The sequence below is a fragment of the Rhinolophus ferrumequinum genome, chromosome 12 (genome assembly GCF_004115265.2).
Source record: "Rhinolophus ferrumequinum isolate MPI-CBG mRhiFer1 chromosome 12, mRhiFer1_v1.p, whole genome shotgun sequence".
In the NCBI taxonomy this organism is placed as follows: Eukaryota; Metazoa; Chordata; class Mammalia; order Chiroptera; family Rhinolophidae; genus Rhinolophus; species Rhinolophus ferrumequinum.
This window is the reverse complement of record NC_046295.1, coordinates 58,648,931-58,721,019: the sequence shown is the minus strand read 5'-3', so window position 1 is coordinate 58,721,019 and position 72,089 is coordinate 58,648,931. Positions and strand designations below refer to the sequence as shown.

Below are 72,089 nucleotides of genomic sequence, written 5' to 3'. Positions count from 1 at the left end.
TAAATAGGAGTGTAGAGGGGCAAGTAGAAAATATATTTAAAAATGAGTTTGGAGAGCCAGGTCCTTGTATACACATGGTCCTGTATACCCTGGTACTAAATCTGGATTTTGATTCTAAGATATATGCGTTTTTGAAGTTATTGAAGAATTTTAAGAGGAAAGGAGAGATAACATGATTTGACCAACATTTCTAAAAGGTCATCTTAACAAATCTATGGAGAACCATTGGAGAATTGCAAGAAGGTGATAGGAAGTCAGTTATGAGGATTTTGCAATTATCAGATGAGAAATGATGGACTTGGGCCAACTGCTGTTGGAGGGGATAAAGTGATGTAGAAACAAGAAGACTTGGTTATGGATTGGGTGAGGATTTTTGGAAAAATGGTGGGTGAAAGAAATAATTTAAAATGAAATTTGAATTTGGCCATAAGCAATTGCGAAGGCATAGAAGTAGCATTTTAAAATATCAAGAAGGAATAGATTATATAAGAAACATGCTGGTGCATTTCATTAAAATTTTGGAAATACAATTTAGATCAGTTTCTCATATCATACAGTCAGAAAAGTTTCAGAGAGATTACGTCATTGAATGAAAAAAAAACCAAAAACCAATTGAGGACCAATTTACCAGAATAAAGTATAGATAAATATTTACCTTATTTTTATTTAAGAAATGTTTCTAATCTCAAAAATAGTAAAGGAACAAATCAATAGAGAAAATTAAAAGATTTGACTATGAATATTTGAAAACTTCTCAAAACTAAAACTATAAATAGCTTAAAAATGCAAATGACAAGAGAGAAAAGTTAGCAATATAATTCTTGAAAAAGGATTGCTATTCTATCAAGGGTAAACTGGAAGGGTAAATTAGAGATATTTAATAAAGCTAAGGAGTAAGTAAGTATACAGAGGAAGGATCTAACACCCAGCCTTGTGTATAATAAGCTCCAAGTGAATACTGGAGGGTTGAGACTGACCTGACCAAGAAGAGACACATTAAAAGGTGTGAATTTTATCTAAGGGACAGCAGGATGAGGATCAAAGATGATCATATGACTAAGAAAGATGATCCCAGCTAGAGTGCAGGGAGTGGGTTCAGGGTGGGCAAGACCAGAAGCAAGAATACTGGTTACAATCATACAGGAATCAGATTATTTTTAAAGGTTATGGAAATATGGGACATAATCTCTTCGTGGAGTAAGGAATAGTATTACAAATGACTTCTAGAAATCTGTGCCATCCTTGAGGTTTCATTTATACTTCATTTACGTCTAGAAAACAATTCTGTTCTCTCCATACATAGACATTTACAAAAATTCCTCTTTTATGATTTAGTTTTCAAGTTATGTATATCACATGTTCTCCCCGTTCTGGTCCTCTATATTTCTAGCCAAATGTCTTTCAAGCTAAAGTGCTTTAGACTTTATGCTTCACGTTACAATTGTGAAGTTAAAACTGCTGGCTTTTATGGATGTTGTATCTATATTTGATTCTGGTTTTTAAAAAATTTGTGCCAAATCTTTGACCCAGTTACCCTCTTTCTTGAGACTTTATCATACATAAATAATAAAAATAGAGATAAGAATATCTGGAATAAAAGAATTATAACTGATTAATTGAGTAACAATTACCACAATAAAATAACATATAGCCATTGAAAAATGGCTATTATAAAGACTAGCAACAACAATATTCTTTTGAATCATTTAAGCACAGTATAAATGTGTATCTACACTATGGTTAAAACACTGTAAAAATAATATATGGGGACAGGTCTGAAAAGGAACTGTAAAAATAAAAACAGTTTGATTCACAGAGGTGATCAAACGGTGGTTCTCAAACTATAGTGTGCAAATGAATCATCTGAAATACTTCTTGAAATTTCACATTCCCAGGCCCACCCTAAGAAATTTGTATTCAAATGACTCTGAAGAGGGATTTCAGAACTTAATATGCTAATAAAACATTCCCAGGTGACTTTGAGGCAGGTCATAAGTAGTTCACTGTTGGAGGCACTGTGGCAGGATCATGGATGATTTAAAGCTTATAGCCACAGTGCTACATTCCATTAAAGTGGTTACGTTGTCGGCCCCACAAATACGTAATATGGAGGAAATCAGGACTATACTGCAGCTGTTTGTTTGTCTAGCCCCTAGTGAAAATGTAATAGACTGAGTTTTACACGGTTGATGTATAATTATGACACCTGTGTATTTTGGACCCCCATTAGTCATTTTACTGTTATTGCCGATGTCTACGGGATGCTATCCTACTTACTCCCTGGGAAGAGCCTGACTCCATTTGCTAACTTAACAGCTATCCAGTTCTCAGTCTTGAGCTGGACAAACAATACATTTATAAGAGTTCATTAACTGATGAGGATTTTAAATAATAGTTCTTTCACGGAGGAGAATGGAGTTAAGTCTGCTGTTACAGATTCAGTATCCACATTTCTGGGTGAACCTACATGTGCTGTATTGAACCCATACTGGCTCCCCTCCTGTCTCCTCAAACCTGTTGAAAGAGATACCATCTATATGTCCCAACACACATGATATCCTGCTGTGTTCTCGCTAGCAGACTTCCTAAGGTACTCAATTGCCTCTTTTGGGTCAACTCCTTAGTTAGCTTCCTGCTTTGAAGGGATTTATGAACAGAAAGCATAGAGCTACAGCCTGCTGTGATTTAATTAATGATTGCTACCTTAATGGCCTCTGTGCTTAGAGCTGTGACTGGCATGTACTTAGAAAGTGCACAACAAAGGTTAGTGATTATCCACTCCATCTGCTGGATGCCTTTCAATAAGAACATCGCCCCTAACTCTAAACATCTCTGTATCCGCATTGAATACTTGGACTTTAAATAAGTTAACCACTATGACTTCATGAATGTCCCATATCTCCAGCTTCATTCTGGTCCTTGTTTCATTTTTCTCCCCATGTATTCACGGAAGTCCCAGCAAGCCTTGTGTTCAATCTCATCATACTTACAGCTGTTAAATTAGAAATTATGTGTAATTTTTAATGTAGACATAGACAGGGCTCTCACATTAATAGCAGTTACCTTCCCAAAGTATACTGTACAAATAACTGCATTGAGAAGAAGGGAAAGGGAGACAGTACTAGGTTAGGTACTTAGCACATATAATTACGTTTGTTCTCACAAAAATTCCATGTTATATGAGGAAACTAAAGTTTGGAGATAATAGAGGTTTAAATGAAGTGAGAGAGGCAAAATTTCAACTCATATCTGTCTGGCTGTCATGCTTTTTTTTTTTTTTTTGCGACCTGTCAACCTGTCTGGTTTTTTAAATTTAGTTTAAAAGGTAAAAGCAAACCCCTTGGAAGAAAAAGTTTATTGCTAGCAGCATGATGTCAGACAAGCCAAGCCTTGAATGAAGGTTGTTTTGCTTGTCTGTTCTTTGTTTTTCTAGAACTGCCTTATCTCCAACCATTTGACTATTGAATAACCTTAGGTTTTGATCAAGGCCAAAAAAATGAAAGACAGAAGAAAGATAAGGTTTTAAGTGGAGATACTATGAACAAATTCTTGACATAAAAGTAATGTGCAGGGCAAATGGGTAGCTGAGCAATAATGATTAGTTTCTCATTAAAATTTACCTTGGTATTAAAGTGTGTCAAGGGCATATAAGTTCTGAAAGGGCTACTGGACAATACTGAGTGTGAGAAAAATAAGAAATGGCCATGAAGTTATTCTTCTGTTCTGTGAAATTAATAGCATGGGAACCATTGCATAATGACTGGCATGATGATATAGATACAAAATGAACAATATAGCGGTACAAATTAAGAGGCTGATGTTGGTCCGACTTTGGGGAGGAATAATGAAAAAGCAAGTTCAGGTCATGTGAGGATTCTTCTTTTACTTAAGAGTTCTAATAAGAGTTTTAAACAGAAATTAAAGTGCACTCTATATTTTAAAGGTATCTTTTCTATTAAAATACTCATGAAGACAGTTAATGATAACACTTGAAAATCATTCTAAGAACTAAGGATATGTGTCAACCATTGGAACAAGACCCAGAGGTGTTTCCACAAACCACCAGAAGTAGATAAAACTGATTAAGAAACACAGTGATGACCCATGTATGGAATCCTGGTAGGAGGAAGTAATGATGAAGGACAATGGGAAATCAGTATTAAATATAGTTTTATTCCTTCCGACTTAACTTGGAGACTTTGGATAAAACAACCTAACCCGAACAACTATAGATTTCCCTTGTTAGTGTGCTTTCTTTATACTAGCTAGAACCAGAGCCACACGATGCCCCGGCCCTGCCCCCATCTCTCATCAGCACCACGCCTTTTTCATCCATTCAGAGAAACAAACTCTCAGAGTAAATATGGCAGATAGAAGAAGAAGGCTAACAGTGTACTATATTTCCTGATGTGCTTTTTCACTTAAATGTAGTGATGTATGTGCAGAAACAGACTAGAACAATATTGAGGTAAACAAAGCTGAAGATTGTAGGATTTTATGCACTCTATTTAATAGAAAAAGAGCCACAAACACATTTTTATCTCAGATTTGTTTGTTGATATGATATAATTCAGGCAATCTTCATTTATATCAAGTCAATTTTTGTCAATTTAATGTGCTTTTAATTCTTAACATTTAATTCTCCACACTACCTGGTATTTATAATCTTATTTCCATTATTTTATTTGTATTATTTTTATTTGTCCTTTTTAAATTCACTTCTCTTCCATTTTTTCTGACCACTGATTTTTGTTCTGGCAGCCTATTTTTTTAGGATTATATATTTATAATGTTTTAAAATATTTCGTAGTGCAAGTGTCATTTATTTTCTTTAGAAAATGTTGATTTACCTATTCAGGTCTGTCATTCCTCTCAGAATTATTTTGACTATTCTCAAATGTATCTATATACACTTTTGAATAAATAGAAAATTAGTGTTGGCGAGGATGTGAAGAAATTGGAACTCTTGTGCAGGAATGTAAAATGGTACAACTGATAGGGAAAGTGGTATGGCTATTCCTTGAGAACTTAAGCATAGAATTGCCATATGATCCAGAAATTCTACTCTTGGGTATATATCCAAAAGAACTGAAAACCAGAACTCCAACAGATATTTGCATACCCATGTTCATAGCAACATTGTCCACAATAGCCAAAATGTGGAAGCAATCCAAGTGTCCATCAACAGATGAACAAATAAACAAAATGCAGTATACACATACAATGGAATATTATTTAGCCTTTGAAACAAAGGGAATTCTGACACATGCTACAATATGGATGAAACTCAAAGATATTATGCTATGTGAAATAAGCTAGTTCCAAAGGGACAAATATCATATGATTCAACTTCTATGAGGTACTTAGAATAGTTAAATTCATGGAGACAGAAAGTATTAATTGAATGGTGATTTTTAGGGGCTGAGGAGAAAGAGAAATGGGGAGTTATTGTTTAATGGGTACAGAGTTTCAATTCAGGAAAAGGGAAAAGTTCTGGAGATGGATGGTGGTGATTATTGCATAACAATATGAATAATGCCAAGGAACTGTTCTCCTAAAAATGTTTAAATTGGTAAATTTTATAATATGTGTATTTTATCACAATAAAAAATCATGCAACATAGCTAAAGCAGTGCTGAGAGGAAAATTTATAGCACTCAATGTCTAAAAAAAGAAGAAATGTCTAAAATAAATAATGTAAGATCCCACTTCAAAAATCTAGAAAAGGAAGACAAAAACAAACCCAGAGCAAGCAGATGGGAGGAAGTAATAAAAAACAGAAATCAGTAAAGTTGAAAAAGAAAAATCCAATAGATGTACTGGGTGTGCCAAAAAATGTCTACACATGACTTGTATTCATCTTTTGTTATCGGTATATATTGAGTATTACAATTTTAATACAGTTTTTCCTTTCTTAAAATGTATATACTTTTTTTTGGCATCCTCTGTATTTAACAAAGCAAACAGCTGGTTCTTTGAAGAGTTCAGTATTATTGACAAACCTCTACTAAGACAGGCAAAGGGAAGAAAAAGAGAGAAGATTCAAATTACCAAAATGAGGAATGAAATTTTGTATATCACTATTGGCTCTTCAGAATTTATATCAAGTGTTCTGTTTGAGACATATTAAGTGTGATATATATTATGAAACTTCCAAACCATAATGTAGGCACTGAGATTTAGGAGCCTTGATGCATGGGGACTCTTGTTGAAACCTGCCTAAGCAGGGCAAAATGTCATTTGGTCATTTGCTATGTGATAGGGCATCCTTCATCTCAGAACAAACCTGATTAAACTATTATGTGGGGTGCATCGCACAGCAAGGCTTAGTTTGTTTCATTCCATGGAGATAATTTATTTACATAAGAAATAAAATGAGAGCATGTAAGTATTCTTTTATTATGTCATGAATATTTTTGCATGATTACATAGCTCCATTGGGGAAAGGGTCAGCCACCTCTACATCCCAAATTATGTCACTGGGTGTAAATGCAGGAGGGTCATCTCATAGAAGAAAGGAATGAATGACAAAGTTTCTATGTCTACTATGTACTTTAACTGCCAATGAACCTTTTTTATCCATCTCCTCACAAGATAGGTGTGGGCTGGATGACTGATCAGGAAGCACGTTCTCCAGTTCCACTCATACTTTGTTTTCTTTAAATTAAAGTTTATTGGGACGACAATTGTTAGTAAAGTTACATAGATTTCAGGTGTACAATTCTGTAATACGTTATCTATATCTCACATTGTGTGTTCACCACCCAGAGTCAGTTCTCTTTCCATCACCATTTATTAGACCCTGTTTATCCTCTTCTGGTAACCCCTAAACTGTTGTCTATGTCTATGAGCTTTTTGTTCTTTCAGTTGTTTGTCTTGTTTTTTTGTTGTTTTCGGTTTATGTACCACGTATCAGTGAAATCATATGGTTCTCTACTTTTTCTGTCTGACTTATTTCGCTTGGAATTATAATCTCAAGATCCATCCATGTTGTCACAAATGGTCCTACTTCATCTTTTCCTACGGCCGAATAGTATTCCATTGTGTATATATACCACAACTTCTTTATCCATTCATCTATCGAAGGACATTTTGGTTGTTTCCATGTCTTGGCCACCATAAATAAAACTGCAATGACTCAGACTTTTGAAACTTGAAGTAGAAAATCATCATGACAATGCAGAGGAATCAAAGTAGGTGATAGGTGAGTGCTACTTAATGTTGAGTAGAAAGTGGACTTTGTTGAGAAACCATTAAGACTGACGTCTGTCTCCAAGTTCAGAACATTTTGCTCACTGGTTATAAAAAGAATCTATTATATAATTAGCCCCCTGAAATGAAGAAAGTGGTCTCTATTGATTTTTGGCCACACCAGGGAGGCACCATAATATATGCTGTTTAAAGTCACAGGAATTTCTGCAGTTATATGGAACAATGTTTCTCAAACTTTTGGTAACTTTAGTTACAAACGTTAAAGTACATTTTAAAATGAGTCATCAAAATTTAAAACAATAATACAAATAAAGCAGAATATTTAAAATTGATAATTCTGATGATTTCAGATCAATGAGAAATGAAATTATTTGAAATCTTTCACCAAGGTTTTTCGTTTAATAATGAATGGTTATAGTTAACAATTGGGGCCATATTCAGTAGATAGATTATTTTTTATCCTTTTTTCCTACTAAATTAGAGTGTTCTAACTTAAATTTTAGTCACCAGAAATGGACAATAAATAGTTCAGTGTTTGATGGTTTTGGAGAATCAGATTCAAAATGGACCTAAAATTTGTAGACAGATTTTTCAACAACTACATGACACTCTATAATATCATCTTAAAAGCTGAAAGGTCAAATGTTTCAACATGAAAGATAATGGTGAATGGGTCTTTATCCACTTTCTGTTTCATTCATTTCTGTAAAGCATTCCTTCACGTTTTGATTAAACATGCCCCATAATGTATATCAACAATTTCATTGCCAGCAGGTGAAAAAGCCATTAGGTATTGTGAAAGAGTGAAACACAGCAATCTGCAATATGTTTTCGTTTTCTTTTGAAACCTTAATACTGTATCCTTAACTAGAAAATTTGTGATATTTTAGCATGGTGTCATAGATTCAGACTGTTCGAGATTCTGCCCATTTCAAAGAGAAACACAATTTAAGTAAACCACTTATAATCTTGGAAATGATCTGGCATTATGAGAAGTGTTTCATCTAATGTCTCATTTCACGTATTTGCATATCTTTATAGCAATCTGCATTCTTATGTGCATAAAATCATTTCTTTGCATAGCATATTGAGGGAAATGCATGATTTGATCATATTCACAATTATCCTCTTTTCTTTTTATCCTGAATTGAAATTAGGAGTGGGCTCTGGAGCTGGGATACCTGGGTTTGAATCCCAGTTTCACTCCTTTCTAGCTGTGTGACTGTGGACAATTTACTTAACCTCCCAGTTCCTGTATTGATAAACTGAGAATCATACTAAATAGTAACACATTCATACATAGGTCATTGTGGTAATTAAATGAGTTAATTCTTATAAAGGTTTTGGAGCAGTGATTGACACATCTTAAGTGCTCAGTACCTGTTATCCATTATTATATATGAATAGCACAAAACCTATGAACTTACTCAAATATCAGTGATTTTATCTAGCTGTAGTTCCTGTGGTTTTAATTACTTTTCTAAATAATTATGTTTAATTAGTTAGAACTCTTTCTATGTGAATTGCAAGTAAAAAACCTTGAACTTAACTTATATGGAGAAAGGAATGCACTGGCTCACAGGAACTGGGAAATCCTAGAGGAGATTGCACATTAAGCCTGGCTGAATTAAGAATTCAGGCAATCTTAACAATAATAAATCAATCTCTTTTTCTCCCTCTTTTCAATCTCTTGGTTCTGCTTACTCAAAAAAGGCTTTATTCTCAGGAATAAATGGCTTTCAGCCACTCTGTGCTTATAGTTCTTAACTATCACAATCTCAAAAAAGAAAAAATTCACTCTCATGGCATCCTTATAAATCCCCATGTAAAATAAATACGTGAAAATGGTTTATGGGACAACCGTAATCTCTGTAGTTAATTGACCCTTTCGACCTCTTCCTAGAAACAGCTTTTCTTATTCCTCGATAAAATCTCAAGCATGTTCCATATCTTTTGGTTAATAACAATTAGTTTTATCTCCCAATTAAAAATATCCAGGCTAATATTAAAGTTTTAATGTTTCATCCACTTTAAATTTGTTCCATTCCCCAGCGTGGCCCTTCTTCAGACTGGAAATTCTGCAATGGGACAATACAGGTGATGTTGCTTTCCTCACCCACTCTCCTACTCCGTGTCTTCCACTCACTATGCTTCTTTTGAATCCTCTAGGTTGGAATAGGGGAACAAGGAGAGAGAAGGACAGGAAATGTTTGCCCATGTGACATAGTTGTAATTTGACATTGGTACCCTCTGAGAGTGGCAGTATCCAAAAACTCATTCTCCTTCTACATGTGTTTTATGTGTGTGTGTGGAGTGGAGGGGGGGTGAGGGACGAGGGGGCGGGGGAGACTTGCTGGGAATCTCTTACCTGCATTTCCCTGAGACTCACAGAGATAGATCCTGGCTAACTAGCCACTTATTATTTCCTGCTCAGTTCTGACATGCATCTCAATACTCCAAAGAGTCTACTTACCACTTCAGGAGGTGCTCTTGATTTTTTATGTATGATTTGAGTATACAAGTCCAGCTATATTCCAGCTGGTTCTCATGTGCCTCGCATCTTGCCCCCAAACTCTGGAAGTCCTGGCCACTTCTGGTGCAACTCGCTTTGCTGGTCTTAGGGGTGAGCCTGCCTGCATGCAGCAGGAGTCATCCTTTTACTCTTATATCACTTGGTCAGGCATCCCTGCTGCCTTAGTCCAGTGTTGCCTGGAGTTGGGCAGATATATTTTTCTAATTCTGGAGTTGTCTTGGTAAGTGTGTTTGGCTCTTCCACAAAGCGCATTTTTCAACTTAGCTTCATCAATAATATAGGTAATATTTTGACCTCCAATTTTATTATTTGTTTATTTCTCATTTTGTTCAGCATCTAGATATGGAAATGTATTCTCTTTATTAGATGGATGTAGAATCTCAGTGGTCTTCAGACCACCATACTGAGGAAAACTAATTTGTTGGGGGGGGGGATATAGAATGGAATGGGAGGGAGTCTAGGACACAGCCTCAAATTTTTGATCTAATTAGAGAGCTAAGCAAGTAAATCAACATGTAGGGTTCAAGGTACTGAAAACTATAATGGCTGTATTTATGGAGTATTAACTATGTGTCAGACTTTACATATATTTTCTCATTTCATCCTCACAGCAACCTTGATTTTGGAACTATTATAATCTCCATTTTACAAATTGAGGCTCGGAGAATTCAAATAACTTGCCCCAAGTTAGGAAAAATCAGGGCTCAAATTTGAACTCAGGTGTTTCTGATCCAACTTCTTAATCAGCACCTATGAAGGACTTACTTTGACCTTCAGAAGCTTAGAGTCTAACAGAGAGTTAGACATGCAAATCTTCCATTTCAGGATCGCATAATGAGAAAGACTTTACTTCTATCAAGTGCTTTGATGTAGTAAATATTAGGATGGAAGGTCTTCCTTCATATGCTAATGCCATTACTTTGCGATGACTGAGTGTCTATCAGTTTGGGCTGCTGTGACACAGGTACCACACACTGAGTGGCTTATATACAACAGAAATTTATTTCTCACAGTTTTGGAGGTTGAAAGTCTGAGATCAAGATATCAAAATGGTCAGGTTCTGGTGAGCAGTCTCTTTCAGGTTGCAGATGGCTGACTTCCTATTCTATTCCCACATGGAGAAAAGAGAGTGAGCTAGCTCCCTGGCTTCTTCTGCTAAGGGCAGTAATTTCATTCATGAGGGTTCTACACTCATGACCTAATTACCTCCCAAAGGTCACACCTCTGGATACCATCACATTGGGGATTAGATTTCAACATCGGAATTTCAGGGAAAACAGACATTCAGTACATAATAATGTCCTAGAAATAAATACAAGGGTCTGCATCAATCTGAAAGCTTATCTCTGACACCCATCCAGGTCAGACATGCTTTATTGTGTATACTGACCATTTGTGTGTGCTCACCAAAACCCAGTGCATTTTAAATATATTCTGAAATATAAACAAAATCTATTCAGAATCAGAAAATCCCACACTTTCTGAGATTCCAAAGGTTTGTGTTTTACTGTACTTTATTATACATATTTCATGAAATATAACATTAAATTTCAAAAAATTAATAACATTAGCATTCTGATTTTATTTTAAAAGTCATTTTTTTCTACATCCATTTATTTGATACTTGTAATGATTGTATGGAATAGCTTATCATTATTATTATCAACATTATATTATTATTATATTATAAGGAACCTAAGGTTCAGCGTTATAAAGTGGCTTGCCAAATCACACAGTTAGCAGCTGGATGGACTCCCTTCTGATTGTAAATCTTTCTACTCTACCTCAGTGCCTCAGACACTGCCAGCCATCACTAGCTTTTTCTTGGCCGGTTCCTCCAGAATGATGGATATCTTCAAAAAGTTGCCAACGTGACTGCAAGAGCTGATTGTTGGCTGGCTGCAAATAAAACATATATATGTGGTAAAGCACGAGTGTATTTATAGAGGCATGGTTTTTAATCCTGAAAAGCTGGTATGACAGGTCATTTTTTAAAATAATTAAATTGTGTTTGGCTTTTCCAGCTATAAAAATATATATGTAAAAATAAAAAGAATGAGCAGTATTTGTTTTATACTTTGTATTTTCCTCCCCTCATTCCAAAAAGGCAACCGGGACTTTGCACACCTTTTCCTTGGGTGTAATATCTAAGCAAAACAGAATTACTGATAGAAAATCACTTTTTAAGGCCTTTTTGGAAGCTTAAATTCACGATGGATATCATGAGGAGGAGGGAAGAGAAGCCAGTGTCTTCCAGGCTGAGAAGTAGATAAAAGCAATAAAAGAGTTTGGCTATACCACAAGTTGTAAAAGGAGATGGCAATCTGTTAATGTATGATGGTATTTGAGATGTGATGTACGATCCATTGAAATATGCATGGAAGCATTCCCAAGAAGGAATGACTGCTTGATAAAGTTCAGGAGGTTAAACCCTAGACACTAGGGCTGGATCACAGACAAACATTCAGGTGCCTGACTCTGGTACCAAAGCTCGAGAGCCACAGGACTTCAACGTTCAGGATAGGATAGATGATAGGTTTATCAGCTCTTCCGGGATGTCTCAAAGGCAGGAGCGGCTTTTGTGAACGTATGGTTTTAGAGAAGCTTCATCAGCTGTTTGTTTGAAGGCATGGACGGAAAGAGGATTCTCAAAAAGATTGGTTTTCTAGACAACTATTAGTTGGAAAGTTGAAGTCAGATTTTATTTAAAAACAATAAAGCATATATACTTGTATGTGTATGTGTGAGGTAGAGTTGATCAGTTGAAACAAGATTGACAGATGTGGATAATTTTTGACATTGAGTAGTGGGTACATGGGGGCTCGTAATATTATTCTCTTTTTGTGTGTTAGAAAATTTTCATAATAAAACATTTTAAAAGTCAATAAGGTGACAGTTTTTGCACCCCTATTTTTGGAATCAAGTTCTTCCTGGCCATGCTAGAAAGACTCTAAGGAGTATAAAATAAAAGTAATTCTATAGCAATGGCTGCCACGGGCTTAGAATGGAGAAGTGGCAATATATGTGACATGCATTTTCCATTCTGTATCAAGATTCTCCAATTTCTATTTTTCATATAAACAAAGATATTAAAAATCAAAGCATGCCATTTTAGTCACCTTCACACTGAAAGGAAACAAATATGCCATGCTTTTGTGGGGATAGATTAATAATTTAAATCAACAGCCATATCTTTTATTATAAACAAGGTTATTGTCCAATATTTGATTCTATAGACTTTTTTTTTTTTAAACCCAAACCTAAATGAAATGTTTCTGCTTGCTTTAGTTCCAGGAAAGCTCTACTAGAAACAGAGATGGGATTTAACTATAGTCCTTTATCAACTAAAGCTGCTGAGATCCAGATAATCTTTCTGGCTTTAGTCCACCAGGCTAGGAGCAGATGAAATAAAATCTGGCCTGGATCCTCATCAGAATCTGAGGACTGGGCTTTATTTCCAAACTCAGACAAAAGCCCTGGTATCCAACTCTTGCCTCCACTACCAGCTGTGATGCCCCAAACCTTCTCCCCCGAGTCCTGCTGGTGCACCAGGATGGCACAATTAGACATTAGGGCTCCAGTGCTCTCTAATTCTTGCTCTTCCGGAGCCCTGGATCTGTCAGACTCGCGCTGCTCCTGAGTTGCCAGCCTCTTTCCAATTCTTCCACAGAACCTGCAGCTCAGCAGGCCCAGGAGTCTGAGGCCAGCAAAGATTCTCCTTCCAGACCAAATGTCTAACACCATTGATCCCTAACAGAGGAGGGAAGTCCACTGAGGAAAGTCTAAGTGCCACCCAGGGACGTCTGGAGCAGACCTCTAAGGACTGCCTCCTCTCTAAGTGGAGCTGCTCTGGGGAGGGGCAGTGTTCCCCTGAACCAATCATGAACCAACAGAAGCTTCCACTGGCTCAAGAAGATTTGAAACTAGCTCCTGAGGAGCATGACCTATCAACCAGCTCTCCACCGGCGCGCTTTGGTCTTTGAGGAAATGCCCAACCATACTTAGGCCTGGCCCAAGTGCAGCTACTTCCCCAGAGGAAACAGCTTCTACTTTGGCACTGCCACCAACGTTAAGGCCCCTGAGAGTTCCTTGTCCCTCAGGGCTGAGGATGGAGTATCAAACCCCAAAAATGTTTCAAAGCCCCCCTGCCCCCCACTCCCTGGCAAGAGTCTCCAAAGTGATGTGTGGGAAGAAAAATGTTACAAATTTTATTTGTATTCATTGTTATCTACCAGGCTAAAAAGGAAGCATGCTTTAATAATATATAGTGCATGATTGGCAGTGGTAGTCCTACTTGGTTCATGTATCACTTAAGATATAAGTTGTTCCCTGAGGAGAGAATATAAATTCCACAATTCAAAGGGGTTGACAGCTGCACGCTCACACATCCGTTCCAGCACACTGCAGCATCCATGGTGCAGTTCACATATGTTTGGTGTGTGCTTTTATGAATTTGGTATCATAAAGAGTAGAATCTCTATAATACTGAAATTTGTAATGGCATAAGTTGTGACCATATAAATCTGGTTTATGTATTGTTTTTATTCTTGTTTTCTGCAACATAGTTCCCTTGTTATCTTTGGCAAAGAATCTAAAACAGTTTTTTTTTCCCCACTAAATGACAAGTGCCCCAAATTTGCTGACCTTTTTTGTGATGACAAGTAGCTGTCAATAAAATGCCACCTAACAGAGATCCTCAAAAAAGATAAAGACATTTATTGTCTCCTTTCAAGGTAAAGGTGACACTGTAACGAGTGAGAAAGTAATTGTTTTTTTGTTTTGTTTTATTTCATTTTTAATCCTGCTAAGGAGAAAGAATGTTGAAAAATAGATATTTGGAAATGTTTACATCATTATAGTAAAAAATGATACGTCTCAGACATAAACTTCTCATATCTTATACTAAAAAAAATTGCAAGAGAATTCTCTGACCTATTTAAGATTTTCCAAATAAAGAGTTTCAGTGATTTTTGAAACCATTTGATTAAAATATTAAAAAGAAGATTTCTTTTGACTCATTCCAAAAAAAACTGCTTTGACATCAGGGAAAAGGAGAATTTATTAAAGTATATGAGTAAACAAGAAATGTTGTGAATGGGACTAAGAAATTAATATGATTCAGAAAGTGCAGCCAATGATGCACCTTCTCTGTTGGATCCACAGATCTTTTTTTTTTTTTTAATGTTTTCTGTTTTTATTTTTTAGACAACAGAAATATATTTTCTCAGAGTTCTGAGGCTGCAAGTCCGTGATCAAGGTGGATCCACAGATCTTTTGAGAAATATTTTGCAGCTCACACAGTCGGCAAAGCCAAGAATCAAAATAAAATGAACATTATTATACCTTTAATTTCTGTGATATAAAGCATTAAGCCAAAAATTTTTTTAAATGATCAAGCATATCCCATCATATCACAATGCTAAAAATGTTAATCTAGTGAGTTCTTGAATACTGATTTTTACTATATTAATAAATATAATCTAAACATATAAAAATTCCTAGTTTATTTTTATTATATTCTTTATATAATGTCTATTTTGGTAAATGGTTTGTAGTGTGTATAATACCTAATATATATAACACTGTACATACATACTATATGTATATATGTGAGATATATATATATACATATATATATATATATATACACATATACAGAGGATGCCAAAAAATATATACATATTTTAAGAAAGGAAGAAACTGTATTAAAATTACACTGATGGTAATCACTTTGAGCACCTCTTGTAATTGCAAAAGTCAAATGTGACTTGTATTCATCTTTTGTTATCAGTATATATTGAGCATTACAATTGTAATACAGTTTTTTCCTTTCTTAAAATGTGTATACATTCTTGTATACACACACACACACAGAGGGTGACAAAAATGTAATATATATATACACACACACACATACAGAGGGTGACAAAAATATTATATATATATATATATATATATATATATATATAGAGAGAGAGAGAGAGAGAGAGAGAACCAAAAAAATATGCAAGAATGCCGCCCCTGGGTCATACACATGGGTCGTACACATGAGATCCAGAGTAAGTGGCCATAGCTTTGGAACCACAACATGAAATAGGGACTCTGAGGATGATACATTCCTATATCCCTAGCCCACAGCTTGTCTATACTAATAAATCTTAGATGAATAAATGAAAATTTCTATATTGTTAGAAGTTTGAATTATTCTCATATAAAAATAAACATCCAGGAATTCTTTAAAAAAATTTTAATACAACCATACATGCACGGAGCAGTGAAATAAAATTGCAAAATATTTATGCCTTTGTAAACAAATTTATTACTGTTGGAGCTGAGAGAAGGCGCCTGATGTTTCTGTTATTAACCACTAGATGGCAATAGCTCTACATTACTTCCCATTCTTTCTCATCTAGGTAGGAATCCTTCCCTAGGGGTCTTGGAGTTAGTACTTGGAATGAAGGTTATCTCTGCGGATATTTGTCAAGGAAATGCTTGTCTGCTTTAGGAACTCTGAGATTGATATTATTAATGCAAATGTATTTCTGTGCTTGTTTCTTGTTGCATATATCTATGACTATAGCAACAGTTATCCACCAATTGGATCATCTTGAAGCTGTAAATTATTATAGCAAAATCAAAAAAGAATTTATTTTAAGCCATAGCAGTTCATAAAGACCTGCATATGGAAAGTTTAAGATAATTGCAGTGCTTTTTTGTAGCATTCTGTTATTCTCCGCTCTCTCCTCCTTCCTCCTAACCTCATGGCTTTGGAATTACGAAGAGAAGACATGAACACAGCTACAAATACAGAGAAAGATGGCAGAAGTTAAGAGTTCTGTTTTTGCTTCTCTTCCTGGCTATCACTGTGTATTCAAAAACAAACCTGCTAACTGAGTGAGAGCTGTCCAGTTCCATGGAACAGATCTACAAAGAACACCTGCAAAATTCATGAGATTTTGAACAGAAAAATGACAGAATTGGAGACAGGATAATGACCTGGCAACATGAAATGCTCTTCAGCTCAGTACCTTGGGAAAATGATACTGTGAAATTTTCTTTTGAAATAGGAACAAACTATAAATCAATACTTTCATGGGCTGTTGTGTTTGAATTTATTCATGTAGCTATAGCAGGGTAGTGGAAAGAAACCATCCCTAAAGTCTGAGAGTTGATATCATCACTAACTAGTTTGATCGACAGCCTTCACAGATGATACTAAGATCTTTTAAGATTTCTTGGTTTTCTGTGACTTCATAAACTATTAGCTCTAACTCAAAAGCTGGGAAATGAAACAGGTTACGTTTTTTAAAAAGCTCTTGACATTTGAATTTGTATCTTTTTATTTCTCAAATATTTTTTAGCTTTGATGAGTTCAGAAATGAAATTTTATTTTAGTATCTATCTGTGCCCTGATAGCTACCTCCTATCCTCCTCCACTAATTTTTAGAGCTTTCTGACGGCAATATGAAAAGAGAGAGCAAGAGACAGCTAAAATGCAGACACCCTGACTATTTCTTTGTAAAATTAAATATATGTTAGTGATGAAAACAAAAAAGCCACAGATTCCTGTGATTTATTTAGGGCCATGTTTGGCTGTTTTACGATCGAAAATAATCCAAGTGACTAGTCTTCCTCATGCTTTCTGTACTTATTTAAGTTAAATTCCATCTCAATCTAGTTCTAACTAACTGGTTTCTTTCAGAGAGAACTCTGAAGAATTATTTTGAGTTTGATTCTTCTGTTGACCACCTACAACCAATTGTTGCAAATTATTTTAAAAATTGATTAAATCAGTTAGAATGGATGTGGTATCTCCACGAGAACTTTCATTCATTTTAACAAGCTCACAGAGTGTCCAGCCATTGTGTTCAGTGTTCAGAGCTGGAAGGAAGAAAGGGCAAAGGGGTCTTATCTTCTTCTTGTACTCTTTTTGTTTCAGGGAGGAAAATGCTGGGGGTATTTCCTAGCTCACTTTCCATACATCTCTTTGGCCAGAACTAGGCCTCATAACTCCTCTAGGTCAACGTCTGGGGAAAATGTAGGGGGTTTCTGTGACTCTCTTAGACTGATTCTGAGCCATTCCCTAGATAGGTCTGGGTATATTGTCACCTGAACAAGCATGGCTGATAAATCCTAGTGGAGGGAGACAGTACACGGACAGCATAGGATGAAACTCTCTAGAAGGGAGGCTGGTGAGTTTGCACAAGTAGCAGGTTCAGGGCCAGTGTTCCTGCAGCCCTGAAGGAGGTAGTTGTGGAATGGGAAGGTCCAAATGTATCAAATGCAGAGGGGATCTCAAGAACTCATTTGTGGAGGAGACTTAGAGTCTGCAGCATGGGATGAGCAAAGCCGCGGTGTGTCCAGTATCGTGAAAGGGGGATCTATGTCCCTTTGTCTTTGTTAGGGATGAGACCGGTCAATCTCTAGCACTGGATGGGGAGTGTGTATGTTTAGCCTTTTGGGATGATTCATGGTGTTCAGGGCATGTGTTGGGCATGTTTGCATCACTGTGAAAGCATGTATCAGTGTCCAGTATGCTTGCAGAATTAATCTAGGGAGTGTCATCTGTGGTTCCACTCACTAGATGCTGAGGGAGCTCAGTGAATCGACTACAGTGGACCAAGAAGTGTCTACAGTTCTGTAGGGGCAGGTTTCAGTGTGTGTGCCACACTCAGAGCTCTGGGAGACTCCTGGACATGTGCCACTGACTAGAGAGAGTGTCAGAAACCCTGGGTCTTGAAAGATCCTGGCTGTCTTCAATATGAGAAATAAGAATGGGAAATTTGAAGAACTGTTGGAACAAGGATTCCACGAGGTTGCATCAATAACTGGGGACAGAGCTGATATTTCTGAAACCCTGGATGATAAGGCACCTATGTGTTTGCAAAAAGCTATGGGTTAAGTATGGTGTAAGGGGGAGATGTTGCAAAGCAAAGGATAAGTTATATTCTATTTACTGTGTCTGGTCTATGTGGCTGGATTAAATTGTCCTCTATCAAGTATGCATCACTACTACCTTCTTCAAATTGTGCCCTTTATTAATGACAACAGAGGACAAGCAGCAAATTCACTTTCTGGAATGCTCTTCCCCATATGGTTCAAATTTAAAATGTGCAGATGAAAATCACTCACTTGTAATTTGGAAAGTAAATGGGAAGGAGAAGCCATTATTCCCGGGACCGTTGCACCTGGATAGATATGAGGTTTATAGCAGCTTCCTAGGGAGTAATGGGAACAATCTAATCCAGCATTTCAAACTGAACCGTTTCCATAAAGGTCCCATACTAGTTGGTGAGAAAGGCTATGTGAAGAAGTTATAAATTAGGGACCATCCAACCACGTTTGGGATATTTAAGGGAAACTTTATAGGCGAAAGCATTTGAACAGGGTCTTGAAAAACCCTATAATATATTCAGAGAATAGAAAAACATGTCCATCATTTTCTTTCCAATGAGTAATTTATGATCCTCAAAATACATTTCACAATTCCCTTTCATGCTACTAGTTTCCTCTGATGATTTTAGAACTAGAGAAAGGAAGCAAGTTATTTTACTGGAGAAATCACCCCACTGGGCCAAAGCATATAAAGTAGCTTGTGATGTTATAAAGGAAAGAAAACAGGGAATCAAGCAGAAACTGAAAATTTTGAAAAATCAATTGGAGTTGAAAAGAAGATCAGTTAAGAAAGGAAACAGTAGTGGTAGCTCTGCAGGTTAGCTCAATCCACATTGTTCCTAATGGGTCTTTGTGGACATACCAAGGGAGGGTGGTGAAGGTTAGTGGTAAAGGGAGCCTAAACTTTACTAAAGACCAATTTTGTCTTGTCACTAGGGAATATAGTTTCCATTTCAATGAGAACTAGGAGGGGCATTATTCCATAAATAAGTCTCTAGGATATTATTTAGTGCTAACTAGGGAAGTAAACCTAAAGAATATTTCGAGGGAATTTTGGAAACTTCCTGGCTGTATGGGGTCCATGGGCTTTAACCCAGATAAATAAGAAGTTAATTCCCAAACTCTGTGACTCAATAGCTGAGAGACTTTGACAAGTCACTTATTTTCTTGAGCCTCAGTTGTAAAATGATGCCAGCAATAGCATCCTGTAACAAAGAGTTGCTGTGAAGGTGAAATGAGACAATGAAGATGGAACACTCAGCACAGGGGTCTCGTGTAGAGTAGATGCTCAGCAAATACTAGTTCCCTCCTCTCTCTGGAGGAGTTCCTAGCCTACCCACCCTGGCTGTATCAGTCAGTCCAGTCAGGAGATAGAAACCACACAGTGATTTTAATAAGTTTAATAGAAGAATATTAGCAATAAGAGGGGATTGGAGTAATAAGGGAGTAGCTAGTAAGAAGTAAAGAGAACCCAATAGAATGTAGGGATGACAGATATGAGGAGCATTCACTACCACTAGGTGTATGATAGAGCATCTAAGAAAGACCACGCCCCCATCTGTCAACACTACGGCTGAGATCCAGCTCTTGTTAAAGCGGTCATGGTCATGACCCTCTGGATGGCGGAGACATTGCTGTGCTGCTGCACCAGCACAAGTTGCTGGAAATTTACCCTATATACGAGTAGAGCTGGAAAAACTACTTACTGAGAAGTATCTTGCCAGCGGCATTCCACCGCCAAACCACTAGAAAAGGTGCTGGAGAAAGTCGTTGGTGGCAGGTATTATTAGCTATTGTGTACTGCGGAAGCAAGGTGTCAGAGAAGACATCTGGGCTGCAGAATCCTGTTGCTGGAGAAACCACAGTGATGCAGGAACTGGATGCTGGAAAAGTTATGCGTGATGTAGTAGCACGGACTGAAGAAGTTGTGTGCACTGCAGAAACCAGGCACTGAAGAAGACACACATACTGTAGGAGTCTACGGAGTGGAGCACGCTAAAATCAGAAAAAAGGACCCCCTTTCCCTCCATTGATCGTCTCTCCAGAAATCTCTACTGACAAAGCTTGGCATCATCCCATATAGCAAAGAAGAAATAATTGAAGAGCCCAGCTCCACTCCACAATTCAGTTGATGAAGAACAGATTTGTAGCCAAGAGGCAATCACATAAGTGGCACACAGGCTAACCTAATTTCCTCTGTGGGGTGCATCAGCGTGGAATCATTCTAGGTGAATTTATCCAAAGGACCCAGTAGGTATAAATGGCCAATCAGAGATAGGCTGGTTAGCTCCCAAGAGGGGTGGTCTAGGGATACTAACAGCCATAGGCAGCGGAGATTTCCCTTTCTTTTCCTCCGTGTGTATCCTAGCTCTCGTATCTTCCCATGAAAAAGAAATTGCTATTCTCATTCATCAAATTCTGGGCCATGGATTCGTCCACATTTGCTAATGGGCAGGAAATCTGTGTCATAAATACCAGGAATCAGCACTAGTTCTCTTTCACGTCTTCCCTTCATTGGTGCTCTTGGGAAAAACTCTGTCACTTCTCATTTTTCTCTACAAAACCACCTAAGTATCCTGGTCAGGTCTCTGTATCATATGGCTGGTGGTAATAGTCCCATAATGAAATTGGCCAAATACAAGGAAAGAACTGCTGACCTCCAATTCAGCTCTACCAAAGTTTTGCATTAAGAGTAATTAGGTACTTATCCAAGTAATGATAAAATAATATGTGTTTCCCATTGGCTTTTTTCCTCCTGTCTACCTCCTATAGAATTTTCAGTGATGAGCTGTGATTTGCGGAAGAGGATTCAGACATTCTTACATTTTTGCAAATACCTTCCAAATTCCATCTTAATTTCTAACAACTGCCATCTTGTTTTTGCAGCCAAACTCCTAAAGTGATTGGCATTTTTTTAAAATACTTATGCTAACATTCATAAAAACAAAAATATTTAATTAGCAGTTTATACTTTACAACAGAAATAGTTATATAAAAACTTTACAAACAACTTTTCCCATGTTCACTTAAGTCATCTTCACAACTATTATATGAGGTTACTGTTTTTACTCCTGTTTTACACCTAAGAAATCCAAAATTGGGAGGTTAAATACATTTCCCAGCATCACACAGTTTTAACAAGGCAGATTCGGATCTTCAGCACAAGTTTTCTGATTCTTAATCCTATGTTCTTTCAATAAGTTCAATAAATATATTTTTAAAATTCCTGACACATAGTAAATATTTCATAAATGTTGATATTACAAGTCCCTGCACCCTACCTGTGATAGCTGCTTTCTTTGTGCAGAAGGTGGATTTGTTCAGGCAGCTTATTTTCAGCTCCCATTGCTATGGTAATGCTAATAATTTAACATCTTGTTGTAAAGGTCAGCATTCCAGTGGATATTATACATAAGGCAGATTCTGGTGGTGGGAAGGAATTCGTTTTGATCCCTTCCCACAGTACTACAAAGTTGTTTTTCCATGTGTGATTTTTGTTTATTGGGGAAAATTCACCTCAGTATACTACTCACGCTGTTTAAACCTCCATATTTGTTTTTTAAAGTTTTCAGGAAATGTAACTATAAAAATCAGCATTAAAAACAGCAGGGTTGAATACCTTACAAAATCTTTACAACATTATTGATTACATTCCCCAAATTGACTTTCATATCCCTGGGGCCATCTTGTGGTTACCGACTGTGCTTTCTAATCCCCTCACCTTCCCCCTTATCCCCACCCCACCTCCCATCTAGCAACCCTCCGTTTTTCCGTTTCTCTATGTCTCTGAGACTGTTTCTGATTAGTTCATTCATTTGTTCTTTTCTTTAGATTCCACATATAAGTGAGATAATATGGTATTTTTCTTTCACTGTCTGACTTATTTCACTTAACATAATGTTCTCTAGGTCCATCCATATTGTTGCAAATGGTAAGATTTCATTCTTTTTTATGGCTGCGTAATACTCCATTGTATAAATGGACACTTGTCTCATTAGGGAGCCCACCTCAGGGATGATGTAGATGCCTGATCACTGCACTGTACACCTGAAGCTGAAGCTGAATAGTAATGAATTGAATGCCAACTACAATTTTATATATATATATATATATATATATATATATATATATATATATACACATATATATGTAGTTGCAAGAAGCGGAATACAGCATTAGGAATAGAGACAGTGGAAATGTAATGGCTGTGTGCAATGTCAGAGGGGTAGTGGATGGGAGAGGGGGGTTGTCGCTGTGTGAGGGATATAAATGATAAATGTCTAAGTATTACACTTTTTTGTGCACCTGAAACTAATAAAAAAATGTGTTTTTTTTTTTAATAAAAGAACAGCAGGGTCAATTGTTATAGAAAGATTGAGATAGTGAAAAACATAGACCATCTGATGCTTTTAAAAATGAGATTTTTCAAATATACTTATTGTTGGGGATTAAGCTCTTTTGAACAATGTTCACCCACTATTGTTGCCAGACCATGTTTAAATAGTTCCCTATTCATTCACAAGTTATGGCTCACAGAAATACACTTCATGTGCAATGTGGGAAACTTGTATTAGCGTTCTATAGAGAATTAGAAAATGAAGAAGATGTTCTTTTTCTTCTCCCTATGTTTCTAGGTTATCTCTATGAGTGGTTCCAGCACTTGCTGTAGAAATGAATGTGCTCTTGAAATTTGGGGTCTCTGACCTTGAGGTCCACCAAGTCTGTATTCGCTTCAACCAAACTTCAAGCATCTGGTGCTTTATCATTTCCTCATTGTTAATTCCCCATTGTATATCTGAAACCAAACTAAAGTTTTTAAATAAGGACTTATTAAAGGTGAAACTTTAGTAATGATAAAAGGGAATATAGCAAATAATGTGTAAATTGTTAGATTGTAGAAAAGTATTAAGCCGTATTTATATTAGAAGTTTAGATTCAAGAGAGCAAGACTCAGGGAGATAGCCAATGGGAGTTATGCCTCTTAACTAAGTTTTGCCTTAATAATTCATGATTTCCTATTATCTTCCTTGTCCTTTATTTTAGGAACTGTCTGTTCCAAAGATAACAGATTCTGATAATATCTTAGCCTTTTAGGGAGATCACTCCCTCATAAATCTTTCAGACTATAATAATTCCAATACCCATATAAAAAAGATAAACACAATGTCAAGTGGTTCATTTAAAAAAATATTTTAAATAGCAAAATATAAAAATACATAAAATAAGCATTAAATTAAAAAATGACTAAAAACAATTAAAGTGATAGACATGAAAAATGTGAATATATAAATATATTTGAAAGCAAAGCATACATTTTTGTTAGAAATACAATTGAAGTGAGAAATGCATAAATAATTTGAATAGTATATATAGTTAATAAGTTTAAAGACTTGCACATTTTTTCAAGGAGTCAGGGAATATTTGTAAAAATTATGTATCTTGCGTCAAAAGAAACAGAGAATCTGTGCCACAAGCTAATTGATTTGTTTCAGCATTTACTATTACTGAAGGTCTACCTCCTGGTTTTAGGGACTCTACTTGCAGCTGGTTTTTATAAGACTGACAGAGGTGGGAGCTCTAGCTGGTAACTATGGAGCTGCAACAAACAATACAAGCTGTAGTTGACTAGATGGCCCAAGGTCTACCTGAGAAATATTCTTAAGTATGAGTCTAGGGAATAAATGAATGGCTGTAGTAAGATGATAAAGAATCCAGGAATTCAGAGGAGCAAGTTCTAAGAATTATACAAGTTCTAAGAATTGAAATTACCCAGAACCTTACTACTAAAAATGTGGTCCCCAGGATATCATCAACAATTATCTAGGAACCTGTTAAAAAATGCAGAATCTCAGACCCCATCACAGACCTACTGAATCAGAATCTGCATTTTAATGTGATCTCCAGATAACTTGAAGGCACACTGAAGTTCAACAATTAATCTAGAATATAGCTGAAAACAAAGCAAAGCTTTCTAAATTAGGTAGGGTCTAGGATTATAATTCAATTCTTCATTATTACAAAGCTAACTTGGGTAGTATATGATATTCAAGGAATGGGATATAAAGCAAGAGTGAGAAATCCCACTTATTTTGAATATAAAAAGACTAATGCAATAATTTGGCCTCATTGTGGAAGGTAATGGTGGAAGGTCAGAGGCAGTAGATGGTAAATGTTTATTGGGCGGTAAAAGTCATATAGGAAGGAATTTACATTAATGCCAATTCCAGTTACAGAATGTTTGATCTGAAATACCTCTCTTCTGATGAGAGTCAGTGCTTCTCCTTTGGTTAAACTGGAAGGAAATGAAATGCATTTCTAATTGAGTTCAAAGGCCCATGAATAGCAGTGATAACTTAAAATAAATAGTAAATGCTAATTCAAATATTTGTAGGTAACAGGGACTGAAATTGAAGACATACTTGGTTAATTAGTGAAGGTCTTAAATCTGGAGTTTTATCACACCTGATAAATGAGACTTGAATGAATTCAGGGTCTGATATGACAGCTGCTAAAATCTTACCTTCAAAACAATAGTCAATGTTAAACATCAGGAAAATTAAATCAAGGCTTGGAGTTTCTACTTCCCATATAGTTTTGCATAGTCTGACAATTTTCTTCCACTGAATTGGGCTTGCTAAAATTTATTTTCACATAATTATGGTTTCTTGATTTCTATTGGTTCTTTCATCAAACATTTATTAAACACCCTTATGTACCAGATAACGGGTTATGTCTTGGGCATACAGAACTGAGTAAAGCCATTTCCTGACCTTTGGGGAGTTAGGAGATAGGGAAGCATTCACATCAATAGGGAGAAAAATATTCTTAATAGTGGCATAAACAGGAAGTTATGGAGAAGAAGAGAGACCAGTGGAAGGCTAGAGAGGGCCAGAGGACATAAGATATACTGAAAAAATGTTTGATATGTGTAATCTTTATCCATGAGAAAATGATTAATACTGAATGTCTCATCTGATCATTTCAGGAACCATGTGAAGTAGACATTAATCCACTTTTGCAAATGAAGAATCTGAGCCTGAAAGAAGATTAGAAATTTAGGATCTTACAGGCAGGTGGTGGGACTTAAATGAGAAATCAGGCTTTCTAACACTAGAATTTCAGGTCTTCTGTCTAATTAGCCCATCACCCATAACTATACTAACTGATAACATATCCAAGAATAACATTTTAGAACACTTTAGGACTGTTATTCGTGTAGCTATGAATGTGGTCCTGCTGAGGAATATATCACTTGATTGATTTATTGGGTGCTTTGGGGTGATGCAATCACTTAGGCAGGTCCCTCTCACCTTCTTGCTGTTCTTTGTCTATCCATCTGAAAGCTGGCCACTTATTAAAAACAATAACATCCTTCCAATCTTCAGTTAAAGAAAGTATTTGGGTTTCACTACTAGAATTTTAAAATATGCTTATTATTTTATCTAATGACTATTTATAGGGCATGTACTTACTATATGCAAAATATTACACTGGGGCTGTGTTGAAGAACAAAATTTTTGATAACCTGGACTACCCCAAATGAACTAAATTAGAATCCCTGATAGTTGGACTTCCTACTTAATGTTTGTCTTATGTGAGGCGCTATAGCATATTGGTACCATATATACATTATATAGAGCTTGAGCTAAGTTCAAGTTTTGTCTGTAAAATGGAGTAATAATACTAATCTTGCAGGTGATTGTGAGAATTACAAGATATACTGTGTGATATTGTGATTGATAGTAAGAAATATTGGTCTTCATCTCCATTTCTGTCACTGGGCTCCTAAAACTCTTGAAACTTCCAAAGTGATAAAAGCCATAAAGGTGTCTTTTATTATGTTAATGAGATGTCTTCTGGAAGTCTCCAACTATGTGATTAGAGCCTTGGAACTTTTAGTATCTCCCCTCCCGCCCCTTCACCGCCACCACTTCCAGGAAAGAAAGAGGCATTGGAGACTGAGTTCAATAACCAAAGGCCAATAATTTGATCAATTGTGCCTGTGTAATGAATCCTCCATAGAAACCCAAAAGGATAGGGTTTGGAGATCTTCTAGACTGGTGAACACCTGTTGATTGGAGGAGAGTGGTGCCCTTGGAAAGGACGTGGAAACTCCTCTCCCATTCGCCATACTTTGCCCTGTGCATCAATTCAGTCTGGCTGACCCTGAGTTACATCTTTTTATAATAAATCAGTCATATAGTAAGTAAACTGTTTCTCTGAGTTTTGTGAGCCACTTAATCAAAGTCCAGGGGTAGTGGAAACCTCGGATTGATAGCCAGTCAGGTAATAACCTGGACTTATGATCGACATCTGAAGGGCTACAAGAGACAGTCTTGTAGGACTGAGCCCTTAATCTATGGAATCTGATGCTATCTCCAGAAAGCGTCCGAATTGAGGTGGATTGTAGGGTACCCAGGCAGTATCCTGGGCAGTATCCAAGCAATCCAAGAGAATTGCTGGTTGGTGCAGGGGAAAATCTCCCCATGTGGTGGAATTGGGTTCAGAACACTTTTTATGCTGTATAGCTTACAATATGTAAGAATATAGTAAAATATTCTTAGATAATAGAATATTAGCCCAAGGGTATCATAAGTCTCAATATACTTTGGTTGTTATTACTTCTATTAGGTTGGTGCAAAAGTAAACGCAGTTTTTGCACTTATTTTTAACATTTTAAACCGCAATTACTTTTGCACCAATCTACTATTATTATTCCATTAAGTGAAAAACAACATAACTAATAACAGAATAATTTCCTGTATTTTAGTTAAACCTATAATTTCTGAGAAGTGGGGAGGATTTGTCACTTATTTTTCTTCAAAAAAAAAAAATCAGAAAATTCAGGGACAATTGCCTGAGTGTTGATACTGCAACACAAGTCCCTGTAAGATAAGTGTGATGGAGCAGAGCTTAGTGGTTAGGAGCACAGGTGCTGGAGTCACATGGCCTGCCAGTTATAAGCTTTGTGATCTTAAAAAAATTACCTGATGTCTCTGAACTTCAATTCCATCATCTTCACATTGGGAGTAATAATAGCAAAAAAAATAAAATAAAATAAAATTAGAATTTAATGTGTTAATATTTGCAAAGCTCTTAGAACAGTGTCATGTATAGTAAGTAGGATATGAGTATATTGACTAAAATAAATATGATATTGAGACATCAGCTTGGCAGTATGCTTCAAGGGAAGACCTGGTTAATTCTGAATGAGTGATTCAGGGGCCTTTCCTTGACAGAAGTAATACTTTGGGTGGCTGTGCCTATTACTGTAAAGTTTTTTCCACATACTCCAATGTTTGGTGAGTTGGGATGGATCTTTTTGGATGATTCCTACTGTAAGCCTAAATGACCTCCAACACAAATGGTAATGCAGGGAAACTTTTCTGTTTGATAAAAGAAGATAAGTCTAGGGTTAAATACAGGATAAAGATAAACATAAGCCATCTAGAAATTATTGGCCATAATGACTGGAGAGGCGAGTATCTATCTTCCCCCTGACCACCAGTGCCTACGAGTAGGTCACCCACCCAGGCCCTCTCAGAATAGGGAAACCTGGCATTCTTATGCCTTCAACTTTGTGGAAGGAAAAGAGATACTACAAAGATATGGAATCCTGTGGCTCTAACACTGTGGCCCAGCGTGTATCCTTGATCCTAACTCATTCTTAGGAAACTGGTGACAATGGCGTACATAAGGAAGCCTAAGCAGCCTTCAGAGGTCAACTTACCCCTAGTTTTGATTCTTCCTTTTATTAATCTTATGAGCTTAACTTCAGTGGTCAGCTGGAGACATCACTGAACCACTTAGGAGAGGAAACAGATTAGTGGATTATCAGAAAACACCTCTTTCCAACTTCATGTGGCACCATTACTGATTTTTAACAAGTCATATGTAGTCACATGGTTTGAAAATCTGAGGACCTAATTTATGCAAGGCAATGGAATGCAGTGATGAGGGCAAAACAAGTAAGACTTCAGCTCTCAGGGAGTAACTAAATAAATTAGACTTTATATTGTGCTGGGATCAAATCAGACAGAGGGAAACTGACTTAAAAAAAAAAAATGAATGCTGTAGAAGACCAAAATTGTCTCAGTCTAAAACAAGATTTCACCACAGACTAAATACTAACAAATTAATGAAAGCACAATTGACAAGATCACTTACAGGGTGAGAGAGGAAATTCAAGTTTTAATACAAACATATAATTTAAATGAACAAATATGACTGCTTATCACAGACATGTCTGACAAAATGAAGTGTTTAAACACTGACATTTAGAAGATATGTAGTCATCCTTTTCAGAAAGTCTTATTTTGTTGTACTAATTATTGATAAATATAGAAAAGGTCTCTTAATCAACATTGACAAGAAGCAAAGCATGCACAATTTCATCTTTCAAAAAGCCATTTTCTGTTTGACTAGCATCTTCATTTATATTCCTGTGGTTACAAGAAATATATATTCTCATTCCTTCAATTTCTTGTCTTGTAGAGAAAGAAATTTTCAACAGAGCATTTGTATTCTTCACGTATTTATGTCCATAAATACGATTTAACCTACATTGTTTGTAACTAAAGTGTGTCAACATAATTAAAATTTCTTAATTTTGATTTCCACAGAGTTGATAGTGTAGCAGGGACCAATTATATTGGCAGATCATCCCTTACGTCATCATGAAAATCCTTTCTGGTGTTGTCCCCATAAGCCTCTAAAATGGGTCAGTAAAGGAGGTGATTGAGTGAACCTAAGGGTACACTATATATTAAGATAAATTATCCAGGTTCCTATGTCCCCTTTTCCTATCTATTCCCTAGATAAGCTTATACAAAATATGTCACCTAACAGCAGAGCCCAAATAACACAAGGCCATTAATTTAAAGTGCCCCAAATTCGCCACCAAACCTGTTCATTTTAGCAATATTAACTCTTCATGTTATTATTACATAAACCTCTTTTTACCACAGGGAGATTCAGTAGCTGCAATAAAAGCTTGTCTCCCTTTTTACAGGTAAATTGCTGTCCTATATTATGTCTAAAAGCACGTTCTCTCCTGCATTTTCTTCTTGCTTTACCAAGTCTCAGTCAAAGGAAAACTCACTTAAGTTCCTTGGTAGAGAAATGGGGGTTTCTTCTTCATCAGTAGTATCCTGATTAAAGCCTATGTCCCTTCATTGGATGTAGTAGAGCTTTTTAGCACCCCCATAAGGACTTCTTCCAACTGAAAACTCTTCCACATTTCTGTAAAGTTTCCGAGGGACCCCAAGACATGTAAAAGCATCACAACACCAGCCCCACCCTTCATCCACAAATACTCAGAACCCATGTAACATTGGCAGCCCCTAAAATCTAAGCATATTCCCATAAACAAAACATTTTCTAAGCAAAAATAATGTCCCTAAAACACAAAAGATGTTACAAGACAGACCCACATTCTATTATAAATAAATACAACTTCAAAGACCTTGTAATAACTGGTAGAAGAACTGAAAAGGAAAAATAAAAAAGTTTAAGAGAGAACACTTTGTTGGTTTATTTATCCTTTCCAGAGTCTAGTGCTTATGAACTTAACCCCCATATGTGAGAAATCTCTTACTCAGAGATAATTGTGACACTCAGCTTATTATATTCTGAAGGGAACAATAAAACAAAAGAGAAGAAAATAATAACAGAAAACACTCCCCTGTATACATAAATTAGGAGAGGTTTGTTAAAATATCTTTATCTTGTGTGTGTGTATTATTCAAAGATTTCTCTTTATTAATGCCACATTTTTCTCTTTATTAATGCCACATTTTCTTTTTTATGCCATATTTCGTACTTGATCTTAATTCATATTTTCCCTTTTGACCAATGTTCTTGGAATCCCAGTGTTTCATTGGGTGGTGTCTCTGACTAAGGGGTAGAATTTCCACTTTCTCGTGAGCTGAGAATTTCAGAATTACAACAAGGACTAGTATTATTCATGGCCTTGCATGTTGTACTGTCCCAAATTCTTGCTTCTCTCTGAAGTTTTCCATCCCCAGAAGAACCACTATATTCCTTAGCCACTTGCTGACATTTACATTGCTAGCAATAGCTTCAGCATCAGGTCCCAACTCCTGAATTCCTTAGATCTTGGTTTCTCCCTCCCAGGGAAGATTTCTTTTTGAGTTCACATTTGTCCCTGCTGGAGAATAGACTTATGAACTGGAAATTTATGAACTGGAGATGGAATTCCTTCTGCTTTCCAAATGTGTACCACTGGACTCAGTGCAAGCATTTGTATATACTCCTCTCCCAAACACTGATTTTCCTTGAATTCCCTTCACGTCAGAAACCTTTTCTATTCCAGTTACAGCAGAAATATGCCTTGCATCTTTAATTTATTATCTATAGAATGAAATCTGACTATACCAACTCTAGAAATGCATTTATTTTTTTTTTTACTTTGGCATCTCCCAATACCCTTTTGAAAAGGACAGGAGATTTTAACACTTCAATGTGCTTTGTAATTTGATCCATTTCTCCTTGACCGTGTATAAAACTAACGTATGCTCAGTTTGAATGTCTTCCTTACTTTCTTTTACTATTTACTACTCATGTTTTAACTGCTAGATCAAAGCCTTTTATAAGTGGATTTCCTTACTCCTAAGTTTCAGATTGTGGAAATAACAGTTTCCTGGTGCCAGTCTTCTTACCCGCTGATTGTAGTTATCCCTTTGCTCATTAGCAATTCTGATAATGGAAGCACTGTGTTGTTTCCTTCTTAGCAATTGAATTTTTGCAAGGAGATAGTATAATTTTATATACTAGTGATTCCCATTTTTATTTACCTTTATTGATGTACTGCAGATATGCTGGAATGCATACTCTGGGGTCTGGGTGCCCTCACCCCCAAACCATGGTATTACTAAGATTTAGTAATAATTGGGTTCTTCAGAACTTGGCTGGAGATAGAGCGGAAGAAAAGAGACAAAAATATCCTAGTACAAATACATTAATCTGAAAATCACAAACCTCTATCTAAGGGTGGCAATTTTGAAGTGAGTTTTTCATAATCTTGGAAATGAATATGAATGCGTGAGTCACAATAAGCAAAAGAGTGGCAGAGAGTATGTGTTCATGAAAACTCATTTTTGCCCTCTGGGCTCATAATCAGACTATATTTCCTGGCGTGTTCTTCAACTACTGAAGTCTGATCCTCAGGATATGAGTGAATGTGTGCCACATCCAGGGCTGGCTCATAAAAGCTTTCAGTGTGATCCTCCCTGTGTCCTTATCTCTTTTCACTTATCTGCCAGTCAAAGAACATTCAGCTGAGGCCTCCAAGGCCCAAGGAGCAGTGCAGTTACACAACAGGAGGAGCCTGGTTTCTCAGAGACTGTAGAGTGGTACACCCACCCTTACCTCCATCCTATGAGACTTTGAGTGAAAATATAGAATTCTATTTTACTAATCCACTGAAGTGTTGAAATTATTTGTTTCAGCAGGTAGCCTGCCCCAAATAATATAAAATAGAGATTGATATAAGGATTTTTTTTTTCTCTGTGTTAAGGATGGATTTATTCAGCATTAGAGGAGATTTTTTGACTCAAAATTCAAGTATTAGTGTCCAGAAATCAAAACCACTCAAAGATATAAAGCACAGTTCCAGAACTTTTTTTTTTTTAAATCATCTTTTACTTCCTATCTATTGAAAGTAATAGCTCTCCGTCTTTCTTTTTTTGGGAAGATCTTGCCTTTACCTTTTTCTTAGTTTATTGCATATATTTCTATCATTTTAACTTTTTTTTCTTGCTATATTGATTCTGCACATGTAGGAGTAACTCTAGAAGGACACAAGATATAAAATTGAATACTATAAAATGCTGAGAGCTCACAAGCTAAAAATACAAACAAAACTCTCCAAGCAAGTATCTTTAAAAATTTAATGGTTAAACTTGAAGTACAAGTTTACTTTTCTCACCTCTCATAATGTTCAAAGCAGGCACTTGTCAAATTGGTTGGAGGGTTGTGATGATGCCAAAAAGGCACTAAACTGGAAAAGGATGATCAAATATTGCAGTAGGAAAAGAAGTGTTTCCCTATATAGTTCTTGTTCAGAAGATACAGTTATTGTATACAGTTCTTTTCCCGATGCAGTTCTTTGGGTCTAGGCCAATGTTGACTATGGACTAGCTCCTAGGATTTAGAGTCAAGTAAAAACACAATAATACTTTGTTTTTATTTTGGTACTTTGTATCTCCACATTTTTTCCCCCTTAGTTTAAAGGATAGTCTCACCTGTTCCACAGAAATACATCAAATATAAATTATTTGTCTTTTAGGATGTCACAGAGAAATAGGCACTCAAATTTTTATGGCTGCCTATTACCAAAATTTCGAAGAGAGCAATATATGAATAGATAACAAGACTATGTGAAGGAATACTTTGTTATTTCCTGGGGCTGTTTCCTCAAAGCCCCCCATTATGGAGCCTAAGTTGTCGTGAGGTAGAACAGAGAGTGCAGAACTCTGTTGACCTCTTGGGCTGAGACTAGGCAGTCTTAAGTTTTCTTCTTTCCCATAGGCTGTCCTCTCTATGCAACTTGTATTTCAATGGGGCTGAGGGTATGGATACAGGAGAAACCTATTCTCTTGTGGGCCATGACTTAATGCAACCTCCATATGCATAAATATGGAATAGAACCTTCCATGACTCAGCTCAGAGGCTAAATGCTTTCCCTCCTTAACTGCAAAGCTCTATCCTCTGTCACTGTAGTCTAGTGAAGAACTTAATGCCCTCTCAACAAAATTACCTCTTCCTAGGAATGGAATGAAGTAAAAGAGATAGTTCCCAGGTTAATTTATTTTTTTTAATCAATAGACATAGTGCATAATGGTAGGAACCTTATATTAAGTGTAGTAGCCAAGCTCTTGAGAAGAGAGCCAACGATTAAGCGAGACAAAAATGATTTGAATGTTAGTAGGCTATAATTTTTATTTAATTTCCCCAAGTGAAAAACAGTTCTAAACAATATTTTAGTGCCACTTGATAAAATCAGGATAGAAATTTGAAGAGGAACATAGATAAAACACGACACTAGGAACCATGAGATCTGGATTACCTACTTGACTTTTCTTGTTTTTGTTTGTTTTTGAATATTTTTAATCACTAATTTATAATCTTTGGTTTCTTAAGTGATGTTGCGTAGTTCTATAGCTATTCTTTTATGGCTCTGATATCAAAATAATGGAAAATCCTCTTTCTAATTGATGGCTACTCTGGACATTATTTTCCACATTCTGAATAACATCGTGTATTGCTCTAGTAGTGACATCTGGCTATAACATATAGAATGTCACCAGCAATCACAGATAGGAATAGGATTCCAATTTTTTAAAAAAATGTTATATTACCAAAATAGAAGATAAAGGTCTAGAATCTATGAATTACATTTGTAGGTTTCTTTTAAAAATTATTTATAGCTATGTTGGCACAAGTTTGGTTTCTTGCTAAGATCAAATTAGGTGCTCATGGAGTAATAAAATGGAAAATAATCAATTTTATTGAATCATTTTTAAAATTACAGGAATAGAAATAATAAAAATAAAAGTGTAACACATAACTAAAACAATGGGAGCTAAAGGCTGTTCAGATTGTAATCAATAAAAATTGAATCTGTCTGGTTTAATGCATCCATTGGAAAGATGGTGGGATATCTTAAAGAGTGAAAAGAAAGTTGAAAAGTTCAGACTCTTGAAGTAGAGCGAGAGACTCCTTGAGGACCCCAACAGTATGAGATCAAGAACTACTGCAGAGTGCTGCTACCTCTGTGTCTCGTTTCTAAAGGAGTATGTAGTAGTTAACTATTGCTACATAACAAATACCCCCCAAATTTAGAGGCTTAAAACAAGAACATTTATTTCTCACAATTTCTGTGTGTCAGAAATCCAGGCATGGATTTCTTAACTACCATGTTTCCCCAAAAATAAGACCTAGCCAGACAATCAGCTCTAATGTGTCTTTTGGACCAAACATTAATATCAGACTATTCTTATATTATGTTAGATAAGACCCGGTCTTATATTATAGTAAAATAAGACTGAGTCTTATATTAATGTTTCCTCCAAAAGACACATTAGAGCTGATCGTCTGGCTAGGTCTTATTTTCGGAGAAACATGGTAGGACCTCTGCTTCAGGAATCTGCAGTCATCTCAATGCTTGAGTAAGGAAAAATCTGCTTTGAAGCTCACTCTGGTGATTGTTGGCAGTTTCCAGTGTCTTGTGAGTTGTTGGACTGAAGTATTCTGTTCTTGCTGGCTGTCAGCCAGAGGCAACCCTCAGTTCCTTGCCACATGGACCTCCTCTCTAACATAATAGTTTGCTTTATTGAAGTGTGCAAGCGAGACGGCGATAGTACCAGCAAGACAGAAGTCATAGTTTCTTGAAACCTAATCATCAAATGGCATCTCATCACTCTATCACCTTTGCCTGATTCTGTTCATTAGAAGCAAGTCACTAGATCCAGCCTACATTCAAGAGAAAGGGATTACACAACGACATAAATACCAGAAGGGAGGATCTTTGAGAGCCATGTCAGATGCTGCTTACTGCACATAGTCTCTGTTTTAATTCATTCCAAGATTCAGACTCTTGGATGAAAACAAAAATAAGGAAGCTCAGATCAGTTGTTTATCCCTTGATCAATGGGGAGTGGGGAGAGAGACAGAATAATACATAAAACAATATTGCCAGTCAGAGCTAAAACTTGTATATCAGGCGCTATGTCTAGAAAAGAAGAAATTAGCATAAGCCAGGCAGAAGATGAGCCCACTACATGTCTATAATGATATATGATGAAAGTTAAAATACCTTTGGAGTCTATTATTAAAAGGCAATTTTATAATTATTTTTGTATGATTTAACTTCTTGCTTTAAACACAAACCTGATGCTTGTGCCTTTATGTGTTTATCAGAGTGGTCATTCTTAATAGGATTATTTCCCCCATGTTATTCTTTGAGGATCAGAAACTTCACACTTGTTAATCCTGACGGAAAGGAAAGTACAATAGTCTCCCCTTATCTGCAGTTTGTCATTCCCCGGTTTCAGTTCCCTGTCGTAAACTGTGGTCTGAAAGTAGTAAATGGAAAATTCCAGAAATAAACAACTCATAAATTTTAAATTGTGTACCCTTCTGAGTAGTGGGATGAAATCTTGTGCTGTCCAGGTCCGTAGCTCCATCCTGCCTGGGACATGACTCATCCCTTTGTCCAGCATATACAGTCTGTATACACTACCTATCTGTTAGTCACTTAGTAGCCATCTTAGTTATCAGATTGACTGTCGTAGTATCGCAGTGTTTGTGTTCAGGCAACCCTTACTTTACTTCATAATGGCCCCAAAGCACAAGAGTAGTGATGCTGACAGTTCAGATATGCGAAAGAGAAGCCATAAAGTTTATGTATGTATAGGGGAAAAAAACATATTATATAGAGGGTTCAGTACTATCCGAGGTTTCCGGGCTCTCGGAATGTATACCCTGCAGATAAGGGGACACTACTGTCATACAAATTATAATTATTATTTCACTGGGGTCAAAATGGATACACAGAGTATACAGAGGTGTGTCATGGGAGAATCCCTCCTATTGTCAAATGCAGCTTCACAATTTTCTTTGGTGCATTTGGTAAAATTTCTTTGGTAAATCTATTTATAATACTATAAAGAGATTTATTATAAGGCAATTGGCTCTTACAGTTATGGAAGTGGACAAACCTCAAGGTCTGCAGGGTGAGTTGGCAAGCCGAAGTTCCAGGAGAGTGGATAGTTTAGTTCCAGTTCAAGTCCAAAGGTCTGAGAACCAGAGACCCAGTGGTGTAGTTCCTGTCCAAATGCTGACAGGCTCAAGACCCCAAAATAGCCAATTTTTCAATTTGAGTTTGAAGGCATGAAAAAAGCTGATGTCCCAGCTTGAAGAATGTGAGGCAAGAATTTTCTGTCATTCAGAGGAACGCAAGACTTTTAGTTCCATTCAGGCCTTCAGTGGACTGGGTGAGGTCTATCTATATGAGGAAAGGCAATCTGCTTTATTCAAGCTTTCAATTTAAATGTCACTCTTCCAAAACACCCTCACTAAAACATCCAGAATAATGTTTGACTACATATATAGGTACTCTTTGGCCCAGTCAACTTGACACATAAAATTAACAATCGCAGCCATAGTACCTAATTTACTTCTTTCCTGTATACTTTAGATATACTTACTTTTCTCTATCTTCAGCAGAGTCAGCATTTTACAAACGTTAAAATAAAATATAAACATAGATTTTACATATGACATAGAAAATATTCTTGGTATCATTTTAGCTAAATCTTAAAACCCAAGAAATATTTTGAAATTGATACTGGCAATAAATATTTTCTTCTCATAAATGTGATAATATTTTTTGAGCTAGTTTTATACCACAAATAGATTTCAAGGCACAGACAGTTTTGAAAATTGGTATCTTAAGTATGCTAGAGACACTGTACTGGGTGAATTATCAGCTGTGATTGGTGGCGCTGTATCTTCATATCACATAGCTCAAGCAACACAGAAACAAAGAGTTGAGCATCTAATTAACAGGCACTGAAATTAAAAACAAGACACTTTATCCTACACCTATGATTTTTACTTGATTAAATCTGCCTTTTACCTTTGCATTTTATTACTATACATTAAAAAGTCTTTCGATTAGTGGAGATGATACGTGTTGATTTGTTTCTTTTAATTATTCTGAATGTAGAATCACTTGAGGGTAAGTCAGGCTCATACTAAATTTAAAATCAAAGATTACATATGTTTTTAAATGTTAAGGCAAAGGTAAGTGGGACTTATCAGAGATATAGAAAAAATAATTTTCCCCTTTCTTCTATTGCCTGTTCTAACTTTCTTTATGAAGTTAATTCTGCCTTTGTCCCTCAATTAAAGCCCAGATTCACACCATAGTTTCATTTTTGTTTTTTTTTTCTCTCTCACTTAGTAAAAGAATGAGTTACTTTCTGAATAGTCTCAGTTCGGAAATGGCCTAGCCAATCCAAGGAAATAATCAAGACTTTGAATTTTGAGATTATTAACTCACGTTACACACACACACACACACACACACACACACACACCCCGTTTTAGATGCAGGAGATCTGATCTTAAGAAAACAAAACAGATGTGATGAGACAGACTGCTGAATACCACCCATTCATGATCCTATTTCACAGTCTAGAATTGTTGGTAAATAGAGGCAGAGATTACATTTCTCAGCCTTCCTTTCCTCTAGGTACGTAGTGCCATATGCATGAGTTCTGACCAAGGAAATGTGCGTCGAACTTACACGTTTACTTCCAATACTAGCCCATAAAAACCTCCCCAGCTATTCTTCCCTCTCTCTTTCCCTTCTGCTCACTGAATGGCAACCTCCAGGGCCACCTTGGAAACCACAGTTTGAATCCAAGTGATGGATATTTTGACGTTCATTGTGATATTTTAAAACTTTTTTGTTTTGTTTGTTCTCACCTCCCGCAGCCGGGCCTAATTCGAGACGGCTAGTTTCCATGGGAAAACAGCCATGCCCAACTCTCTCTCTATTTCCCGAACTTATCCTTTATCCCTCCTCTCCCATATTGCTCGCCATAGTTGCTGGCTTATCCAAAGTTCATGTGGAGAGGAAGAGGATGAACACGGAAGATATACAAGAACAGAATGTTCCTTTCTTGACTAGTCGTATTCTCAGGTGTTAGCAAATGCCCTATGTGGTCGGAGAACAAGGACTACTTTTTCTTTTTTGAAGTGTTGCTTGTGGTCTTTGGTGAGCTCATCAATATCTGGGGACCTCTCGTGTATAGTTTCTTTTGAGATATAGATGTTCTTGTCTTCCCTCCAGCTGGTTGTTTTGGGCTGTTTCTAAAACAAATGGATGGCAGTGCTCTCTCTAAGAATCCATATCTGGTTTGTGGACACGCGGTCCTTAGATCTAGTGTCAGCGGAGTACACCTACCTCTTAATTGAGCCCTCCCCTTTCCGATGATACGGGTTACTTCAGGCAACCTCTTGTATTTTAGATTCCTCAAGTGGGAGTCACATGCAAATCCACTAAGTCCTCTAAATTGCTGTGGTCATATAGAAATCTGTCTCAGTGCTTACTTAAAGCTATTATCACTAGACTGCAGTTGAAGTATGAGCACCTGCCACTTCTCCATAGGAGCAGGGACTCAAAAGGCACACCGTGGAAAGTGGTCTCCACTGAATGTGTGTGTGTGTGTGTTTTTTTGAAATACAATTTACCTTTGCTTCTCAAATTCCTTTTCCTTTTTAATGCCTTGGCATATGTTAGTTTTAAAAAAGGATATGTTATATGTGGGATGAAATGCTGCCTGCTGAGAATGGGAACCAAAGCTATGAATTTCAGAAAAAAATAGTCAAGTAATTTAGTAATTGATGCTGGGAAACATGGCTATCCATATATTTTTTTTTTCAAAAAAAAAAAAAATCTCTCCATAAAGTAAAAATAACTTCCAGATGGTTAAATGTGCAAAATTAAACTATAAAGCTTTTAGAAAAATGTCTTCATGACACCAGAGTACGGGAAGAATCCTTAAATGATTCAAAAAGGACAAATGTAAATAAATAAATTTAACCATATTATTATTAAAAACTTCTATATAGAGCAGCAACCCATACCACTGGCATTTACAATGCATATAACCAGTGAAGGATTAAATGCACACATACACGTATATCTTATAAATCATTAAGAATTCTTGAATAAAATACTATTTAAAAAGAAGAAAGCAAATCTAAGTAGAATGTACAGAAAAGGGATTTCTCATGCATTATTAGTGAGAATGTTAGTCGAAACCGTCTCTTTGGGAAATAAAGTTTAAGATGTGCGTATTCTATGACTCATCAATGCTCCATTTAGGCATTTACATGTAGGCTCTTTGCAGGCTTATTTATTGTAGCTAAAAATAGGCCTCATCTTAATTATTTACTGATGGAGGTGGATTAATAAATTGTTATGAACTCACAGAATGGAGTCCCATACAACAAAGTGAATGAACTGAATATAAATTAATCAACAAGGACAATTTTTAAAACCTGCAAAATGTCTAGTGGAGAAAAGATGTTTCCTTTTCTGCATTGTGTGACATTCATCCTGGAGTGTCTCTGCCACTCTATCCATATTCTCGTCTCTCTCTTTTGAAGAGCCCCTCTCATAGGATTTAGAAATGTTCCAAAGAGTCTATTTTCTGGATTCAAACATACATAAACAGTTCCTGTGAGTATAGAGATCCTGAAAGTATTTGACTCTCTGAAAGTCTGTCTTTTAAAATAATGGCTTTAATTTGTTCCAGTGAGCTTTCTAGGCCCATCGGAGCTTTTTGTCGTACTAAGTTGCCTCTGCCAAATTATCTCTACTCCTTTTTTTAAGAATAGTATCATTTCTCCTGCCCTAATTTCAGAGATGTCTTCTGTTTTTCTACCTTTTTGTCTTACTGAACATATTTGTTTTTATCGGCAAGCCTCTTGTGATTTCTTCAGTTTCTTAATGAGTTTGAGCAGTAGCTGTTTCCTGAAATCTTTCCTATAATTATCTTAAGCCATTTCTTTGGGGATTATCTTGAATCCTGTGCAACCCAAAGGTTGAAAATAGAATAAACAAGAAACATCATCTCTGTTGACTGAATAATTTCAGCTGCTCTTAGTAGTTCCCACAATGGAGTATCCCTAGCTTTAAGGGGAGTAATGTTTGGTCATCGTTCCCAGGCACAGACCTAACACATTGTCTCTCAGCTGGTAAACTAATCTACATTCAGAGGAGAAGAGATGGGAGTTATTTTACATTTTACAATTATTCAAGAAGACATGCTTGGAAAAATGCATAATAAGCTATTTCTGAAGATCATAAACTTGCCTTTATAGTCACTGGAAAATATTTGTTCAGTCTTTTGCATTTCTGAATGTATTCACTAAAGTGTAGAAGTTTCTTGATTTCTAAGAACATATTTGGCAATTTGAGAACTTTCTTCTTGAATTGCTCTGATTTGGGCTAAAATCTTTCTTAAGCCTTTAAGACCAGTTAAACGAGGTGAAGGGAGGCATGGTAAACTCATTTGGTGAACTTAACGAAACCAGACAATCAATCTGACTTGAAAAGACTTTTCTTTCCATTCATTAGAGCATGGATTCCTCTTGATTTTTGAATAATTTTTTTCCCAAATAAAAATGTCTCCATGTTCAGAAATATAATTTCTACCAGATGTCCAAATATTTAGTCTGCATAACTGCTAAACATCCAGAATTTGGGAACATCTAGACAGCTGTTCCAAGATATCTTCTATTACTCCCAAATCCATGTCTATGTACATGTATATATTTTTGTGAATTTTTTCCTGTGTCTCTATTGTTTGTTTTTTCAGTGACTCTCTTTGACAGATGATTGACTTTGTCAATATTCATATGTTTTTTTTTTGAGAAATATTATATCACAGTGATTGTGCTGGTTTTCCATCAGGAATCTGGGCAAATAAACATCACCGCCTGGTACATAAGATAATTACTGTCTTTGTTAGCCATTCTCTGCACAGGTGTTAATTATGAGAGCAGATATTCTAAACTGAATCTTTAAGGATACACAGCTTCCAGGGACATTAAAATTTAAACCAAAGTTTGAGGAAAGATAATTACTTGGACTCTGTCTTGATTATTTAATATTAGCAAATACAATAATTAATAAAGAATTAGTCGTCCTTTACTAATAATTGCAATAGAGTGGTTGGGAACATGGTAAAGCATGAGGATAATTATTTACTTACATATATGCTGACTTGTTCTCCAAGGAATTTATTGTGTTTGTAGATGAGAATGTTTAGAAACATGCCAATATGAGAAATGACACCGTATATCGAGCAAATAAACTTGTTTAGGGCTCCCTAAAAACAGAAGTGCCCTCTCCCAATATTCAGCTCCATTATCATTCGTTTCATCCAGTCATCTATCCATTTTGTTCCTTGGTTTAAAAACTTTCAGTGAGTCATCACAAACTTCTGTATTAAATCTGTGTCCTAGACTGACATATGAAGTACTTTGCATCAGTCAGTTTAAGTGGTATTATATAGTAGAAACAAATGGCCCCCAAATCTCAATGAATTGCATAACAAAGATCTATTTCTTGCTCATGATACATGTCATTAGCAGGTTGACTGCAGCTCTGCTCCAAATTATTTTTATCCTGGGAACCAGACTGCAGGGGCAAATTCAATCTGGTCATGCCAGAAAGAGAAAATATATACAGTGGACTGTACACTGATTTTTAAAACTTTAGTGGAAGTGACAATCATAACTTTGGCTCTCATTTCATTGGTTAAAGGAAGTGGCATAGAGAAGGAAAATGGAGTATGAAATATAAATCCTCCTGCAGGGAGGGATGCTGAAGGGAGAAGCAAAAATCCAATTCATCACATTTTTACTGAGCTTATTTTTATCAGTCTCTTGGCTCAAAGTACTCCCCATTTTCTTTCACAGCTTGCTGTTTCATAATGTGTCATGATTGCTCATGGATCTGAAAATTTAAATCTGCCAGAATCCCTTGTTTTGACTTTCCTTCTGACATTTTTTCTACTCATTCTTTAGGAACTAAAAGATCTATTAAGGACCTTTTAGCTTCAAAAATCTATGTGGCATATTTATTTTATTGGTAAATTTCTGATAAGTGTATACCCACTATCATTACTTTCACGATAGCCACAGCTATATATGAGAATGTCAATGAATGTCTGATGCTCGTGCAATATGTCTCACAGCCTCCAAAGCTGAAGGCTCCTAATTTGGAAACAATGACAGTCTAACAAAACTGTGCTTTTTTTTTTTTTTTATTGAATGGTATGTGCTGATTAAACAGAAAACTGACAGAGAGATACCTGACTTTGCTTCTGTTAAAGGCAGAAATATTTATTTATTGAATTCCCTAATGGGACTCTGAGTTATCAAACCCACCACTGCACCTCTTTAAGCAGAACATTTCCTCATGGCCGTGTGGGCTGAGAACCACCATATTACCATATAACTAATATTTTATTGGTATAAGAATGTATCAATCAGTATATTCCTAGAACATATTTATTTGGTAGATTATATTACTCTTTTTCTTGCATGTAGTAATCCCCAAATGGTTGTTCTGTCTTCTTTAATGGAACCGCTGCCCCTTATGTCCAGTTTTGGGTTTAGCGGTCTTGTTCCTGCAGACCATCCTTCGTCCCACAGCAGAGGGACCTTTGTTATTGCAGTAAAGTCCTGCTGTTATGAAGGAATATAGAGGCAAAGAGTTGGAGATATTAGATGGAAATGTTAACATTATGAGATTGGAACACTCTTGCTCTTCTCTCATACTTCTAGAAATTTCTTCACATGCAGGGGCTTTAGTTAGCTCTAGGACTTCATAAACCTGAGCCGATCTGGCACTTATGAGGCTCTCATAGTCTTATATATTTAAGGGGAGGTGAGAACTAGCAGAACTGCCAGATGCTAGTAAAAACCGGTAGGTTTGCTGAATGCATGATGAATGTTTTAAATTCATTTCTGAAAGAAACTCTAGAAATGATCCAGTTTAGAGGATCATTTTAGATCCTAAACATAGATGCACATAAGAATTACCATGACAGAGTTTTAAATTACAGATGCTAGATTCAACACTGCAGAAGTGCTGATTTTGTGTCTGTAGAATGGGGCACAGAAGCCTTAGTCATTGAATCCAAGCCGATCTTTATACTCCTCCGATCTTTTCTGTTATCTTCCCACAGTATCCAGTTCAGGAAGCTATAGAGAACAGGTGCATAATAAATACAACTGAATGACATCCAAAATCCATTTTTTACTGACTGCATCCCACGCTTGTCTTGTAAGAAGACAGACAACTTGAATATTCTTTCAGCATGTAACATTTAAGTCAGCTTCTTTAGTTTTGATAAACATATCTGATTCCTACCTATTCGTTCTTACATAGGTTCCAGAGTCAAAGAGTAACCTGAATACCATCGCTCCACCATAAAATACAAATCTCTGAGAATGAACTTCTACTCAACCTACTCAGTTGAAAAAGAATGTTTATGAACATACTGGGGATATTTTCAACTCCTCATCTCAATAAAAATTCTAAAAATTTTAACTTAACATAATAAACAATTTTGAGCACTCTTATATGCCAGATGCTCTGCTAGGTGATGGATTATGTGACCTTAATTACTCTGAAAAAGAGCATGCAGGATCACAGCAGAAAACTGAGCTAGTTATCATCAACCTACCCACACTTGGCTTAATTATGTGCCCCGAACGTGTTCAGGGATGCAGTTTCAATGCCTGGATGCACTTCACTTCCGGTGCCTTTATCTTCTTCAGGGTTGCATTGAATAAATACCTCCTTCTAATCTGCCCTCTAGATTATCCTTCTTTTTTTTCCTTAGGTCCCAATGTGCTTTTTTCTCCCTCAGTTCCACTTATGAAATCTAAAATGCCTAATCTAGCTTATGGATTTTTTTTTGCCTTTTGAAAGTAGTTACATTTAATTCTTAAATAGTTACTTTTCAAAAGAGAATATCACCACTTCCTTTGTAAAAAAGAATCTGGATTAAATTTAAAGTACTGCCACATGGTTTCAAATAGTCATGTTGGAGACACCACTGATTATCCAAAAACATTCTCGTTAATTCTTAGGTGCCATACTGACTGGCTCTAGGACCAACTTGTTCTTATATGTTCCATATTCTTGCCATTGTTGGTGTCTTGCCATCACTATTGGCCAAGAGGCACCATAACATAATTGTCATCACCTGATTTTGTGTGAATTTGGTCAGTGCTGTTCATGTTGTCACGTCAACTGAATGATGAGTAGCTGGTAGTTGAATTATGTGTAGTCAGTAGCTGATTTTGGGTGAATTTGGTCAGTGCTGTTCACTGTCATTACATCTGCTGAATTATGTGTAGTTGTATTCATGTTGAACTTAATTGCATTTAACAGTGTCATCAAGAAGATTGTGACAATTTACCATTGAAATAAAAAGTGTATATATGTATAATATTTTTGACACAGAACAGCATGACATAGGCTAATATTCTAAGTGTGAAATAAATCTAAAAGTATTCTTTCGGTGATTATCAAATGAATATTCTAGATGGAAAAAAAATCATGCCATACTTTCATTGGCAGGAGCTTTCTTTCTTTTGTAGTGGTACATGAATGATGTTGTGTTTCACACCCAATTTTGTTGGAGGAAGCATTGTGCCCAGCAAAAGACTTCATTCCCTAGCAGCTTACTGATTGACATGGCCATGTAACTTAGTTCCAAATGTTGAGATATAACCAGAAGTCGTTTTATTGAGATGATGAAAAGGAAAGGAAAAATAAAAGCAAACCCTCCTTTAATGGACAAACTTAACTGGCAGATGCTGTCTTCTTTCTTCCTCACTGGAAGGAAGACTTGGTGCTGGAACTTGAGTACACTTCTTAAGACCATGCGACCTTGAATATATGATAGGATGACAGAGATAAAGCTAGGAGCAGCCTGAGTATTTATGACTTTGTAGTGCCAAGAAACTAGCCCTGGAATTCCTACCTGCAAATTCCCTGGTATATAAGAAAAATAAAACCCTTAATTTTTACTATTTTTCAGGTATCTATAACTCTCAGCTGATCACAAATCTTGACTCAACACATAGATTCAAATGCATAAGATGAAATTTATGAAATTTTCAACAGCTCCCTCATGAAATTATTTCCAAATAACTCAGTAAAAATAGTTTTCTAGGATGCTTTAGTGTCTTTTTAAAGTTTATAGAAGTAATACGTGATCTTTGTGTTAGAATATGTAGGTGAGTAAATTAAAAATAAATTAACATCATCTAAATTTCACCATTTAAAGTTATCGACTAAACTTAACCAATTAATATTACAATTTATATATTAAATATAAACATAAATATTGCATTCAAACTTTTAAAAAAATGGATCAAAATATACAAAGTGAAAGATTTATGGGTGTTATACTCTTCTTACCATTTTTAAGTAAGTTTAAAATTTTTCAAATTAAAGATTATGTATACGCACATATATGTACTACAAGGTATGCCAATTAAGTTTGCGAACTCATCCTAGAAAAAGTGTTACATACCTCATTGCTGAATATCACTATAGTCACCTTCAAAGTACTCCCCTTGGAAAGCTATGCACTGACACGAGCACCTAGTCCACCCTTCAAAGCAATTTTGGAAATCTTTTTCTGGAATGACCATCAGAGCTGTCATCATATTAACCCATATTAACCTGAATGTCATCAAAATGTCTTCCTTTCAATATTTCCTTTATCTTCTGGTAAAGAAAGAAGTCATTGGGGGCCAGACCAGGTGAGTAGGGAGGGTGTTCCAATACAGTTATTTGTTTATTGGCTAAAAACTCCCTCACAGACAGTGCCATGTGAGCTGGTGCTTTGTTGTGATGCAAGAGCCATGAATTATTGGCAAGAAGTTCAGGTCATCTAACTTTTTTACACAGCCTTTTCAGCACTTCCAAATAGTAAACTTGCTTAACTGTTTGTCGAATTGGTACAAATTTATAATGAATAAGCCCTCTGATATCAAAAAAGGTTAGCAACATTGTTTTGACTCTTGATTTAGACTGACGGAATATTTTTGGTTGTGGAGAATTGGCTGACTTCCATTGTGCACTTTGATGCTTTGTTTCAGGGTCTTATTGGTACACCTTTGTTTCATCATTAGTAATAACATGGCCCAAAACATCGTCTTGCCTCTCCAAAAGATCTTGGCAAATTTCGACCCTCCTTTGCTTTTGTTCATCGGTGAGCTCCTTCGGGACCATTTTTGCACACACCTTTCTCATGCCAAGATTTTCAGTTAAGATTTTCAGTTAAGATGACTGTTTCTCTATCAATGTTTACTTGGTCTGATATGCTTCTCACAGTTAGCCGATGATTTTGTTGCACAATTAGATGAATTTTTGCAATGTTTTCGTCAGTTCTGCTCGTTACTGGCCGCTTTGACCTCTCTTCATCAGTGACACATTCTTCCCACTCAGAGAAATGTTTGATCCATTTGTACACTGCCATTTTCATTATCCCCATAAACTTGGACTAACACATCCCTGATTTCACTTCCATTTTTGCCAAGTTTAACAAGAAATTTAATGTTTGTTTGTTGCTCTAATTCAAGCTCAGACATTCTCATGATGGCACACAAAACCACACAACAATAATGAATGCCATTGAGCAAGACACCACCACATGTCGACATGAACAGTTGTGAGACACTCATATACCAAGGTTGTGAAACCTTACCGAGCTGTTTATACAGTGCTGGCAATGTAAGCACATGGTGGCAAGTTCATGAATGTAATTGTCAGACCTTGTATGTGTATGTATATAACTTCATACATTTTCCAGAACATCTGATTGACTAATACCATACTTGGAGAAACTTTGACCCTTCCTTCAATGCTTCTTTGGACAAGTTCAGAGTTCCAGCTCTGAAAACCAAATATCTGAATTTCCATTTCACTGAGCCTAGTTCCATAACTATCTCCACACAGAGACTTGAAGAAATTCTTTTATTTATTTATTTTCCCTCTGTCCTAGAAATTAAGTCCCTCAAACATACACCCACTACCCAATTTAAAAACTGAAGGGAAAATTCTGACAATGCAGCAGTGTGTTATATTCTAGGGCTAATTAGAATCTTTGAATTTCAATGAGAAATGGGAACCTGACGTACTGAGACAGAGTTATTGAAAATGCCTGCTCTCAGGTATATTCAAATTTGATAAGTGAAATGGCTTTCAATATGTTGTTTAGGAATCCCATAGTAGGGCACTAATGAGCTAGTCCCCATAACAGATTACAAGTCAGTTCTAGCAAGGGTTGTAATTAAAGTCTCAGATGTTTCGATTTTCACAAATAGAAGTTTGTCTTCCCTTGGTGCCTTTTTTCCATGCTCTGAGTTCTTTGCAATTATTAGCTCATTAGTCCTAGTGGATTTTTTAATTTAATTGTAAATTAGTAGACCCTACAGAGTTAAGTATAAAACAAACAGAATGTTAATAGCCCATTTCATGAATATATATACTAATGACTCAACCTTTATTATCTCAACATATACATTAATAATACCAGCATGACTTCAACTCTCCTCTAAACACAGTTCCATGCTTCTCATATATTAGTACCACACAAAATTTGTCTCAAACTGAAAATGACTTTTCTTTTTGGTATTTTATTTTTTTTACATGCCATTCCAAAGTTTAGCTTTTTGTAGAATTTCTACATATGTTCATCCTACTACTTTGGTATATTAGTATAGCAAAATCTCTCTTATACATTATAGACAAAATATAGAACATTTTGATCAACGACTCTGATTACTGAGATATTGTTGTATTTACCAGCGATCTTACATCTTATTGCTTTCATTAACATCTTCAACCTGGGAAGGAAATCATGGACATTTTTCAATGTTTCTAAGGGCCTGAGGCATAGTTGGCCTTGTGCAAATGAGAAAATATCAGGTGTAGTTAAAGGACTGAAAGAGGACAAGGATTTATCACATGGATAAATGAAGAAGTAAACCTTAATGCCCTTAAAATAGAGAGAAAATAGGAAGCTATATAGTTGACAGCAGAAGTTTATTCTACCCAGCTTCCATTTATCCTTCAGTTCTAACTCACCCCTGAAATCACCTCTTCACTCAGTCTATTCCAGTGCTGTCATTCCATTCCTGGTGTGGTGGGCCTGCCCATGACTCAGGCCTGGCCAGAAGATTGCTTTCACCTGACCAGGGTTATTGGTCCATGTCTTAGTTTCCTGGCTCTGCCATAGAAAAGTAGCACAAACTGGGTGGCTTAAACACAGAAAGTGAATATCTTCCAGGCTTACAGTTCCAAGATCAAGGTGTCGGCAGCATTGTGAAAGCTGTGAAGGAGAATCTGTTTCATGCTTCTCTCCCAGCTTTTGGTGGTTTACTGGCAATCTTTGGTGTTTTTTGTGTTCTGCTACATCACCCCAATCTTTGCCTTTATTTTCACATGGCATTCTCCCTGTGTGCCTGTCTGTCTCCAAACTTCTCTCTTTTATAAGGAGGCCAGTCATGTTAGAATAGGGAGCCACCCTACTCCCATACGACCTCATCATAACTAATTATATTTGCAATGACCCTATTTCCAAATATTGTCACATTCACAGGGATTGACGGTGGGCTAGGACTTCAACACATGAATTTGGAGGGGAAAAAATTCAATCCATAACAGTCCAATATAAATGCACAAGCCAATAAGACTCAATGAGGCTCAATAAAAATTTTACCAAATCCTCAAAAATACTCTTTTTCCTCCACAGCACACAAGCATGCAGGGATGGACCTGCTGTAGTCATCTTACTACTGCTAGGTAGGAGTGGGGGTCTGCAGAAAATGCGTCTAATGTTGTGGAAGCAAATGCAAGAAATGGAGATAGAAATGTCTGTTTGCTTCTTATTGAACACTTGGTAAAACCATGTCTGAAGTCAAATACTCCTGTAATTGTTCAGCTAAATAGCTAAAATATTCTACCCCTGCTTTAAGCCTTTTATAATGTCACTTTTTGCCCATTGCCACAGAAATGGAGCCATAATTAATATGAGTAAAGACTGGGATTAGGGATGGGGTATCCATGTGATCTGCAGAAAGAAGGGTGATGGAATGAATAATTCCTTTCTGTTTTTGTATTATTTTAGATCAGACTCAATTTGATGAGTTTCTGCACAGTAATATGTAATACCTCAAAAGCAAAAGTAAATCTAATCATTCTGTTTCTATGAAATATTGAATCCCTTCACACAACAGAAATAGACAAAGGCACAATTCCCATTTATAACAACAAGTCTCCCAGCAAAAGATCAAGCTACGTGTGTCCAGATGCTGGGCTCATGTCTTGTTGGGAATAAAGAGACAACCAAGTAAAGGAAAGAGGATTAGCCCAGGACTAGCTAACAGGATCACGAGTCAAATGCAGACAGTCAATGACCATAGATAAGTGGTCTGCAATCAGCAACAATGTCCAAACTGTGGAATTATTAATAGAACGTTAATTCAAAGGGAAAGCTCTTCTTGGGGATGGGATGGGAACTTGACTTTCAAAGAGTAAAACAAGTGATGATGGTATGTCAAGCAATGGAGGATCATCTCTGAGAAATGTTTGGGGGCAGGGTTGAAGGGAAGCAAGGCTTATCTTCCAGAAACAGCAGATAATAACAAGTCAGGCAAATGTGTTATGGCAGGTTCTTCCAAAAGTGTCATTGACCACGAATCTTCAGAATAGTGGCAACACCCTACCACTTTACTTGTTTGCCCTAGGAACCCAAGGAGCCTGGTGTAAGAGGATCAGTAGTCTCTTATTGTCTCGATTGGTGTTTGATAGTGAGGTAATACTAGACTTAGAGGAAACTTCTACCCCAAATCATCATCTAGGTGCCTGGTACCCCCACTATAATTTCCATGCCTTGTTCATTTCCTAAATGTATAACACACATTTGGGGATTAATTAGCTTCTCATTGGTCCCAGATGAAATGCAAAGCAATGCTCAGTAAGAACAGAAAGGAGAAGCATTGGATGGGAATATGATTTGACAGTATATGGAGCGAGGGAGCTGGCATTGTACAGAGACTTCCAGGGTAACAGTATGTAAAGGGCATAACTTCATGTTAGTTTTGGTAATTACGAGAACTCTGGAATTACTTCAATACATAAATAAGAATACCTAACCTTGGGACCTCACAACTCTAAATTGCAGATTCACTGTAGAACAGCAGCCTGCTGATATGTGCATGAGTATAGGACAATTTTTGTGCCTCGTCGCTGGTGTTCTTGGCCCACCTTTTAGTCTGTCCACTGTTATAGCAACCAGCTTCACACAATATGTCATCTGAGAGCACCTCACCTTTGTCTGTCTGCATACCTTCTGTTTTGTGCTCCAGGCCTTCTCTGACATTGTGGTGTGGGATGCTTGTGGGAACCAGGTGGCACTTGCACATGAGTAAACTGGGATGCCAGAGAGTTAACATCTGCTGGGGCCAATCCTTGACTAATGGAAGATGAGAGCTGGGGCATAAGTGCCTTCCTCTGCTGTCCTTCCAGTGAGCAGTTTTGAGGCACGTACTATATTGCTCCTCAGGAGATCCCAGCAGAATCAGCCCCAGTTCCCACAGCACTGACCAACTCAAGAACATCCCTTGTACTGGCTTTTCTTCCCTCCCTGTTTCACTCCCTGATTCCTGACTCTGATTTCCTGGGATTACTTCCCAAATTAGATTACCTGCATTCAAGCCCTTACCTCAGACACTAATTTCTGGGAGGAATACAGGCTACCAAAATGACCTGGATTCTCGTTATGTTTTACAGCTAGAATCCCCTTGTGATTCAAGGGATTTCCTTATCACTGGTAAATTACTAAGTCTTTTTGATAACACTAAAAAGAGTTGCTGATGTGTGAGAAGAAACAGATCACAAATCAAAGCTGGCAATCGAGATTACCAAGCCTTGTGACTTGGGCTCATATTTAAAACGTTTACTGTTTGTTTTCTCAGAAGCCACACAGTTCTGAGCTGCCACCATGGTTGCAATACCTGTGGATGATAAAAGATCTAGGCTTTGGGGTTGCCGGCAGGGCCCTCCAGAGTGAATTTTGTATATCCTTTCTGAAGTACTGTACATTAAGTCAGACTAATTCAAACCCTCTAAATTTGATAATTGGCTAAATTTTGATGTAGATTTGCTTCTTGGATCTATGTGGAAGAATGAGAATGGGGATGGCAAGTGACGGTAGGAAATACTCAACTATCTAAAGTGTTTTGTTCCCAAACTTGGTTGAACATCAGAATCACCTGTGGAAAATATTTTTTGAAAATATAGATTCTTGAGCTCCACCCTCAAAGGTTGTGACTCCATAGATCTAGGCACAGATCCTGAGATCTATATTCTTAAAAGATTCCCAGGAGATTCTGATACACAGCCAAATTAGAGAAACAGTGGTCTAAATAATTCACTTAAGGGGTTTTAAGAGAATTTGTTACCTAAAACTATAAATTTCTCTACCATAAAGTTGGGAGCTCAGGAATTTTGTAAATCACATACTCTTATTTACAAGTGAGAAAAAATCTTAGCTTCGTGATTTGGAAAGGGAAGTTTAGAATTTCATTTTCAAGATAAAAGTTTTAATTTCATATATTTTGATCTTTCTAAAAATTAACATGAGATACTTTTTTACACACTTTCATTTATAGGCATCTACAGCCAGGCTTAGTTAAAAAATTATCTCTAGGTGTAGTAGCATATAGTGGAACGTGTACACAGTTAATTATAAATATTTCATCAACTAATTAGCATTAATTAACTGTACAATTAAGACTTTGATTGACACTGGTAATTAAGTTGATTCTCCTCAAATATGCTGATGTTCCTAAAGTATTCATTAAATCGTTTCAACCATAAAACATTTCCTAATAGACTTCCAGAAATGGATATGGTATTTTTTCTTCTTTTCAGAAATTAACCGAATGAGTGAGTGCTCCTTTGTGTCCAGGTGAATTCACAGCTGCTGCTTGAGATTGGTGAAAATCCAGAGGGAGATGAGTTCAGGAACTTAGTTAGCAAAAGGGTATGGATTATTCCCTTCAAAACTGAAAACAAGTCTTTTGTTATTGTTTGTTTATCTGTTTCGAATGGCCATGCTTTTGTGAAAAGAACAAAAATAATGATAGAAATAACATAAGTAATAATTTTAATAAGCAAGATTGTAAATATAAATTGGTCTCTTGATATAATTTTTGTTGGATATGTTCCTTAGTTAAGGGATTTTCTGAAATGATGAACTTAATTTCAATGAAAACAGGTTTTATGAAAATACAGCTAATATAAATCATGAATTGTGACTATAGAGTTTCTTTACTTCTCTGTGGCTGAAATGTACAGTTACCATGGAAAATAAAAGGGAAAATACAATCATGGTGGGTTCTATCAAACTGAACAGAAACCCAAAGAGCAAAAGTAGTTACTAATCTTCAATTTTTATTCATTTATTCAGTCAACAAATATTTATTTAGTACCTATTCTCCTAAGTACTGTCTTGAACGGCAGGATGATATTAGTGAATAAAAAAGAACAAAATCCCTGCATGACTGGGGATTTGCCTTTTATGTTTTCTGCTTTTGCTTTTTATTAGAAAAATTTCTGTGATACTACCAAGGGTAACTGAGAATTACTTATTATTGCTTGTCTGAATATAATGTCAAAGCAGAACTACACCTGAAATATGGTACAAACTGCAAATTATTGTACCCGTGTTTCACCTTCACCTTCTTTTTGTTATGATTCATGGGGGCGCCAACAATACATGAAAGTATACATGGTCTTATAGGAATCGTTATATATCTGGAGACTGCAGAGTGTGTGCTGCACCATTGGTATAAGTTATGAAACCATTTAATCTGAACTTGGCTGAGTGAGAAATTTTGATATTTCGTTTAGCTATGTATCTGATATTCAGAAAGTTTCAATAGAGTATATTTAAAATGATGTATTTGCCTAATATTAAACCGAGACAGACTATAATAAGGGTCTTTGAGAAATTAGAGTCAGGTTAGCAGTTTAATAAGAAATTTAATTTTCCGAAAGGCAACTTCATAATGAGTCTGATCTAAATGATATCTCCAAAAGTAATGATTCAAGTTCAGTCTCTTTTGTTTAGTCTTATTTCACCTGTAACTGGTGCTTTTGCATATGAGAATCCCTTATTTGTGTCACTGAATCTTGGCGATAGAACATTTTATTATTACTCATTAATGGAGTTTAGGGCCCTCAAAGGAGGAGACAATTTGGATTTTGGAGGTGCAGAAGCAAAGCATGGTGCAGAATACGTCTGTGCTCTAATAGGGCACTCTAATACTGGCATAAAGAAAGAGAAAAGGAAAATGAAATTCACAGTAAAAGTGCCTCTGAAACAAAGGATGAATAATGACCATGCGTTTCAGCCACCATGGAAAAAGCAGGATTTTTGACAAGCCCTTTTTTCATCCTCCTTATTTGTTCTCCCTTTTCCTTCTTCTCTTCCACCTCCTCCTCCCCTTCCTCTTCTTCTTCATTCTTCATCTTTGTCTTCTTTCTCCTTTGACTTAAGGGAGGAAGAGGGCTTGCTATGATTTATACCTTGGGTCACTTTGGAATGCTCCGAAATGAGAAATTTGGCTTGCATTTTTCTTTTCAAGCTGCTTATGCTGTTGTGTCTTGATTCTAGATCATACTGCCAGTGAGAGCCCATTAAGGTCAAGGCCACCAAGTGCATATTTATCAGACGATGCCCACACTTTATCTGTATGTGGAGCACTACCAGCAGTGGTGGTCTGGCCAGACAAGCCAGCTGTGTAAGGGCTCTGATTTAACTGTTTGATTTAACTGTTTGATTTCTGTGGTTCCAAGTACTCTCACTGTGGCTGATTTCAAGATATGAACATGATGTAACTGAAAGCGTTAGGAAGGGAGCCACCTTACACTCTTCTTGTTTTATTAATCAGCTTTATCTTTTCTAATGCCCAGAATGAACAACTTGGTGATTGATGTGAGACATTTAAAGTTTACATGTAAAGAGTATGTGTCATTTTAAGAAAGAAAAGGAAAAATCTAACAAGAAACTGCTTGGGGTTTTTAGCAAGGTTTTTAGAAATGTTTTTAACTAAAATTGGGGGAACTATGATAAGCTCTCTATTGAAAGAGATGGGGGACTGGACTCAAATTTCCTGGGGCTGTTATTTCTGGTCTCCAAGATTAGGTACTATTAGTGCCTTCTATTTTCCAGTGTTTTCTTATGTGTTGCCCGTGGTTACCTGATACATAATTTATCTCAGAATGTTTTGCCTTCCTCTTTCTCTAAGTGTAGTACTTACCTAGCATTGGATGCCATCGGATTTATTGAGAAATAAATAGGGAAGTTTCCAGGTGATGTATCGGTATCCAGATGTTCAGAGAGTCCAGATCCATCTTGAAATATTTCAATGCTCAGGTCAATAAAAGTTTCCTAAGATATTTCAAGCCCAATGGCTGTCTATTTTCTCTACATTATGCAGGACCTCCAGGAGCTGCAGCTTCTAAAGTGGGACAGAGAAGTGAGAAGAATCCTCAAGTTAGTACTTTCTCAAAAATTGGGTTAAATTCATCTGTTATCACGAATTAAATTTTCTATTTAAGAAGTTGATATTATTGTTTATTCATAAGCATTTTTATATGTGAATCTCCATCCATGAGATAGATATCTTCATGAGGACTGAAAATACGTTTTTTCATTTAAACTTATGCAGCCCCATATCATTGCTCCCCCTACTTATGGCTACTTATATAATAGGACAATAGAAAATAGAATGCAGATCATCGTGAATATATAAACATATCATGAGATGAAAAGTATATTGTAGGTAATTTATAATATGAACTAAACAGATCAGTTCTATGATGATTTTAGTGTCAGGAATTTTTTTTTAATTAAAGTTTATTGGGGTGACAATTGTTAGTAAAGTTACATAGATTTCAGGTGTACAGTTTTGTAATACATTGTCTATATCTCACATTGTGTGTTCACCACCCAGAGTCAGTTCTCTTTCCATCACCACGTATTAGACCTGTTTACCCTCTTCTAGAGCCCCCCTCCACCCTTACTCGCTGGTAACCCCTAAACTATTGGCTATGTCTATGAGTTTTTGTTCCTTCATTTGTTTGTCTTGTCCTTTTGTTGTTTTCAGTTTTATATACCACATATCAGTGAAATCATATGGTTCTCTACTTTTTCTGTCTGACTTATTAATGCTAAGCGTAGCATTATAATATTAAGATCCATCCATGTTGTCACAAATGGTACTTATTCATCTTTTCTACCGCTGAATAGTATTCCATTGTGTATATATACCACAACTTCTTTATCCATTCATCTATTGAAGGACATTTTGATTGTTTCCATGTCTTGGCCACCGTAAATACAGCTGCAATGAATATTGGAGCACACTTGTCTTTATGGATAAATGTTTTCAGATTTTTTGGGTAGATACCCGGGAGAGGGATTGCTGGGTCATATGGTAATTCTATTCGTAATTTTTTGAGGAACCTCCACACTGCCTTCAATAGCAGTTGCACCAGTCTGCATTCCCACCAGCAGTGTACGAGGGTTCCTTTTTCTCCACAGCGTCTCCAACACTTGTTTCTATTTGTCTTGTTGATGATAGCCATTCTGACTGGGGTGAGGTGATATCTCATTATGGTTTTTATTTGCATTTCTCTGATGATTACTGATGTTGAGCATTTTTTCCTATGTCTATTTGCCATTTGTATGTCTTCTTTGGAGAAATGTCTCTTCAGGTTGTTTGTTTTTTTGTTGTTGAGTTGTATGTGTTCCTTGCATATTTTGGATATTAGCCTCTTGTCAGAGGCGATGTTTGCAAAACTCTTCTCCCATTCAGTTGGTTGCCTCTTTATTTTGTCGATGATTTCTTTTGCTATGCAGAAGCTTTTAAGTTTGATATAGTCCCATTCTTTTATTTTAGCTTTTACTTCCCTTGCCTTTAGAGTCAAATTCATAAAATTATCTTTGAACCCAAGATCCATAATTTTAGTACCTATGTTTTCTTCTATGCAGTTTCAGGTCTTATGCTTAGGTTAATCCATTCTGAATTAATTTTGGTACATGGTGACAGATAGCAGTCCAGTTTCATTCTTTTGCACGGGACTTTCCAATTTTGCCAGCACCATATGTTGAAGAGGCTATGTTTTCTCCATTGTATGTTTTTGGATTCTTTGCCAAAGATTATCTGTCTATATTTATGTGGGTTTATTTCTGGGTTCTAGATTCTATTCCATTGGTCTGTGTGTCTATTCTTCTGTCTGTGTGTCTGTTCTTCTACCATGCTGTTTTGATTATTGTTGTCCTGTAGCACAAGCTGAAGTCGGGGAGTGTAATACCTCCAGCATTGTTCTTTTTTCTTAGGATTGCTGTGGCTATTTGGGGTCTTTTGTGGTTCCAAACAAATCTGATGATTTTTTGTTCTATATCTTTAAAAAATACCATTGGGATTTTGATGGGGATTGCATTAAATCTGTATATTGCTTTGAGTAATACGGCCATTTTAACTATATTGATTCTTCCAATCCATGAGCATGGAATGTCTTTCCATTTCTTTGTGTCTTCTTCAATTTGTTTTAAAAATGTCTTGTAGTTTTCAGCATATAGGTCTTTCACTTCCATGGTTAAGTTTATTCCTCTGTATTTTATTTTTTTTGTTGCAATTGCAAAAGGAATTTTTTTAAATTTCTTTTTCTGAGATTTCATTGTTAGTTTATAGGAATGCAATGGACTTTTGTACGTTGATTTTGTAGCTGGCAACTTTACTGTATTTGTTGATTGTTTCTAATAGCTTTTTGGTGGAGTCTTTAGCATTTTCTGTATATAGCATCATGTCGTCTGCAAAGAGTGACAATTTAACTTCTTCATTCCCAATTTGGATGCCTTTTATTTCTTTCTCTTGCCTGATTGCTCTGGCAAGGACCTCCAACACTGTGTTGAAAAGCAGAGGTGATAGGGGACAGCCCTCTCGTGTTCCTGAAACTATAGCAACGGGTTTTAGTTTTTCACCATTAATTGTGAGATTAGCTGAGGGTTGTCATATGTGGCCTTTATTATGTTAAGATATTTTCCTTCTATACCTATTTTATTAAGCTTTTTAATCATAAATGGATGTTGTATCTTGTCAAACGCTTTTTCTGCATCAGTTGATATAATCATATGATTTTTGTCCTTTATTTTGTTTATGTGATGTATCACATTGATGGATTTGCAGATGTTGAACCATCCTTGTGACCCGGGGATGAACCCACTTGGTCATGATGAATGATCTTTTTAATGTATTGTTGCATTCGATTTGCTAGAATTTTGTTTAGGATTTTTGCATCTGTATTCATCAGAGATATTGGTCTGTAGTTTTCTTTTCTTGTGTTATTCTTACCAGGTTTTGGTATCAGGGTAATGTTGGCCTCATAAAATGAGTTAGGAAGTATTGTCTCTTCTTCAATTTTTTGGAAGAGTTTGAGTAGTACAGCTATTAGATTCTCTTTGAAGGTTTTGTAGAATTCACTAGTGTAGCCATCTGGTCCCGGACTTTTGCTTTTGGGATGATTTCAGATGACTGATTCAATTTCCTTACTGGTGATTAAACAATTTAGATTTTCCAGTTCTTCATGTTCAGCTTAGGAAGGCTATATGTTTCTAAGAACTTATCCATTTCTTCTAGGTTATTGAATTTGTGGCATATAGTCCTTCGTAGTATTCTTGGATGATCCTTTGTATTTCTATGGCATCCGTGATAACTTCCCCTCTTTCATTTCTGCTTTTGTTTATTAGTGTCTTTTCTCTTTTTATCTTAGTGAGTCTAACCAATGGTTTATCAATTTTATTAATCTTTTCAAAGAATCAGCTCTTTGTCACATTAATTTTTCTATTGTCTTTTTGTTGTCTATTTCATTTAGTTCTGCTCTGATTTTCATTATTTTATTTCTTCTGCTGACCTTTGGTTTCATTTGTTCTTCTTTTTCTAGTTCTTTAAGGTGTAATGTGAGGTTATCTGGGATTTTTCTTGTTTCTCGAGGTAGGCCTATAATGATATAGATTTCCCTCTTAAAATTGCTTTCGCTTCATCCCAAAAATTTTGGTAGGGTGTATTTTCATTCTCATTTGTATCTTTTGATCTCTCCTCTTATTTCTTCTTTGATCAGGTCATTCTTTAAAAGGACGTTGTTTAATCTCCACATATTTCTGATTTTTCCTGCTTTCTTTTTGCAGTTGATATCCAATTTCACAGCCGTGTGATCAGAGAATATGTTTGGTATGGTTTCAATCTTCTTAAATTTGCTAAGGCTGATTTTATGTCCCAATATATGGTCTATCCTTGAGAATGTTCCATGTACACCAGAAAAAAAATGTATAGTCTGATGTTCTGGGATGAAGTACTCTATAAATGTCAATTATGTCCATTTCATCTAATGTGTCATTTAGAGCTGCTATTGCTTTATTTATTTTCTGTTTCAATGATCTATCCACAGCTGTCAATGATGTATTTAGGTCCCCTACTATAATTACGTTTTGGTCAATTTCTCCCTTTAGTTCTGTTAGTAGTTGCTTGGTATATTTCGGGGCTCCCTGATTGGGGACATAAATATTGATGACTGTTATGTCTTCTTGTTGTGTATTCCCCTTTATCATTATGAAATGTCCATCTTTGTCTCTTGTTACCTTTTTTATCCTGAGTCTGTTTCATCTGATATCAGTATGGCTATACCTGATTTTGTCTCGATACCATTTGCTTGGAGTGTCAATTTCCATCCTTTCACTTTGAGTCTGTGTTTGTCTTGATACCTTGGGTTTTCATGGCAATTAATGATTTATTATTTCTCTTCCTAGACATCTACAGGAGTGGGTTCTGCAACAGGTTGATAGAAAGAGGTCTTTCCTTTGTTTTCCAGTGGGTGTTTATAGAATATTTTCTTTTCTTTTCTACTACAGTCTTTTATTCTCTCTCGCACTGTAGTGTTATATTTTCTCTGCACTGTTCTGGCTTCTCACACAAAGAGGGGATTCCCTGGAAGGCAGAAGCAGTCTTCTCCTCTGTAAACAGTTCACCTGGGTCGTAGCTTGCTGCCTCCATGGGGGGATGTAGAGAGCTTCTGAAATTCCAAAGCTCTTCCTGCACCAAATTCAGAGCCCAAGTGTTTCAGAAGCTCTGTTTACTCCTGCAGGGATCCACCCAGAAAGGTGGGGACGGGGGTGGGGTGGGTTGTGAGAGGTGGCCCAGAGCGATGGCGGTGACCACCACCACAGCCAGTCCTGCTTCCACAGCTCCCTCTCCTTTGCCAGAACTAGTTGGGCTGCAAATCTGTGTCTGTGGTCCACAGTTCTCAGAACAGCAAATATCCTGTTCTTTTGACCTGACAGTGCTACTGTTCCACTTCTAGCACCGGGCAGGTGGGGGCGGGGTGAGCTCTGGGAGTGTAGGGAAGGGGTGGCTAGTCTCAGTGCCATAGGCTTCCGTTCTCTGCTCGGCAGTGAGGGCTTAGACCACCGTTTTCAGCCTTCTTCCCTCAGTCTTTGCTCTGAGGTCTCTGCCATGAGCGTTGGGTTCAGCCGTGTTATATGCTATCCCCTGAGCCCTGTGGGCCATAAATGGAGCCCTAGCAGTCTGACTTCTTCCCTCTCCCACAGCTGCAGTAGTTGCGGGATGCAGCGAGCTCGGAGCAGTAAGCTAGGTCTGTATCCTGTGCCCGCCCGCCTCCGTCTCCCCACTTCTCCCTTCCCTCCTCCCCTGCTCGCGCAATTTGCCCACCTTTAGGTGAATTCAGTAGTGAGACTCTTCGTCTTGCCTGTCTGCTGTACAGGGAGTCTTTTGTGGAGTTATAGTTTTTCAATTTGTTGTAAATTCCAGGGGAAATTGTAAGAGGCTCACCTCACACCACCATTTTTATGACATCTGTCAGGTATTTTTTGATTTAATGATGTTTCTAAAATCTAGTTAGTAACATGAGAAATATATATGTTACAATGTTATTAAAATTATAAGAATCCAAATTATATGTTGTCTAAGACCACAGTCCTTTGTATAGGCTGTAGAAAATACACTGTAATCTTAATATGTAGTGAGATTATGGATAATTAATATTCCTTTATTTTCTAAATTGTGTATAGTAGAATATTACATAAAATTTTAAAATTAAAAAATAATCATTTGGTTTATAATTAAAACAGTTATTAAAAGAAAATCAGAATCTTTATAAATTTTGGCTTTATCCCTATTTGAGAAGAATGTCTGAATTTTTCTTTTTATCCTCATCAACTTTTGAATCCTGGATCAAGAATATAAAGGCTGCCTTTAAAATTTCTCATGAAGAAGATTTAGTGTTTTAGAAGTGAACAGATGCTACTCCCTGTCATTTTTATTCATCCCCCAAATTGAAAACTTCCAAACCCTTTGTGTCCCTGAGTCAGAGTTTCTGATGACTTACTTTTATGGGAAAAGTAGGGCAAAGATGGATGATCAAAGGACATTTTCAGAAATCAAATGAGATCAGATATCACTGAGAATATCTCTACCATTTGGGAGGTCAGAGCCAACAAATACCCTTAAATCTCCTTGAAAACACAATTTACCAGGGGCTTTGAAATTTCTCTCATGGTGGTTTATGGCTTTTGAATTTCAACTTTAATTTTATACTAGGTTGAATTAAGTTATTGTGTAATTTTCATTTATAAAAATGTGCTTATTTTAGAGGGTGAAAACTATGGAAAAAGAGAGAGATGAATAAAATCAACAATCTTACCCCAGGAAGGCAAAAATGACTAGCATTTCATTGTGTTTTGTTTGAGCATTTTTCCATGAATATTTTTGCTCACAGATGAAAGCATTGCAGTGTACATGACTTAAGTTTCTACTTTGCTTAACAATTTAACATAAGAATTGTTTTGTGTTATTTCTAGAAACACCAAATAAGTTTAAATTGCAGGATCAGAAAAGGGAAATTGTACAATGGAGTGGAAAACACTCAATTGGGAACTGAGAGCCATACGTTTTTATCCCCACAGTGTCCCTTTTTGGAAGTGCAGATATAGGTTCCAGTTTCTTTGGATGGCAGACAGGATGGAATGGGTGGACAAGAATGAGTGGATGCAAATGAATCACCTAATAAAGGTGTTAAAATACAGCTCTAACTCCAGCTTCAGATATATGGATTCAACAACCTTGAGGAAAGACTCAGGAGTCTGCATTTTTAATAAGGACTTCGGGTGATTGTGTTGCAGGAGACTCTGGGACCACACACTGGCAATCAATGGATTAGGTCACACTTTGTTTTCAGAAATTCTTAGGGAGAAGTTGGAAAAGTCCATGGATAATAGAGAATGTTCAGGAAAGATACTAAAGTTGCCATCACAAACTCTCTTGAGTCCAAGAATAAGCAGCTTGTCCTGAGTCCAGGATAGCAGCTTCCAAGGCATAGCTGATCAATGGGCTACAACCATATTCCAAGGCCCTCAGTCTTTCCTACCCAGCTATGTCAAGCATTCTTTACTTTCATAGCATACTTGTTTTTCCTATCTTCCTTTTATGCATGCTTCCCATTACCTTTCAAGTCATAAGTTTAGTTAACGGCAGAGTTTGTATTGGAAGCTAGGTCTCTTGACCCTTTTCCAAGGATCTTCCTACTAAACTATCCTTCAAATCGTAATTTCCTGGGTTCCCAAGCAATCTCTTTCAAGAAGCCTCTCCCAGTTGTCCAGTCTTTCCTGTGTTTCTACAGAAACTCCTCCCAACCCTTGCGTGCTTACTTCCTTCATCATATTTATGATGCATTAGTTCACTTACCACCCTTCCCTACTAGACTGAGTTATCCTAGTGCCAAGAAGAGGCCCTGACACAGAATATATACACAACAACATTTTATGTATTAACAAATAGATACATAATCGTCTTAAGGCATTTATGGTTAAAAGGATGTAGCACATCTATATAGCATGGGTTTGTCTCCCCTTCATTAAGCTTTGTGTTTTTTCAGATGCCAATTATTTTGAAGTTTCATCTCTTGTTTAGGCAGCGTTCATAGTAATTCACATTTTCTGAAACAGCAGGAGAATATCATTTCATTCTATTACACATACATCTGAGGTAGGGTTTCTTTTTAAATTTAATTCAATCAGTTGGCCTGATTTTCATCAGAAACTTCATTTCAAATTGTTATTTTATTCTCTGATCAGAATAACTACTCTGAAAGGAAAGGAATAAAATGTTCAAAGAAGATAGTTATGTCTATTGACACTGTATTAAAATGCAAATGAAATGCAAACTAGAAGAAGTCAAGCTGCCAGATAATCTGGATCACTTCTGAGTCCAGGAGAAAAATTCAAATTACTCTTTTTGTCTATAGCAAACTATTGCAAACCTCCACATGCATATTTTTTTGAAAGAAAAACAGAGAAACTAACTAAAGAAGTAAACCAGAGCGTATTTATTCTCCGTGCTTGGTTACTCAGTGAGAACATCCATTGATATTTTCTAACACATTTTCAAAAATAAACTTTCATTTAAAATAAATATATCATGCAAATTAATTCTGAACCAGTTTGGGTTATAAGGAAACCCTAGTCCACCTTGTTGGCCCCAAGCTGCCTCCATATACCTTTCAGACCTGTCAATAGACCTCAAATGTTCTCCGTTTTGTTCACCTGTAGGTACTCATTACCCTTCCCCTTAGACTAGCCAACACATTGCATAGATTCTGTCTAGCTTTCTTGTAAAAGTTGGACATAGGTTTCATAATTTAAGAATTTCCTTGCTAACCCTCATCTCACTATGTTATCAGGCCTCCAATTACCACTCTGATTTTCTCTCTCATGTTCTTTTTTTGCCTTACTCCATTCCAACTTCTTTGATCTCCTTGCTGGTCCCAAGCCACCAATCAGACACCTGACTCAGGTCCATTGGCCTTTCTGTCATCTCTGCTGGCTTTCTTACCTCTGCTTAATTGTTTTTTCATTGCATTTATCACCCACAGACACATTATATATTTGATTGTTTTATGTCTATTACTGTGAATCTGAGTATGCTAACATGAGAGCAAAGGCTTTTCTGTTTTCTTTATTGCTTCTGCCCTAGCACCTAAAAGAGTGCCTGGCACATGAATAATGGCTCAAAAATATTTGTTAAATAAATGAATAATTACTATGGGGGAAAAGCAAAGCAGTTTTTGAAGAAGGTGACAGAAGTTCTGAGGTTTTAAAGCAGCATTTAAAATATAGCTCCTGACTTTAATTTCTTAACTCCTTTTGTGACAGTTATTAGAACTGTGGCATTTATGGATTCAGTTTTTTTTTTTTCTGAGAGGAATCTCACCATACTCTTCCACGCTCTTGACTTTAAAACAGAACTCCATTCTCTATAGAAATTCAGATTTATATGTCGAAAAAGCATGTATAAAAATTGCATCATATGTACATTGTGTTTTATAACTTCATGTTACATAAGACTAATGCAAGAGTAACTTTCTCTGTCACAAAATAGCCGTCATAGTGTAGCTTTGAAGGGTAAATGATTCCTTGACAAATCTCAATTACCCTTCACAACTTAAATGATTAAATATTGAAGTTATGTCCAGTTTTTTAGTTTTCTAAATTGTGCTGAAATGTTCATTTGTCAGGAGAAACCTGTAAATTCATCCAAAGATACTTCTACTAAATAACTTCCTAGATGTAGAATTGTTATCACAAAAAGCATGCCTATTTTTAAAGCTTTCAAAGCACACTCCCAAGTTCCTTTTCAGAAAGGCTGTAGCGGTTTACCAGCAAGCAGTGGAAGAGTGTGACTATTTATGGTGTTTGTATTAGTTAAGATTCTCCAGAGAAACAGAGCCAGTAGGATATAAAAGGAGATTTATTATGAAGAATTGGCTCATACAATTATGGTGACTGAGAAGTCCCACAACCTGCCATCTACTAGCTAGAAACCCAGGAAAGTCAGTGATATAATTTAGTTTGAATCAAAGGCCTGAGAACCTGGGGAACCAATATAAATCCCAGTCTGAGGAAGAAGAAGGGATAAAATATCACAATTTTAAGGGATAAAATAGCATAAACAATGGGTCAGAAAAAGGGCAGATTCCTCTTTCTTCTGCCCTTTGTTCTATTCAGGCACTCGCTGAGTTGGATGATGCTCCCCTTATTCCCCCCACCCCCACACACACACACTGGAGAGGACAATCTACAGAGGCCACAGTTTAAATGCTTATCTCATCCAGAAACACCCTCACAGACACACCCAAAAATAATGTTTAAAAAGGTACCTAAGCATCCCTTGATCCAGTCAAGCTGACACATAAACTTAACTAATACACCCACTCTCATCACTTTAGTATTAGAAGTCTTACCCAGAGCAATGAGGCAAGAAAAAAAATAAAATAAAAGGCATCCAAATTGGAAAGGAAGAAGTAAAACTGCCTTTGCAGATGGCATGATATTATATATAGAAAACCCTAAAGGCACCACCAAAAATAGAACTAATAAATGAAAAATTAATTGAGTAAAGTCGCAGGATACAAAATCATTATGCAGAAACCTGTTGCACTTCTATACACTAATAATGAACTATTGGAAAGAGAAATTTAAAAAAAACAAACTCATTCACAATTGCATTAAACAGAATAAAATATCTAAGAATAAATTTAACCAGGGAGCTAAATGACTTATACACCAAAAACTATAAGACACTGGTGAAAGAAATCAAAGAAAACACAAATAAATGGAAAGGTATTCCATGTTCATGGATTGGAAGAATTAATATTGTTAAAATGTCCATGCTACCCAAAAAAATCTATAAATTCAGTGCCACTCTTATCTGAATTCCAATGGCATTTTCACAGAAATAGAACAAATAATCCTAAAATGTGTATAGAATTATAAAAGAGCCTGAATAGCCAAAGCAATCATGAAAAAGAAGAACAAAGCAGGAGGCTTCACACTCCTTGATTTCAAATAATACTACAAAGCTATGATAATCAAAACAGTATGGTTTAGTCATAAAAACAAACACATAAATCAATGTAACAGAATGGATTATCCAGAAATAAATCCATGCATTTATGGTCAATTAATTTATAACAAAGGAGTGATGAATACACAATAAGGAAATAGTCTCTTCAATAAATGCTGTTGAGGACTGGACATCCACACGCAAAAGAATGAAACTGGACCACTATCTTACACCATACACAAAAATTAACTCAAAATGGATTAAAGACTTGAGTATAAGACTTGATACTATAAAACTCCTAGAAAAAAACATAGGCGATAAATTCCTGATGTTTGTCTTGGTGATATTTCTTTGAATTTGACACCAAAAGTAAGGGCAACAAAAGCAAGTGGGAAAACATCAAACTAAAAAGCTTTTGCACAGCAAAGGAAACCATTAACAAAATAAAAAGACAACCTACTGAATGGGAGAAAGTATTTGAAAATCATACATGTATATCTGAAAAGGAGTTACTATCAAAAATATATAAAGAACTCAAACATCTCAATAGCAAAAAAAAAAAAAAAAAAAAATTCTGATTAAAAAATAAGCAGAGGATCCGAAAAGACATTTTTCCAAAGAAGACAACAGAAGGCCAACAGGTCCATGAAAATATGCTCAGCATCCCTAATCATCAGGGAAATGCAAATCATAACCACAGTAGGGGAAATGGATGAAAGGAGTCAAAATGTGCAGGTTTACAGTTATAAAATAATTAAGTCATGGAGATGTAACGTACAACGTGGTGAATATAGTCCATAATGTTGTACTGCATATTTGAAAGTTGCTAAGAGAGTAAATCTTACAGGTTCTCACTAGAAGAACAAAATAATGTTGTAACTAGACTTATGGTGGTGATCATTTCCCAGAAATCTCAGTGGCATTACCTTAAACCAAATCATCTGAATTTTAAAAGAATTTAATGTCAATTACATTTTGTGGTCTAATAAAGTGAAAACAATAGTAATAAAAAAACAGGTAGCCCTGCCCTGCCTGTTGAGTTGCCCGGTGGATGCACAGGGCACTCGGAGGGCTGCCTGGTGTGCCTGCACTTCTGGGACGGGGACAGTCCTCCTTCACCATCTCCCCAAGCATCATTTTGCTGCAACTGTTTCCCTTTAGTTGGTGGTAGAAAAAAAGCTGAAATACACTCCCAATAAAATGGTAATCTTGAATGATCTGAAAAAGGCTGTCACTAAACTAGAATTCCTACAGAAGTCAAGGTGGTCCAATCGAGGTGAGATAGAATTGTGGTCATTTCAGACCTCACGATTAAGGTGGTCACATGCACATGCAATTCCCATCAGTCACATGTTTTTGAAATGTGCTATAACCCTAAAGTAAAGGCTTTCGTGTCTTGGGTCACGATAGTAGCGATTCCTTCCTGGCCATCCTGAGCAAGCGCATGAGTGTTGTGCAGCCCGTGGACCTGTCAGCGGCAAAGAGCTGCCCTTGGCCATTACTGCACACGAGGGCATCCCGAGCTGCATTGCTCTCAACCGGTAGAGAACATAATTGCTATCTGATAAAGGAGAGCTTATGAGAACAACTTGCTACATCATCGGGGCATTTAATCCAGGAACTACAGAGAAGATATCATGCAGCACATATCTATTGCATTAACTTCAGTCAGGATGCTTGCTCTTCTGTGTGTTTAGTGACCATGGCACAGTGAACATTTTTTTTGTTGTCAAAGATCCGAAAAAGGAATAAATAGTATAACTTGGCGTCTACCAATTTCCTGATGAAATACTTCAGCTCCAAATGAAGTTTACCCAAATTTCAGGTTCCCTCAATCTCTCAATGAGTTTTGTGCTTTTGGAACAGTGTCAAATACTGTCATTTCAATTTGCACCAAAGGCAGCTACTAGACACATTCCTATCCAACTTCAAGAAGGAGTACATCCGGGATATTTATGTGCAGTTTCGAGAGATGACCAATGGCAAGCTGTGATTCTTCGCAAGTGTGTGCCATCAACGTCCGCGCTGACCACTCCTTTAAAGGGCCTGGTATACACCCCCAGACTTCTACCGGGCTAGTGCTGGCACTCTGCGGATCTCGTAGGTCACAGGCTTGGCGAGACTGCCCCAATGACCCCTGACTTTGAAGCCATATGTGGTTGTTTGCTTCCCTAAGGAAGGCTTCCCATTTCCAGTATTAAAAAAAAAAAAGGAATAATTACCAAAGCACAAGTAGATACTGAAGTGGCCTTGAGCAATTTGTGCCTGTTGGCTTGACACCTTTTAGTTCAACTGTGAAGTTTAGCTTTAGCAATTCCACTCTATCCTTTACATCTAAAATTTAGGGGGATTCCATACAAACTTAGAAACTGGGTTGAGAAAAGAATGAACAAATTCAAATTTGTGTTTGGCAATGGATTCTGTCATTTTTACTGAGTCTAAAGTGAAGACATGAACAAATGTGCAAATGTTATCTCTTACAGGATAATAATATTCAAATAGAATAATACTACCAGCAGCTTGCCTTAGAAAAGAAGAAAAATTCCTTCTCCAGGCTGAACGTGAAAAAAAAAACCAGACAACTATGCTAGAAAATACAATGTGGATATTTCCTCTGTGTAAATTCATTTCCATTACTTTTTACGTGCCTATAACACTGTTTGGTTGTGTGTTCACACGTGCTAAATGTTGCCATGCTGTTTCTGTGTTGGAGTTTTTAGAATTGATGCATAACACCAGCCCCACCGATTGAGCCGAGACACTTTGTGGTATGGTTGACAGGAGTAGCCAGTCTTCCCAGGGGCATGACTGGGTCTGCCAAAGAAGGAGAATTGGCTTTATTCAGGGTTAAAACTAAATTTCTGTTATGTGTAGAGAACAAAGTAATTCATAGACCTTAGACATTAGTAATTTAATTTAGAGCATATAAAGGAAAATATTTAACATCTCTTTCAACAGAGTGATACCCAAGAGTGTTCTCTGGTGATTTCTGTTGGTGTTGAGCATAACGCCTTAGCCCATCTGTCCTTTCTACTTACGTTTCTCGCCATCTTTTTTCTCTCCCCAACATTTATAATAGCTGCACAATAACATTTTGGGAACTAGAGGCGCATTACATTTTTTTAAACCCTAAGTTGTGGGCTCTATATTGTTAAGTACTATATGAGGGATCTATTTAATTTTTTTAAATTCCTGATAAAGAGATTTGATTTTGTCTTTTTAATTTCAGGTTGCAAGCATTTAAAGTTAGCATAGCATCAAATTTCCAGTTTTGCAACAAATATGACAAAGAGACTAAAGCATGAACATAATGTGATAATTATGTACTTCCTGGTCTTGATCTTAATCTAGGTGTCCTTAATGGACACTTAAATTTCATTGTGATACTTAATAACTTCAGGAGAAAAACATCTGTGAGACACTATTAACTCATTTCACTTCCAAAATACATTGCATTTTGATAAAATCTTTGTTTTGTTTTTAATTCCAAACTTGTGCTTTAAATTTACCTTTGTGAAATAAAATCCTCAGTTTCAGCAAGTGACATTTTAGCATTTGTTATTCTATTGGGAAATTTTACCAGACTAATCCTCAGCTTGAACTGGTAGAGATTGATGGGCACATATGTTGAGTAATGAACACTGATTTTTCACAGGAACAGAAATGTTTGTAGAGATTGACAGAACAATTCTTTTCAGACAATATACACTTTGCTCTCTTAGCCATTCACGCTGGGAAAAAACAGTTTTCTTAGTTCGATCTTTTCACTTCTCTATCCGTTTTGGGGTAAAAGGCAAGCATATCTTCTGAACGTGAATGTCTATAAAATAGTGTTCTGGATGAACATAAACAAAATATATGTACATAGAAAAATCCCTGAATAAAAAGTTCCTTGATTAGATGCACAACTCTGAGGAAATCATTTAATTGCTTTATGTCTTGGATTTTGCATTTTAAAAATTAAGATCGTATTTGTATTATTACGGTGGTTTTAAATGTTGTGTCTCAAAGAGGCTTTACTTCCTCATTGTGTCCGGGAGGCTTTGCAATAGTTCTGTCCTCTCTCATCCATAGTAGCACCACAGATATTTTCTAACCAACAATCTGATTATGTTTCTCTTCTTAGGAAAGTTCAAACTCTCCCCTTGCCTTCAGGATAGCTCTAAAGACATTAGCACTGCTTTGAAAGATTTGCAACCTACTTCTCCTGCCCAAACTTCTATCGGTTCTTCTCATTACTCCACCCTTAACACTCCTCAAGCTATGTTCCAGCTATCAAGATTTTCCAAACTAGGCTTTGTTGGCTGTTTCTTCTGCATCAAATGCATGTCCCCCAGCTTCTCTGCCTCTCAAGATAAAGCTTCATCCTGTATGATTCATCACAGATGTAACTGTCTGAGTGAGAATTTGCCTCTTTACTGTAAAGCAAATGAATCCTTTATGCTTCACTCCCATAGCACTCTCAAGTCAGCTACCATTATACCATTTATTACGTTATTATAGATATATATATAATTGATAATTTATGGCTGTGCTGTGCCCTCCACTAGACTGTGGGCTGTTTGAGGATATGGATGGTGTCAGTTTCCCATTGCTGGAGGTGTGCAAGTCCAATGCTGGAACCAAAGGATGAGGCAAGCTGTAGGAAGAGCCCAGCTTTGAATCGGTGGTTTACCAAGATGACTGTGGGTGCCTCCTTTGGTTCTAAGCATATGGGATTCTCTTGCCCGGCTTGCCATTCTCTCAGAGGAAAGAGGAGGAAAAAGTTGGGGCTGGGGGCTGGGCAAAGGGGAAGCCCCGGTAGCAGTGTACCTTTTCCAACTTTAATCAGCAACTTTAATAAATAGTTCCTTTCTGCTCCTCATTTCTTGAGATCCTAGGGCTCTGATAAATGAAAAGTAGCTCTCCTCACTATAAAACATTTTAGGAAACTGCTGGGCTGATAATAACTAATGTTATTAATGTTATTGCTATGTGCCAGGCATTCTTCTAAGGGCTTTACCTATATTAATGCGCTCAACCCTCACGGTAACTCCGTGAGACAGGTATCATTAGTGAAGATGAGAAAAATGAAGACATACTTCACAAAAGTTGCTTAAATATATGTTGCAAGTTAAGTGGTAGAGCTGGGATTCAAACCCAGGCAATATGGTCCTGATTCCTACAGCTTTCTGCAGAGCGTGATCAGGGGTACACTGTCCTCAGAGCTATTGTTGCCTTCTCAAATCATTAGCCTCTGAACACTTGCTTGTGGACTCAAGGTTAGCACTAACTGGACATAACTGTTTTTGGAAGCTGTTCCCTATCAGCGCCTAGGAAACAACATACCTAGGTCATGTAACCTTCTTTCCCTTTGCTCCGGTTATTCTTGTTACTCTTGTTGCTCTGTTCTTCTTTCTTTCACCCCTGTTTACCCACTGAGCCAATTGATCGTAAAATACACAGATCTGTCATGTTACTCCCCAGCAAAACAGTCCTTCAATATCAACTCCTGCTTTGGGATAATATCCAAACACTGAGCATAAAGTGAAAAGCCTTGTGTGAGGTGGGCCCAGGGTTCTAGTGTCAGATCTGGATTTGGTAGAGGCTGGAAACAAAAGTAGGCCATTAGGCCATAAGGAAACCCTGAGAGGAGCTTCAAGATGTGCGGTTCACCATAACATATATGCCCGAAAGTCCTCAGAACCCCAAATACTCCAGTTCCCTCATGCACTACACATGTTGGTCCCTGCCTGTCCTTTGCTCCTCTTCCTGACAAATTCTTATTTATTTTAAAGTGTTGCGCTAAGCCAGACCGCAAAAGGCTGATCTAGGCTGGAGGGCCTAACAGAAAGACTACTCAGACTTGACTTAGTTTGTTTCACAGGAGGGGGCCGAGGAAGAAGGTGAACTGAGATGCAGTTGCTGCAAAGACCTCAGCTGATCCCATGCTGTATTCGTGTCCTGTGGCTGCTATACCAAATGCCCATAAACTGGTGGCTTAAAACAATACACATATATTCTCTCACATTTTGGAGGCCAAAAGCCTTATTAAATCAGTGTCCCTGAGCCAAAATCCAGGTGTCTGCAGTGTCACCCTCCTTCCAGAGGCTCTAGGGGAAAATCTACCCCTTTCCTCGTCATGCGATTGCTGGCATTCTTTGGCTTGTGGCCGCATCCCTCCAATTTCTGTCTCTGTCTTCACCTCACCTTCTCCTCGTGTATGGGCATTTCGGGCCCACTGTGATGATCCAGGATAATCTCTCAATCACTAACCCTTAATTTAATAGCATCTGTGAAGACTCAGTTTCCATATAAAATAACATTTACAGGTTCCAGGGATTAGGACCTGGTATGTTTGGGGGCCATCTTTTTGCCTACAACATATGGAGAGCTCCAGAACTCAGATGACCCACCAGAATTACTCTCCATCAGAAGCAAGACAGTTAAGCTTTTGCATCCCTAAATTGATAAATTAGATAAATCAGGCTGCCCTTGCCAGTGGAGGCATACCTTTGGGTGAAGGGGCCCTTTTTGGGGAAGGCAGTTTGCAGGGAACAGACTCAGCTTTGAGCCTTTAGCAGGTAACACTTCTGGCAGCAGAAGTTGAGTGATTTGGTCTAATGGGGTGATCCAGGTGGCACATCACTACGTCCACTCAACCTGCTGCCCTTTATGGCCCATAACTGTGCCACAGTTACTGGGTTTTATATCTTACTGTGTGGTGAGTCCTCCCACCAGCCTGGCCATGGCCTACCATAAGGGCATAATTTCCATGTCATTTTTTCTGTAAACCTTCCTGTATCTTGCCTTTCTCCACTTTTCTCCTGTGCAGAATAGTCTTTCTCTT

The 72,089-nt window shown here is 36.8% G+C and overlaps 1 pseudogene; it reads left to right on the top strand.

Moving 5' to 3' along the window:
- Nucleotides 1–13,626: 13,626 nt before the first annotated feature.
- LOC117031544 (WD repeat domain phosphoinositide-interacting protein 3-like) lies at nucleotides 13,627–67,253 on the top strand (annotated as a pseudogene).
- The last annotated feature ends 4,836 nt before the right edge of the window (nucleotides 67,254–72,089 follow it).